This window comes from Pristis pectinata, chromosome 34 (assembly GCF_009764475.1).
Source record: "Pristis pectinata isolate sPriPec2 chromosome 34, sPriPec2.1.pri, whole genome shotgun sequence".
Lineage (NCBI taxonomy): Eukaryota > Metazoa > Chordata > Chondrichthyes > Rhinopristiformes > Pristidae > Pristis > Pristis pectinata.
Window position 1 is genome coordinate 9,882,410 of NC_067438.1, and position 71,709 is coordinate 9,954,118.

At 46.9% G+C, this 71,709-nt stretch overlaps 2 protein-coding genes across 5 annotated transcripts; one reads left to right on the forward strand and one right to left on the reverse strand.

Moving 5' to 3' along the window:
* The first annotated feature begins 9,967 nt into the window (after positions 1 to 9,967).
* On the forward strand, positions 9,968 to 36,003 carry LOC127585895 (carcinoembryonic antigen-related cell adhesion molecule 1-like). 4 transcript variants are annotated; one of them, XM_052043618.1, is made up of 7 exons: positions 9,968 to 10,609; positions 14,525 to 14,700; positions 21,773 to 21,924; positions 23,345 to 23,644; positions 26,637 to 26,900; positions 31,764 to 31,859; positions 32,289 to 36,003. In XM_052043618.1, exons 2-7 carry the CDS (start codon positions 14,657 to 14,659, stop codon positions 32,291 to 32,293), a joined length of 861 nt encoding a protein of 286 aa, XP_051899578.1. In that variant the 5' UTR covers positions 9,968 to 10,609; positions 14,525 to 14,656; the 3' UTR covers positions 32,294 to 36,003. The 4 variants fall into 4 exon arrangements, with proteins under 4 accessions (XP_051899578.1, XP_051899581.1, XP_051899580.1 ...); XM_052043621.1 differs by having other exon boundaries at positions 9,969 to 10,609; positions 14,525 to 14,659; XM_052043620.1 differs by lacking the exon at positions 9,968 to 10,609 and adding an exon at positions 10,958 to 12,572.
* Positions 36,004 to 54,690: 18,687 nt separating this feature from the next.
* LOC127586104 (uncharacterized) lies at positions 54,691 to 66,209 on the reverse strand. Its single transcript, XM_052043935.1, has 5 exons — positions 65,997 to 66,209; positions 65,001 to 65,402; positions 64,439 to 64,585; positions 62,064 to 62,134; positions 54,691 to 55,556 (listed from the first exon to the last, which is right to left on the reverse strand). The coding sequence occupies exons 1-5, from the start codon at positions 66,175 to 66,177 to the stop codon at positions 55,428 to 55,430; spliced, it is 930 nt and encodes a 309-aa protein (XP_051899895.1). The 5' UTR covers positions 66,178 to 66,209; the 3' UTR covers positions 54,691 to 55,427.
* Positions 66,210 to 71,709: the final 5,500 nt, after the last annotated feature.

Sequence of the window (71,709 nt, forward strand, 5' to 3'; positions counted from 1 at the left end):
TAACGCTTTCTCTCCTTTCCAGTTCTGGCAAATGGTCTTCTCACTCAGCCTCACTCTTTGTGATTGCATCCTCCAAACCCGCAGCCACCAACATCAAGGGCGGCCGTAGGTGCAGGGGAATACCACAGCCTGCAGGTTTGTATCCAAAGCCTTTGTCCTTCATTGTCATGGGGTCTACATCTTGGAACTGCTTGTTCAATGGCAATGGTGCAGTGATTGGTGCTGCTACCTCACAGCTCCAGTGATCTGGGTTCAGTTCTGATCTCGGATGCTGCCTGTGTGGAGTTTGGATGTTTCCTTTGGCTGCCCTGGTTTCCTCCCACAAGCCAAAGACATGCTGGAAGATCGTTAACTGACGACTATTCATTGTTCTTATTAGATGGGTGAGATTTGGCGTGGGGGGGGGGTGAGGGCGTAAGTGGGTGGATGCCAGTGGTGCAGTGGGTGGGTGGCAGTGGTGCAGTGGGTGGGTGGCAGTGCTGCAGTGGGTGGGGATACAAGAGTAAAAATAGAGTGAGTGTAGATTTGTGTTTGATAGCTGGAGTAAGCGTGGTGGGCTGAAGGACCTCTTTATGTGCCACAGGAGCATTGTGGAGGAGGTTGGCTCACACCACTTCCTCGAGGGCAAATAGAAACAGGCAATGTCCAAGACTTGAAGCGATGCCCACATGTTCAAAAATTAATGAATATAAAGTACCTGTAATCCTAATGCAGCATCTGAAAGTAGAAAATATGTCACATGCCATTCCTGTGTTCCCAATGTACCTTTTCTGGTCAGTGCCATCTGAATTGCCCATCACAGAGGCATCTGATGTTGCAAGGCCAGCTGATTTCACTGGAGCATTAAGCTTTATGGAGAGCTCAGCATTAAATTACAGCTGCTGCAGGATCAATACATACTGAATCACACTGAAATTGTGGAGATGTATCTGCTGTGTATCTGCTGGCCAAACTTCAGAAGATCTAATGTGAAACCTTCTGGAATGGGACTTCAATCCACTGCCCTCTGAATTAGAGTGAGGTTACTTGTATCTGGCACAAGGATGAAAAGAACGCTGACGCTCTTCTTTTCCATCTGGAATCAAATTAAATGTCCAAATGCAACAGAATTCACACAAAGCTGATTCTGGATCACAATATTCCACTGATAATCATTTATTTTAATTTTCAGTTACCTTCCACTGCAGTTCTTGAAAAATAGGTGTGATCTACAAGTGACATGGAGTAATTTAAAAGTTAAATTAAATCAAAGCACTTGCAATAGGAAAAGTGGGCGGTTGCAACACTAATTGTTTATCTTTAGCTGAAAACTGCAGAGTATTTCTCTTACTCAACTTTCTGATGTTTGAACTTGTGGCTTACATCAGTGAACGTTTCTCACTACTATTTTTTCTGATAGTGTATTGGTGAAGTGGGACCAGGTGCCTGGATTCTAATTGTCATATCCTGGAAATTTCAGACCCCTGTACCAGTCTTTCTTTGGTTATCAGTCTTTGTGAAGCAAAACTGTATATTGAGTGGCACAAGCTAACGTGTGAGTGGGTACGTGGAGGCTGTTCAAATACTATAAATCAAACTAGATTTGTAACAAGGTGAGTGCATGTACTGCATATTGCGGTGGCTTATTTAGATTGAGCCAATTCCATGGAGAACTCTTACACAGTAAATTAGACTAGTTCAGTGACACCTAGATCGTGTGTGCTGCCAATCAGTCTTGTCATTTCCATGGACAGAGTCTGCAGTGACAATTAGTGGGTACATATCAATGGAAAACTGATTATCAAATTCCCCCATTTCAACCGGAATGTGGGAGTGGTGCACATGAAACAATGGGCTGAATCTCACTGATGTTAGTCCATAGAGAAGCAATGCTAGACTGTGTCAAGGACCAGCGCATCTTGAATGGGATCACCAACCTTCATCTTTCCACTTTTCCATTTCAAGTCATGTTGCAGCTAAGTAAAACATTAGTCTGATCACACTTGGGGTATTGTGTGCAGTTCTGGTTGCCCCATTATAGGAAGGATGTGGAGATTGTAAAAAAAGATGCAGAAGAGGTTTACCAGGGCTTTGCCTCGATTAGAGGGTAGGAGCTGTAAGGACAGGTTGGACAAACTTGGGTTGTTCTCCTTACTGCGTCAGAGGCTGAGGGGAGACATGATAGAGGTTTTTTAAATTATGAGAGGCATTGATAGGGTAGACAGTCAGAATCTTTTCCCCGGGGTAGAAATGTCAAACACCAGAGGACATGTTTTTAAAGTTAGAGGAGGGCAGTTTAAAGGTGATGTGAGGGGCAGTTTTTTTTACACAGAGAGTGGTAGGTACCTGGGATGGTTTACCAGGGGTAGTGGAATCAGGCAGTTTGATGGAGTTTAAGAGGCTTTTAGATAGACACATGAATGTGAAAGGAATGGAGGGATGTGGATGATACACAGGAGGAGGACATTTAGTATAAATCGGCATCAAGATCAGCTCAACATTGTGGGCTGAATGGCCTGTCCAGTGCTGGGCTGTTCTATGTTACAGGATAACCTTATCTGTTTCCATTAAATGCAGAAAGTCACTTGATAGCTAATGACGCTTCCTACATTAGCTGTGCTGACTAAGAGTTCTTTGTTGACAGTGTTGAATCACTTATTATGACACTGCAGTGATAGAGGTAAGCTTCATACCACAGGTCTTGTAATGATCAGCTAAAGAATCTGGAGCCATTTTGTGGATGTGCAACTGAGGTGAAGATCTTTGAAATTCCACAAGTGGTGGTCCAAGTTCAGTTTGCAACACCTCCATTTATAATTGATCCGACAGTCACTTCATACTGAGTAGATCTCACCCATTACAATGCAGACGGACAACATCCAGGTGAAATGGTGCTGAAGATCCACTAGGTGGAAGTCAATAGCCAAGGCATTGAAGCATAATTCATTTATTCGTTACACAGCACACATGACTGTCGTTTGACACATTTTCTGGAGGCAATCTCCTGGGTCAATATTTAATGTTTACTGATGAATGAACATAGTCCTGTCCCTAATCACAAGTAGAAAGCTGAAAGCCTGAAGAATAGAGGAACATCTAATCAGTATTTTTCATTGGGCCAAATAATCGGTTGGTGGCAACGTGTCCAAAAACTCCACAATATTAAATCTCCTTTCCCACTCTGGAGTAAGAGATAAAGAAACAAGTAAGTTTTCAGCATTCCTTATCGCAACTGTGTAAAACTGATATTAATCACCCATCATCTGCGCAGTTCAATGTAGAGAGATGGAGTTTTCTGCCAGAGATTTACTGTTTCTGCAGGGGGCGTGCTATTGCTGCTTGAACAGCAGCAGTCATCACTGATGTCACAAGAACTTCATGTTTTGTGTGCTATTCCCATTATAAAAATCTTTTAAAAATGTACCTTGACGAATGAGGTGCAACTGAGTATTTGATGTCATACTAAGCCACATGCATGAACAACTTTTTTTCTAAAGTTTATGGTACTTTATCTTAATCTTATCCATGTTGTTCAGAAAATGGAGATTTTTAACTGCTTAGTTTCCTCCAGTTTCATTGTTCAGTGTGACAGTGCACTCAGCAAACCTGATGACATTACAGATCCAACCGACAGCACCACTCAACGGTTTACTTTGGGAAAAGAGGAAAACCCATAACACAGACGTATTGAAGATTTGTAGGCATGTCTGAAATAAGGTTGCCAAAGGTCCTCTGAGGCACCAGATTTCTGCAACTAAAAGGAAAAATGTTGCCCTGCATGACTTTGACATGGAATGTCAATTCCCTGTGCTGGCAAGTGTGAGGCTGTGGAGGAATGGCCAGGACGACACAGTAGCACTGCATGTAATGCAGCTGTCTCACCGTTCCAGCAACCCAGGTTTGATTCTGGCCTCCAGTACTGACTGTGGAGGTGGCATTTTTTCCCAGTGGCAGTCTATAGTTCCACGTGTACCTCCTTCCTCCCACATTTCAAAGATGTGCTTGGTGCTCATGAGATGAATTGGTTAATCGAAATTGCCCACCATATCGGTGGCTGGTGTTATGCCAAGTTTGCACTAATAGGTTGAGCAAGCTAGGGCTTTTCTCTTTGGAGAGGAGGAGGAGGATGAGAGGTGACTTGATATAGAGGTGTACAAGATGATGAGGCATAGATTGAGTGGATAGTCAGAGACTTTTTCCCAGGGCGACATTGACAGGGGACGAGGTGCTGGCAGGCTTTCCTGACTAAAATGTCCACGTGGTTGGACCAGGACAAACTACTGGTGATGTTTACACCGAGGAACTTGAAGCTCTCAACCATCTCCACCTCAGCACCATTGATACAGACAGTGGCATGTGCTCTGCCCTGCTTCCTGAAGTCAGTGACCAGCTCTTTTGTTTTGCTGATGTTGAGAGAAGGGTTGTTGCTGTGATACCATGTCACTGGGGAACTGATTGGGCTTCTGCTCCAGGAAGATGAATGGGCCTTCAGAGTAATAGGAACAGCAGAGTTTCCCGTGATCTAACAGTCATTTTGGCATGAGCAGGCAGTACTCTAATCCTTCTTCTTTCGTACTGTCAGCTGACTGATGCTATTTTTATAATTACTATGTGAGCACAACTTAAGTGAAGGAATGAAAGGTTTTAAACTTCCCATCTTCTGCTTCCTTCTTTGGAAGAACGTCAAATCGAATTTACATGCAAACAAACAACACCTGTAGTTGAATACCTCTGTAAGCTCTAAATTCAAACATAACATGTTTATTTTAACATAATTTGTAACAGTTGGACAGCTAAATCCCCAGACAGGTTCACTCCATGCTGCCGCAAAGCTCTTCTGTTTCTCACAATCCACAATCTGTATTCAGAACCTTCCAGAAGTTTGGTTCTCTTAAAGCATGATGGAAAACTGCATTTTTAAAATCAACTTCAGAGATACTCTTTCACTGCACAGTGCCTTGCACGGCTTTCCAAAGGTACAGTCAGACACTTTTTCTGTAGGTATTGCTACAAGACTGCATCCACAACTGACAAACATCTTGACATTTTTCCAACCCACAGCCAGCCCTCTGTCACCCGGTTTCTTTCTCCTTCTCTCCCCCCTCTGTTCCCACCTGCATATCACCCCTCCCTTATAGCCCACTCTGTCCCTTTCTTTCCTATCAGATTGCAGCTCTATAGAGCTCTGGTCAGACCACACTTGGTACTGTGTTCAGTTCTGGTCACCTCATTATAGGAAGGATGATGAAGCTGTAGAGAGGGTGCAGAGGAGATTTACCAGGATGTTGCCTGGATTGGAGAGCATGTCATATGAGGATAGTTTGAGTGAGCTAGGGCTTTTCTTTTTGGAGAGAAGGAGGACGAAAGGTGGCTGGATTGAGATGTACAAGGTGTTAAGAGGCATAGATCGAGTGGACAGTCAGAGACTTTTTCCCAGGGCGATAATGGCTAACACGAGGGGACATAATTTTAAGGTGATTGGAGGAAGGTATAAGAGAGATGTCAGGGGTAAAATTTTTGCATAGAGAGTGGTGGGTACATGGAATGCACTGCTGGCAGAGGTTGTGGGGGCAGATATATCAGGGACATTTAAGAGACTCTTAGACACATGAATGATAGAGAAATAGCGGGCTATGTGGAAGGGAAGAGTTAGATAGATCTTAGAGCAGGATAAAATGTCGGCACAACATTGTGGGCCGAAGGGCCTGTACTGTGCTGTAATGTTCTATGTTCTAATATGAGAGATACATTACTGACAGCTAGTAAATGGTAAACTGAAAGAAACTCATTAAAAAAAACTGCAGATGCCGTAAATTTGAAACAAAAAACAGAAAATGCTGGAAAAACTCAGCAGGTCAGACCACATCTGTGGAAACAGAGTTAATGTTTCAGATTAAAGATCTTCTGTCAGAACTGTTTCCCTTTTCACAGATGTGGCCTGACCTGCTGAGTTTTTCCAACATTTCCTGTTTTTATATTATAAAAGAGAGACAGTTAACATTTCATGTCAAAAACCCTTCATCAGAACTGAGAAAGAGAGAAAGCTGCACTTAACCAAATGGTGCACTAAGCTGTATTCAAACTCCTAATTACAATGACGAAGTGCAAGTACTCACATCTTGTACAGTATACCACCTGTCAATACACAAGGTGAACAGTCTCAGTCAGACTTGTTGCTTCCTGTCCTGGTCCAACCATGTACGTGCCATGGCCAAGAAAGCTCAGCAGTGCCTCTACTTCCTCAGGAGGCTAAAGAAAATTTGGCATGTCCACTTCGACACTCACCAATTTTTATCGATGCCCCATAGAAAGCATCCAATCTGGATACACCACAGCTTGGTACGGCAACTGCTCTGCCCATGACCGCAAGAAACTGCAGAGAGTCGTGGGCACAGCTCAGCACATCATGGAAACCAGTCTCCCCTCCATGGACTCTGTCTATACGTCTCACTGCCTCTGTAAAGCAGCCCACATAAAGGTCCCACCCACCTCAGACGTCGTCTCTTCTCCCCTCTCCCATCGGGCAGAAGATACTAAAGCCTGAAAGCACGTACACCAGGCTCAAGGACAGCTTCTATTCTGCTGTTATAAGACTATTGAATGATGTCTTCGTAACCTAGTACGATAAGATGGACTCTTGACCTCACTATCGACCGTGTTATGACCTTACACCTTATTGTCTAACTGCGCTGCACTTTCTGTGTAGCTGTTATACTTTATTCTGCATTCTGTATTATTTTACCCTGTAATACCTCAATGCACTGTGTAATGAATTGATCTGTATGAACGGTAGTCAAGACAAGTTTTGACTGTACCTCGGTACAAGTGACAATAATAAACCAATTCCAATTCACCAAATCCTTTTCTCAGTCTTCCTTTGGAAGCATTGGTCCTGCAGTCTTTCTGTGATCCCAGGTTCTTGTGCTGTTCCGGTGTTCAGTAAGGAGCTAAATTCTGTTCCCAGGACCCTTTGTTCTGACCAATGAGATAGCACCAGAGTGATGTTCCACCCTAGGTCCCACCCACTTTGTCCGCCTTCCTCCTGCTGCAGTTGGACGTTGGTTGCTACACTGCCATCTTCATTTTTCACTTCAGCAATTTTGTAGCAGTCTAGTTATGGGCACTGAGCCAATCAGGTACAGAATGGTGTGGAATTAATTTCTTATCATAGCTGTGTCTCATGAGCAAGTCTCAACACACAGGTAACTTACTGTGTTGACCCAGTTCTCTAGTTATTTCTTATTACCATGACAACAATGAGCTCTTCTGCTCACCTTTGAAGCCTTAGATGTCTTAGGAGATGTTTCAGAATGGACTCTTTGTTTCTTATCTCACTGCAACCTAATGCCTTCTCTCTACGTGTTTTCAATTTATTTGTATCCAAGTCCCAACAAAGCCAGACAACTCCCTTATGAGAATAATGACAACGAGAGAATGTTAGTTTGCAGCATTGTTCCATTATTGGGGGAATTGCAATTGGTTTATTATTGTCACTTGTACCGAGGTGCAGTGAAAAACTTGTCTTGCATACTGATCGTACAGATCAATTCATCACACAGTGCATTGAGGTCGTACAAAGTAAAACAATACAGAATGCAGAGAGTGTTACAGCTACCGAGAAAGTACAATGCTGGTAGAAAATAAAGTGCAAGGTCATAACGAGCTTGGACCCACATGAAAACCTAGAGCTGCACTTTTGATCTGGAGAAATTGGAATTGGTTCATTATTGTCACATGTATTGAGATGCAGTGAAAAAGTTAGTTTTGCATGCCATCCATACAGCTCATTTCAAAACATGAGGACCTCGAGGCAGTACAAGGGGAAAGCAATAATGGAATGCAGAATATAGGGTTACAGTTACAACTCCAAAGAAAATGCACTGCAGGTAGACAATAATGTGCAAAGGCCCTGAGGAGGTAGATCATTAGCTTGAGAGTTCATCTTCAATATACAAGAGGTCCATTCAAGAGTCTTATAACAGCGGGATAGAAGCTGTCCTTGAGTATGTGTGTTTTCAAACTTTTGTATCTTCTGCCTGATGGAAGGAGGAGGAATTGTGAATGTCCATGGTGGGAGGGGTATTTCAATATGCTAGCTGCTTTTCCAAGGCAGCAAGAAATGTAGACAGAGTCTGTGGAGGGGAGGCTGGTTTTCTTGATGGACTGAGCTGTGTCCACAACTCTGCAGTCTCTTGCGGTCTTGGGCAAAGCAGTTGCCATACCAAGATGTGATGTCTGGATAGGAGGCTTTTGACGCTGCATCTATAAAAATTGGTGAGGGTCAGTGGGAACATACTGACTTTCTTTAGACTTCTGAGGAAGTAGAGGTGAAGGTTAGCTTTCCTGGCCAAAGTGTCCACGTGGTTGGACCAGGACAAACTACTGGTGATGTTTCCACCAAGGAACATCTCCACCTCAGCACCATTGATACAGACAGTGGCGTGTTCTCTGCCCTGCTTCCTGAAGTCAGTGACCAGCTCTTTTGTGTTGCTGATATTGAGAGAAGGGTTGTTGCCGTGATACCATGTCACTGGGGAACTGATTGGGCCTCTGCTCCAGGAAGATGGGTGGGCCTTCAGAGCAATAGGAACAGCAGAATTTCTTGTGGTCTAACAGTCATTTTGGCATGAGCAAGCAGTACAATAATCCTTCCTCTTTCGTACTTGATGCTATTTTAATAACTACTATGTGAGCACAATTTAAGTGAAGGAATGAAAGGTTTTAAACTTCCCATCTTCTGCTTCCTTCTTTGGAAGAACATCAAATCGATGTTACATGCAAATGATCAACACCTGTAGTAAAATACGTCTGTAAGCTCTAAATTCAAACATAACATGTTTATTTTAACATAATTTGTGACAGCTGGACTGCTAAATACCCAGACTGGTTCACTCCATGCTGCCATGAAGCTCTTCTGTTTCTCACAATCCACAATCTGTATTCAGAACCTTCCAGAAGTTTGGTTCTCTTAAAGCACGATGGAAAGCTGCATTTTTAAAATGAACTTCAGAGATACTCTTTCACTGCACAGTGCCTTGCATGGCTTTTCAGAGGTACAGTCAGAATTTTTCTCTGGGTATTGCTACAAGACTGCACCCACAACTGACAAACATTTTGACTTTTATCGACCCCACAGCCAGCCCTCCATTACCCAGTTTCTTTCCCCTTCTCCCCCACCACCCAGTTCCCACCTGCATATCACCCCTCCCTTACCTGCCCACTCTTTCCCTTCCTTCCTTATCAGATTGCAGCTCCATAGGACTGTAGTTAGACTACACTTGGGGTATTGTGTTCAGTTCTGGTTGCCTCATTATAGGAAGGATGTGGAAGCTTTAGAGAGGGTGCAGAGGAGATTTACCAGGATGCTGCCTGGATTGGAGAGCATGTCTTATGAGGATAGGTTGAGTGAGCTCGGGCTTTTCTCTTTGGAGAGAAGGAGGATGAGAGGTGACAATAGAGGTGAACAAGATGATGAGAGGCATTGATTGAGTGGACAGTCAGAGACTTTTTCCCAGGGCAACAATGGCTAACAAACTAGAGGGCATAATTTTAAGGTGATTGGAGGAAGATATAAGGGGGATGTCAGGGGTAAGTGTTTTACTTAGAGAGTGGTGGGTGCGTGGAACGCACTGCTGGCAGAGGTTGCGGGGCCAGATACATTAGGCACACTTAAGAGACTTTTAGACAGACACATGAATTATAGAGAAATGGAGGGCTGTGTGGGAGGGAAGGGTTAGATAGATTTTAGGATAAAATGGCACAACATTGTGGGCCGAAGGGCCTGTACTGTGCTGTAATGTTCTATGTTCTATTCCATAATCTGCAGCCCTTTGTTGTCTCCACTCATCATGTCCTTGCCCGGTCTCTATCTTCACCCTTCCACACCTGACTCCTTCTGCCAAGCAGCCCTTCCTCACCTGGATCTACCTATCGCTCGCAGCTCTAGCCCCACCCCTTCCCCTCACCTGTTTGTACCGTCTACCTCCCCTCCTTCAGTTCAGAGGAAGGATCTCGACCTGAAGTGTCGACCGTCCATTTCCCTCCACAGACGCTGCCTGACCCGCTGAGTTCCTCCAGCAGCTCGATTTTTGCTATTAAACCAAAATGATGACAGGTATAACTGGCCTGTTCTGATCCTGACAAAACGACTGTTACCAAACATTGAAGAATTGAAGAGTTTCCCGCGTTTTGTTTCACATTTCCACAATCTGCAGGTTCTTTTATTTATATTCCTGACCAAACCGGTTACCCGTAGCTCCCCCACCAATGATTGCTGAGATGCACCAACGGGCAGAGCGCAAGTCAGCACTGACCTCGGCAAAGTACTAAGTTGTGCCTTTAAACTGAGCCGCTCGAATGGATGTAATCTTCCAAATATGAAGTTTAAAGCCACGTCAGTAACTCCACCCCAGTAAGCCCACAATGTGCATAAATTGTGCAGCTGCACCGAGCTGCGGTCAGGTCCTGATCCCCTGGGAGCTGCTTTGAGTAATGTTCCTGCGATTTCCAATCAGGAATCGACGTCCTGCCGGAACTTATTTCATCCCATGACGTTCTCCAGCGCAGATCACCATCCATCTCCCCTCTCTCTCTTTCTCCCTTTTGCAGCTTCTCGTCGATTAGATTTCAGGTAAAATTGTTTTTCTTAATTCCCTTCAGTTGGAGCCGGCAGTGTCCCGGGTCCGTGGGCTGTTTCAGTTGGAAGAGTAGTGAAAAACTCCGAGTCCTGGGTGCATTGAAGCAGTCGTTTCTCGCCCCGGGCTTCACCATCAGCCAGGGCGCGGCTCCTTTGTGGATGGAATTAACTTGCTGGGGAAAAGACTTCGAAATGGAATCGAAGCCTGATGTGGATTGAAGTGACAACCGGGCAGGGCGGAGCCGACGGACAGCCCATGACGGGTGAATTTGCCGAGCCAGCTGTCTCCGAGGGCTCTGGTTCTTCCAGCCGACGCCCGGGGGCCGACAGGGCTGGCGATCACCGGCCGACTGAGCGCCGGCCCACCCCACCCCACCCCACCCCACCGCCCCGAGCCCAGTGGAGACCCGTGCAGTCGGCACCGTTATACAGCTGCCCCTGAGCCGCGTTTCAGCTGGTCAGCTAATCCCTGAGTCCCGGCGGCAGAGAATGTGGCCATCAAACTTTCCTCGAGAGGAGGAGATACATATATATCTATATATCCTTTGTTGTTTGGGAGGTCGAAACCATAACGGAATTTTGGAAACGTATTTCATGGTTTACATAACGCAGATTTAACAAAAGCGAACGGAAACGAATTTCATCCTGTAAATGCAGCGATGAGCAAGTTTAACGCTCTGCTGAACAGTTGCTCCACAAATCATGTTGTCAGGCCAATGATCTGACTGGCTTCCTGTGTTTCTGTTTCTCATTTTTGGAGCAGATGTTGGACTAACTTGCATCAGGCAATCCGGAGCAACACCTTTGTGTTTTGCTCCAGATTTCCAGCATCGGTCCTCTCTTGTGTCTCCATTTGACCTCAGTTTCAGTCCTGATGCAGGATCTCGACCCCGAACGTCGTCCATTCCCTTCCCTCCACAGATGCCGTTGGACCTGCTGAGTTCCTCCAGCAGTGTGTTTTCGCTCTGGATCCAGCATGTGTTCTCCATTGTGTCCGGACCAGTTCCTGTTCTTCCACCACCTCTGTTCCCAGTGACCATGGTTGACTGTCCTTGTCCTGAAAAATCTCAACTTCAAAATTCTCCTGTTCCTGGCACATGGCCTCACCCTCTGTACCTTTGGCACATCTGCCTTTGCACAGATTGAGAATGGTTTTATACTCCTGAGTTTACATTCTTGCTTTATAACGGCTCCCGTCAACCTACCTCTGCAGATTATCCCCATGACAATCTGGCCTCGCCCTATCACACACATTCACTTAGTCCCATCCATCCCTGTCACACCTTTGTTGACTCTGTTTCTCTTCCCACCTGCTGTGTATTTTCAGCATTTTCTATTTTTATTTCGCATCTCTAATTCGTTTCCTCTCTCTCCCAGTCCTCCCGAAGGGTCTTCAACCTGAAATGCGAACTCTGTTTCTCTCTCCACAGACGCTGCTTGACCTGCTGACCAGCATTTTCTGTTTTTCTTCCAGATTTTCAGCATCTACAGTTTTTAAATTTTAATTTACTTTCTCCCACTGTTTCCTTCTCCGATGCCCTGGCACAAAGTGATAATTCACTCCCCAGATCACTACAGTTCTAAACATTAGGATTTAGTTGCCACAGATTGGGTTTCTGAATCTGAATTAAGCATTAAAATATTTGCTTTAATTTATTTTAATTGTGGCAGTTCAGATTGTATTAATATAGTGATGTTGTCATACCAAAATATCCAGATGTTTGCACTGAGGGGAATTGGGACCCATCTGTAAATGAAGAACTTGCATTCATCAATTCTCACCCAAGATGAACAATGGAAAATATGACGTGCTTCCAATGCCAGCCTGCACTCGATGATAGGTTGCATGTAGGCTGCTCAGTTCTATTGGACACAAAGGAGCTCTGGTCTTGCTGCAATCATCTAGAGCAGAGCTTCAATCCTGCATCTTTTAACCATTAACCCGCTTCGCACCATGGTAATCTGAGCTGAATAATCTTCCATTCTGGATGTGAACAGAAGTATTTCTTTGAAGATGGTGTGATAATAACATATTTCAATTCTCTGGAATGTTTAACATAATAAAAGCTCCCCAGTGGTAGTAAACAATATTTGACAGTAATCCTCAAAAGAAAGTATTGAGGCAGACCTTTGATTTTGAGGAGAAAAGAGAGATGGGGGTGGGGTGGGATGAAAAGCCAATTTTTAAACACTGTTTTTTAAGGATGTTGGCAAAACTGGTAAGGCCAGCATTTCACAGAAAGTGCTGGAGGAACTCAGCAGGTCAGGCAGCATCCGTGGAGGGAAATAAACGATCGACGGTTCAGGCTGAGACCCTTCATCAGGACTGGAAAGGAAGAGGGCAGAAGCCAGAGTAAGAAGATGGGGGGAGGGGGAGGAGCACACGCAGGCAGGGGAGAGGTGGGATCAAGTGAGAGGGGGAAGGTAGGTGGGTGGGGGAGGGGGGAAGATGTAATAAGCTGAGAGGTGATCGGTAGAAGAGGCTGAGGGCTGAAGGAGAAGGAATCCGGTGGGAGAGGGCAGTGAACCATGGAATAGGGGAGGAGATGGGCAGGTCATCAAGGCGGGGGAGGGAAGCCACAGGAATAAGGGAAGACAAAGGAGTTGGGGGGGGTGTAGAAAAAGAAAGGGTGGGGTTACCAGAAGTTAGAGAAATCGATGTTGAGGCCGTCAGGTTGGAGACTCCCAAGGCAGAATATGGGGTGTTGTTCCTCCAACCTGCGCCTGGCCTCAACGTGGCAGTCGAGGAGGCCGTAGACAGACATGTCAATATGGGATCGGGATGTGGAATTGAAGTGGGCGGCCACCGGGAGGTCCTGGCTGTTGTGGCGGACGGAGCGAAGGTCCTCGACGAAGTGGCCACCCAATCTGCGTCGGGTCTCACCGATGTACACAGTCTTTCTCCCAGGGTTGGGGAGTTAAGAATTAGAGGGCATAGGTTTAAGGAGAGAGAGGGGAGAGATCTTCTCCACCCACTCCCCCATCCACCTACCTTCCCCCTCTCACCTGGACTCACCTATCACCTGGACTCACCTATCACCTGAACTCACCTATTCCCTGCCTGCATGTGCTCCTCCCCCTCCCCCCCCCACCTTCTTATTCCGGCTTCTGCCCTGTTCCTTTCCAGTCCTGATAAAGGGTCTCGGCCCGAAACATCGACTGTTTATTTCCCTCCACGGATGCTGCCTGACCTGCTGAGTTCGTCCAGCACTTCTTGTGTATTGCTCCAGATTCCAGAATCTGCAGAATTTCTGGCGCCTAAGGTCAGCAGTTAATGTCCTAATTGTCCTGAAGAAAGTGGCGTTGAATCACTTCAGAATGTACACGTTGAAGCTTTTCCCATTATACTGATAAATGGCAAGTTTCAGGAATGTGATGGTTCTATAATGTTCCTCTAGATCAAACCTGATGGCTGATACCATGTTGGTCTGGAGTAAAACATATCACCTTCATGAAGAAAGAAATTTGAAGTTAGTATTCAGGAGAAAATTCTTTACGCAGACAATAGAGTGTTGAACACATTAATTGTCAGGATAGTTGAAGGCAATGGAGTATGCCTTTAAGGGAAAAAAAAACAAAAAAAATGTTGCGCTGATACAGTGCCTGCTACATGTCTTACAGAAAATTGCAAAGCCCCTTTTAAATGTCAGCACTGGCATAATAGAGCATGGACAGCAACCATTTTATGCACTGCAGACGTCCACAAGAGCCAATCTGATAATGACTGTTCTTTGTTTGTTGCTGAGTCAATGATACACATTTAATTGCGTAGTGCCCTAAGCACTGCACTGAAGCATCAGTTCAGACGTAGGCAGCCAAGTCAGTGAGTCGGACTTGAACCTGAAACCTGAGAAAAGCCAGCTGCTTGTCATTGAGTGCTGCAGCTTTTTTTTAACATTTCTTTTTCAGGATGCAGATGTCAGCAAATTGAGAAGGCGGGGCTGAGCTGCCTTCTTGAACGGCTGCACAGAACTCCCACAGAGCTGTTGGGGAAGGAATGCGAAGATGAATCCCCAGCAACGATGAAGGACCAGTGATTATATGGTGCATGACTTGGAGGGAAACCTTCACGTGATGATGTTCTTGTGTGTGAAGCCCTTGTTTTTGAGTCATACAGCACAGAAGCAGGCCCTTCGTCTCACCATGTTCGTGCCGACCTCAACTGATCCCATTTACCAGCAGTTGGCCCAGAGCCTGCTCTGCTTTGGTGACTCAAGTGCTCATCTAGATGCTTTAAAATGTTGTAAGATTGCTCAGCTCCAGCACCTTCTCAGGCAGTGCATTCCAGATTGCAACCATCCTCTGGGTTAAAAAAACCTTCCTCAGATCCCCTCCAAACCTCTTACTTCTCCCCTGAAACCTATGACCTCTGGACTTAGTCAACTCTACCCTGGAGAAAAGTTTTGTACAATCTACCCCATCTGTGGCTCGCATGATTTTGTATACCTCTGTCAGGCTCCATCTCAGCATCTTCGACTGCAAGGAAAGCAATCCCAGCCTATCCAGTCTCCCCTGGTAACTGAAACATTCCACCCTTGGTGAATCCCCTTGTCACCCTCTCCGGTGCAATCATGTCCTTCTTTGAGTGCGGTGACCAGGACTGCACACAATATTCCAGCTATGGCCTAGCCAGTGTTTTATGAAGTTGTACCAAGGCCTCCCTGCTCAATGTCATTGCCATTGCTATGAGGGCCAGCATCCTGTATGCCTTCTTCACCACCTTCGGAGATCTTTGGAGTTGATCCCCAAGACTCCCAAAGCCCTATCATTCATGATATATGTCCTACCCTCATTAGATCCACCCCAAAATGCATCACCTCACACTTGTCAACAGCACCACCAATTTTTCGTGTCATCTTAAAACTTACTAATTGTACATCCTACATTGATATGTAGGTGATTAGAGTATGTATTAAATAGCAAGAGTCCCAGCACTGATCCCTGTGGTACACTGCTGATCACAGGCTTCCAATGACAAAATCAACCCCCCCCCCCCCCATCATCTCCCTCTGACCCCTGTTACCAAGCCAGGTTTTGATCCTCAGACGGGATCTCCCACCATTAAAGCCGGGCTGACCACTCTTGATCTGTCCCAGGGTTTCCAAGTGTCTATTAGTCCAGTCCCTCAGAATTTTTCAGAATTTTTTCTAATAATCTCCCTATCACTGATGTTAGATTAATTGACCAATAAACTGTAGAGGCTTCAGATATAGGAGGTGCAATTGGTGTAACCTGGGTGAGTGACTGCAATGCGTTTTGTAGATAGCACACAGTGTGGCTATGGTGGGAATGAATATGTAGTGTGGTTGCTGGGTACCAATCAACTGGGCTGCTGGTCCCGGATAGGGGTCAAACTTCTTATACAGACAAGTGGAGACTCTTACACTCCTGGCTTGTGCCTTGTAGTTGGTAGAAGGGCTTTGTGGTGTCAGGAGGTGAGTCACTTGGCACAGGATACCTTGCCTCAGCAACCTGCTGTTATAACAACAGGATATGTGGGAATTGCCTGACAGAACTTCAGGTTAATATTGACCTGGAGGTGTTGATGGGACTTGGTGATGGTAGTACCATTGCACATTGAGGACAGGTACTTTCTTTTTGGAGATGTTCATTGCCTGCAAACATGGATGAATGTATAGCCTTCAGTGCAGTGTTAACAGAAGCCATCAACACAACCAGATGCTGGTAAATTTGCAAACTGGAGTGTCCATTCTGACTGATCCAGCTCTGTACAAGTCGGGTATGCCAGACAAAGGTTTCAGATGTTTATTCAGTCAAGGATGGTGCTGGATTTGGATTTCAGTGGAAAGGAAAATCAGATGATATGATAACTGAAGGCAATTTCAGAAGCTTTCTAGACACATTTTCACTGACTCCCACATAAGTGCATGCATCCCCTCCCTGGATTATGAAAGAAGGATTTAGGTGCAATAAAGGGGTCTCCTTTAGGCTGAGCAAGTTGAATGATATCTGGAAGATCTGTGGAGATACAGTTATGAAACTAACTACTTCAAAATTCCCTGAAATACATGCACTTCAATCAGAGAATGGTCCCAGCATAGAAGGAGGGCATTTGGTCCATTGAATCTGTACTTGCTGTACGTAAGAATAATCCAGCCAATCTCAGATCCTCTGCCCAAAGTCCTGCAAATCCTTTCCTTATAAATACACATCCAGCACTCTTTTGAACACTATAATTTTGAACCTGCCTCCATTACTACCCCAACAGTGCAGCCTAGATCCTGGTCACCCCCCGTGTTAAATAAAGTGCTTCCTCACAGGACTTTTAGTTCTTTCACCAGTCACTTTCATTTGATGTCACTGTGTTCTTGATTTTGGCCAATGGTATCAGTTCCTCTCTGTCTAAACAGTGTGTAGCCTTCATGATTTTAAACATCTCCATCAGATCTTGCAACTGACTCTTTTCCAAGGAGAACAACCACAGCTTCTCCAGTCTGCCCACATGATTATTTTTTGCTCACATGACTAGCTCTCCATTGCCAAGGCAAACTTGTTAATCCATTTTTTTTGTCCCTTTGTTCCCTTTCCGAAAGTATGTACCCAGAACTGGACACAGTAAGACAGACCTGACCAAACCAGCTTTAGAAATGCAGAAACAGGAGTGTGAGGTGCCCATTTGCCCGTCAAACTTGCCCTGCCATTCAATATGATCGCTGTCAATCCTCTATCTCCCTACCGTACTCCTGCTCTCTCCCCATACCCTTGATGCATCTAAAATTTTATTTATTTCCTTCCCAATTATATTCAGTGACAGCTTTTACAGTTGCAAATTCCACAGGTTTGCCACCATCCGAAGGAAGAAATTTCTTCTCATCTCGGGGGTAGTAGTGGAAGCAGGCAGTTTGGTGGACTTTGAGAGGCTTTTACATAGACACATGAATGTGAAGGGAATGGAAGGCTATGTATGATAGGACATTTAATGTCAATTGGCATCAAGATCGGCTCAACAGCGTGGGCCGAATGACCTGTCCAGTGCTGTACTGTTCTATGTTCTCAGTCCTAAATCGTGTATCCTGTAACCTGAGCCTGTTACCCAGGGTTCTTGACGCTCCAGTAACCAGCCAGGGAAACATCCTTCCAACATCCAATTAGTCACAGAGTAATACAGCACAGAACCAGGCCCTCTGCTCCAACTGGTCCATGCCAACCAAGATACCCATCTTAGCTGCGCCCATTTGCCCACATTTGGCCCATATCCCTCTGAACCTTCCCATCCATGTACCTGTCCAAGTGTCTTTTAAAGGTTGTAATTGTAACTGCCTCAACCACTTCCTCTGGCAGCTTGTTCCATATACGCAGCACCCTCTGCGTGAAGAAGTTGCCCCAGGCCCCTTTTAAATCTTTCCCCTCTCACCTCGAGCCAATGCCCTCTGGTGTTTGGTTCCCTTTCCCTGGGAAAAAGACTGTGAGCATTCACTCTATCTGTGCCCCTCATGATTTCATACACCTCTATAAGGTCACCACTCAGGTTGCTATGCTCCAATTAATAAAGTATAGCTTGCCCAACCTCTCCTTATAACTCAGGCCCTCGAGTCTGCAAAGATTTACAAGAATCTTTTCAGCTTAATATCTAACTCTGGAAGAATTTTGTAAGCTTCTTCTAAACTCCAGTGAATACAAATGTGTTCCACCTGATCTCTCCTCATAACGCAATCCTGCCGTTCCAGGAATTAGACCTGATCCTTTGCTATACTCCCTCAACATAAAGTATATTTATTCTTGGGCAAGGAGACACAATAGGGCAACTCAGTGATACAGCAAGTACAGTTGCTGCTTCACAGGTTCAACAACCTGGATTCAATCCTGACCGACTGTATTCAAATCTTGCCGCATAGATCACCTTCACTCTGTCTGCTGCAACAGGCGGGATCTCCTGGTGGCAAACCATTTTAAATCCACTTCCCATTCCCACTCGAACATATCTGTCCACTGCGTCCTGCGATTGAGACCAGACACAGGTTGGAGAAGCAACACCTCATATTCCGTCTTGGTGGTCTCCAACCCGATGGCATCAACATTGATTTCTCTGATTTCCAGTAACCCCTCCCCTCTGTTTTCCAACCCCCCCCCCCCCCATTTGTTCTCCCTTTTCCTGTGGCCCTTCGTCTCTTCTCTTTCCCCTCCCCCACCCTCACAACCTGCCCACCTCATTCCCTTTACTCTATGGTCCACTGTCCTCTCCTGTCAGATTCCTTCTTCTTCAGCCCTTTGCCTCTTACACCTCCCAGCTTCTCACATTATTCCCTTTTACCCTCCTTCCCCCACCTACCTCCCTTCCCCCTCTCACCTGGACTCATGCATCACCTGCCAGCTCGTGCTCCCCTCCCCATACCCTTTTATTCCGGCTTCTGCCCTCTTCCTTTCCAGTCCTGATGAAGGGTCTCAGCCCAAAACGTCGACTGTTCATTTCCCTACATAGATGCTGCCTGACCTGCTGAGTTCCTCCAGCATTTTGTGTGTGTGTTGCTCCAGATTGCCAGCACCTGCGGCCTCTCTCTTGTGTCAACATACCATTTTCCTGTGTAACTGTTTGCTGCAGCTGTCTCTTTTCGGTGACAGGTGTATAATGACACCCACGTCTCCCCGTAAATTAACACTTCCCAAATCTTAGCACCACTTTGATAACACATCCCTTTCTATTTTCCAAGTCCGTTGATAATTGCACATTTATCCGTGTTGTACTGCATCTGCCATGTTTCTGTTCATTCACTGTCTGTACTCCAATACTCGTCTTTTTTCTGTCGTAATCAATTTCTTGTTCCTTCTTCGCTGAAATCTAAACTACTCCCAACCCTCAGATTTGCTACTCTGTCTGGCAATCTGATATGACGATTCCTGCCGCTAGCACCATCCTTAGCTGCTTTGTTTGCCATGTTCATGTCTATTTTTCCTTCTGTATCTTTACATCAGGCAGGATTGTATGACTGTTGAGGTTCTTGCTTTCGTTCCTCAGACGATAGCCGTTGCCCATCCACAATTGTATTTTTCAATGAAGCTCCCCAGTAGGTCACAGCCAACTGACTCCTCGTTCCTCTGTAATTTCCTTTCCTTCACTTTAGGTCCCTAGTTTTGAACCGACCCTGCTTCATTTTCCATCTTAATGAAGAATTCGCTCCGGTTTGGCCACATTTCTCGAAAGGACCCTGCATGACAAGATTATTAAGCTATCCTTTCTTGTTGGACAATACAAAGTCCAGGATAACCTGTTTCCATGTTGGCAGCTGATGGAAACAGACTGCACTGTTTGCTGGCTATAATGGTCCAAAGGTCACCCCATCCATACTCCAGGTCTTCTTCCTGCAGTTTTACTGCTGATTTGATTGGACCTGAGCATATGCAAAACCGATGGTTACTGTGCATGCAATATACACCCTTAATTTCCTCTTTGATGCAGTCCCTTATATTACCATGACTCTTTGGAGTCTCAGTGCAACTCCTATCAATGCCTTCTGCACCCTGATGCTTCTTAACTGAGTCTGCGTCTTCATCTTTTGAACTAATAGCCTTTTCTCCCTGTTGCACTGACTCTATCCTTTACAAACAATGTCATCCACCTCCATTTCCTTCCTCCAATATTGAAAATGCTTGGAAACACAGCTCCCAGCCTTGGGTCACCCTACAGCCATGCCTCCACAATGGTCTACACCCATTGAAGCAGTTAGTTCACCCACCTTGTTTTGAACGCTTCATGCATCTCTACTCAGCAATTTTAGGTTTATCTTTGTTTTTTTTTACACAGCTCGACATTTTTTGTTCTTTTCTTCGCTAAGAATTGATTTGTCTTGCTGCACATTTGTTAATGCCCTGTTTGAATGCTCTATCCCTTCCTGACGTGATCTGGTTGCCCTTATTCTTGTCACTTTCCTACTCGGCCTTTTGCTTCTCATGAGCATTGTAGATTTGTCTCCACTGTAATCCTACCCATTCCATTCGATGTTTAAAGCCCTACTTACCTCTCTGGTGATTCCATTCACGAGAACTCTGGTCCCAGCACAGGTCAAGTGCAGTCCATCCTGACGGAACTGATCTCTCTTTCCCCAGCATCTATGCCACTGACCCATTTCTTTCACACCAATCTTTGAGCCACAGATTCACCTTCCCGATCCTATTAACCCTGTGACAATTTATAAGCAAAATTGTTACTTTTACGGTTTTACTTTTCGATTTAGCCCCAAGTTGCTCAAATACTCTCAGCATAACCTCTTTCTGTGGTCCTGCCTGTGTAGATCCTCCCCCTCTCACTTGAAGTTCCTCTCCAACCTAGAGGGGATATTCCTGCCCCGGCACCTTGCTCAGGTCTCTTTCTCCTGGCTGCTGAAGACGAAGCCTGCTGCCCTGAGTACACTGTCCCCAACTACAAGCACATCCCATCTAACCCCTCCCAACAGATCAACCTCCTGGACCACGGTGCCCTGCAATCAGTTTGCTTGTCCCCTTCGTGGTCCCCACACTCAGTCACAGGGTTTGCAAGACTGGATAAGTGCAGGGACCCAGTCTGCTGAAGTACACGCTCTTGGATTCCTGTAGCTGCCTGACTCTTCACACTCTCTTATTCCATTCCAAAGTATTTAATCCAAGGAGTTTTTATAAAGGTTCACCAACACTTCCGTGTCCCTGTACTCCATGCCTCTATTTATAAAGCCCAGGATGCTCTCTTAACCACTGCCTCAACCTTCCCTGCCACTTGCAACATGCAGAACCGTGGCGACGCTTGCGGGCTGCCCCCAGATCACTTTAGGGCAGGCACGGTAGTGTAGCGGCTAGCGTAACGCTTTACAGCACCAGCGTCCCGGGTTCAATTCCGGCCGCTGTCTGTAAGGAGTTTGTACGTTCTCCCCATGTGTCTGTGTGGGTTTCCACCAGATGCTCCAGTTTCCTCCCACATTCCAAAAACGTACGGGTTAGGAAGTTGTGGGCATGCTATGTTGGCGCCGGAAGTGTGGCGACACTTGCGGGCTGCCCCCAGAACACTATGCAAAAGATGCATTTTACTGTGTGTTTCAATGTACATGTGACTAATAAAGAAATCTTATCTTATATACCCCCAGATCCCTCTGTACCACTTTTGGAATTGTGACCTCTGGTTTATTCTTATGTGTTTATGTCCCTTTCTCCCTCTCTCCCTCCACGGTGCAGAGCTCTCATGTGGAGCCTCGCTTCCCACTGCTACCTCCTCCTCCCCGCTCTATTATTTGAAAGAGCTTCCAGTGCCAACGCCTCTGCGCAGATGAAGACATTTGGCTGCTCTCTGCTCTGCCTCTGGCAGCTTCTCAGCCAGTGGGTTCCAGGTAAACCTATTTCTGATGTCTCTGTAAGCCGATGGTGACTGCAATCTGGCCCAAGAGCTGATTCAGTGGGAAGAAAAATGAGAATGTATTGGTCGAAATGTAATTATCTGTTGAATATTCTTACAAATTGTGTACATCTGAAAATTGTAAACGTGGAGGGTGAGGAGGCAGGAGTGTGGGACGGGGTGACACAGAGTGGGGGAGCACAGCCGCAGTTGGTCAAGTTTTGAAATGTGTCACTCCATGAGACCTGGCTGGGAGCTGTCAAACCCTCACATTGCACCATTATGTTCAGATAGTCTGTCAGTGCTGTCCAACCTTCTCCGTCAGGAGCTGATCTGCACACAGCCAATATCCAGGGCCCTCAACAGCCACTCTGAGTGAGGCAGAGATTCACATCGATCTCCGCCAACCTTGCCTATTGCATTTGTTGCTCCTGATATAATCTCTAGGCCGGTGAGACCAGGCACAGGCCAGGCGACTGCTTCGCTGAGCACCTGCGCTCCGTCCGCCATGGCCTTCTTGAGCTGCCGGTTGCCAGCCAGTTTAATTCCCCTCCCCATTCCCACACCGACCTGTCTGTCCTCGGCCCCCTCCACTGCCAGGGTGAGGGAAAACACAAACAGCACCTCATATCCCGCCTGGGTCGTCTACGACCTGATGGCATAAGCACTGAATTCTACAATTTCAGGTAAACGGCTCATCTGTGCATCTCTCCCCTCCTGATCGACCCATTTCCTCCTCCGCCCACAAGCTCCTCCCACTGTCCCCTCCCCCCCACCGTTCACATCTGCCCTCCCCACCTCCCTCATTTCGGTTCCAGGCTCCAATCGGATTCCATCATCTGCAGCCTCCACCCATCACCTCCCAGCCTCTGCCCCTATTTCCATTCTCCCTCCTCCGCCTGCCCGTCACCCCCTCCTCACCCCGAATCCACCCATCACCTGCCAGCTCTTCCCCCACCCCTCCCCTCCACCCCTTTATACCAGCCGTCACCCCTCTACTCTTCCAGTCCAGATGAAGGGTTTCGACCCAAAATCTCAACTGTCCATTTCCCTCCACAGATGCTGCCTGACCCGCTGAGTTCCTCCAGCAGATTTTTTTTGCTCCATAGATTACATTCCTTTCACATACTCTTCATTTGTTTTGTCTTCCTCAACTGTTGGATGGTGGGTTCCTGTTCGATATCTAACACGAGTCAGTTGTGTGTCTGGTGGTGCCTGATGTTTTACAAATGTAATGTTGACTCACTTGAGTCCATATCGACTGACAATAAAGAGGTTTATTGAAGACACTCAGGCACCCCTTAAATAGTGAAGCCCGTAGTTGCCAAGGTGAAAAGGTAAACTCTGCATGTCTGCTTCTGTTTGTTAATGATTATGTCTGAGCCTTGACTCAGTTTGAATTCCTTTCTTTTTAGCTCAGGGGGCGAGTCACAACAAGGTGGCTGCTACAGGTTCCTCGGTTCAATTCCCCGGAACAGATAAGGAATTCGAAAATTTGAACTGGGAGTTCTCAACTCCGAGCAGGACTCTTCCCATCACTGATGTGGTTGGAGGAAGGTATGTCATATTTGAGAAGTACAAGAATCGAATTGAAGTTAACATACCTGATGGATCCTTTCTATTACAAGCTGTGGACAAAGCAGACAGTGGACAATACAAAATGACAGTGGACTTAGACCCACGGAGGACCAGAATTCTAAGTCTTGAAGTCTTTGGTAAGTACCCAGAGGGTTTGTAATGACTTAAGTAGAACAATATCGTGGTGACAATGTGCTGTGGCACTGCTTTCTGGGCATGGTTTTGTTGTGTATTCACTGCCTTGGAAGCTCAGTGGTTATGTTCAAGTTCAGGGTCAAGTTTATTGTGATCGGCACACATACCCAGGGGATAGATTCATGAAAATTAGCTTCTTGCAGCAGCAGTACAGTACATTGCAAACATGCAAACATAAATTAACATACATTTAAGTTAACATCAATAAAGGTAAACATAATTACACTGCTGCATGTTGAGACAGAGATAAAAGGTATTTAGTCCGAGGTCGTGTTAGGGTTTTTCAGGTTGTTTCAAGAACCTGACGGCAGTGGGGAAGAAGCTGTTGTTGAACCCTGAGGTGTGGGGTCTTCAGGCTCCTGTACCTCCTGTCTGATGGCAGCATCGAGAAGAGGGCACAGCCCGGATGGTGGGGGTCCCTGATGATGGACCAATGAAGCAATGTTGTAGGTGATAGGAAGTCCCAACTATGTGTGGGTGAGCCTTGCCTTCTCCCCACCACTCACTCCCATTGGGTCAGGACAAGCTCTCCGCTCTCAGTTGTGCTGCCTTTTCTCGCACCAGATTGCGATATTTGTTTGCCCTTCTCTGCTTCTGGGTAGAAAACTGGCGTGAGGTTTTCATTTTGAACAGGTCATTATATTACTCTTTACTCTCAGGGTTTTATCTTTAGGTATGGTCCCCACTATTTATCCATTCCATGTTCACTGTGGGCAGCCATAATTAGATGATAAAAAGCTTGGGCTTCATTAAGCCGAATAAGGTTTCATTAAGCCAATTACCAACTCTGCTCAGTAAGGCTTCATTAAGCCAATTACAAATTCTGCTCATTATACTATTTCAGACCTCAGAGTGAACAGAGTTGTTGTATATCCAGGTGGAACATAAAACACACCTGGACTAGCAGGCTCTGAGCAGTCAGACCATAAACACTTATAAGATAAGATAATATATTTATTTATTAGTCACATGTACATCCAAGCACACAGTGAAATACATCTTTTTGTGTTGTTAAGAATGTGCTGGGGGCAGCCCGCAAGTGTTGCCACTCCTCCTTCACCAACATGATATGCCCACAGCTCCTAACCTGTACATCTTTGGAATCTGGGAGGAAACCAGAGCACCTGGAGGAAACCCAGTTCATTGTAAAACATGGATTAAAACCAAGTTTTGTGGAAGAATATAGAAATATAGGAACAGCGCTGAACAATTCAGATTTTTCTGCCACTCAGTCTGCTCATGGTAATTTCCATTTTAAATCAATGTACCTGGTTTGGTTGTGGAAACCTTAACACTCTTGCCTGACAACGATGTATCAGTCCCTGTAATGAGATTTTAAAGTTTCTGTAAACGTTTGCTTGTGTTCTTGAAAGTGCTGTCACAGAGAGTGGGTGCACAGTGGTGGAGGAGGTACCGCTGGTGTCTTGTGGCTCCTGCAACCTGGCTTCAATCTGACCTCTGGGTGCTGCCTGTGTGAAGTTCGCACGTTCTCCCTGTGACGGCAGAGGTTTCCCCAGGGTGCTCCAGTTTCCTCCCACATCGCAAAGATGTGCTGGTTGGTAGGCTAACTGGCCACTGTAAATTATCCCAGGAGTAGGTGTGTGGTAGGAGAAACCTGAGAGAATAGGTTACAGGGACATGGGTGGGGACGTGGCATTGATTCGACTGCCCTGAAGGCGGATGTAGACCTGATCTGTCTCTGCCTGACATAAACTTTCTTTCATAGCCTGCATATTTCAACAGCATACTTTAGGTTCATGGCCATTCTCCAGTTATCACAGTGGTGCTGAGTTAAACATCTGCTAATTCTGACATTCAAACTGCGTGAACAGTAACATTGCTCATGGTGGGAGATTGTGTTATCTTATTTGAACCATCTGTCACGTTAGGTTCACAGCACTGAATGCTGACCCACTTTTCAAACATGAAACCTCTCAGCTGGTAACATCCCTATTTGCCTGTTGACTTTGCTGTATTAGTATCACAGATTTGGGGTGGGGGGGGGTTCTCTGATAGAAGTCTTGGTGAGCTGTTGCATTGACTCCAGATAGTTCACGTTGTAGCCATGGTGCATGGGTGATGGAACCTGACGGAAAAGGAGAGGAGAGAGAATGACCCAGGGGGGTGGGGTCTTTGATAATACTGGCTGCTTCACCAAGGCAGCGAGAGGAGCCAGCAGGGAACTGTAGGGATGAATAGCCTCCTTTAGTCTCATAACAAACAATAACCCTCTCTGTTACTTCTGCAATAAAAATCTCTCAAATTAGTTGGCCACTATTTGTATTTAACAACCTTTGCTAACTAATCACACTTCTGCAAGTGACTGCTAACTTTATTGCTGATTATTTTTTTCAGAAACGGCCTACAGCTCGGGTACCTTGACTGATCTGTAATTACTGGTTTTATCTCCATAGCCTCTTTTGATGCAGCATTTGCAATTTTCCAGTCCTCAGGGACCAACCCACGTCTCTTGAAATTTGTACCATCATGGCCTGAGCCTCTGCGATTTCCTCCCTTGTCCTACCAAGCGGTTGATCCACTTGAAGTACAACGAGGTTTTCCAGAAACTCCTCCATCAATTCCCAGCCCATCCAATATCACAACTACGTATTCCTTTGCTGAGATTCCAGCAGCAACTTGTTTAGTCTAAATGTTGAACTGAATTCCCAATTGCTCCAGAGTTGATGCAAGAAATCCCAGGACACAATACTGAACAAGGGCTGTGGAGCTCTCTCCTGCAAAATGTTCCACCCTCAACAGACAGCAAAACCAGATTTTCTGGTTATTGTCTCATTGCTGTTTGTGGCTGCATTTCTTATTGTATTTAATAAACTTGGAAGCTCTTTGGAATCTCCAGAGGTCACAAAAGGCACTCCACTGATGCAAGTTGACGTATTCGTTCATTCACTGAAAATCCCTCTTGTCTTCCTCCAGATCCTCTCTCCACACCATCCATTAACGACACCTCTGAGGGCAACAGGACTGTGCTGAGCTGCACGGTGCAGAGAGGGATACCCACTTCCATTCTGTGGACCAGAGAAGAGGTTGTGCTCCCAGTGGACCAACGGCAGTCCCTGTCTGATGGGAACAAAACTTTAACCATTTGGAACACACAGGAATCAGACTCTGGATGTTACACCTGCACAATGGAAAACCAAGTCAGTTGGAATATCAGCAGCTACCAGCTGGTCATCAAGAGTAAGTCTGTCAGGGTTGCATGAAGTTGCATCGTGTCTATTGAATAAGAGCCATGTTGACATTAATGCTACACCAGAGCCTCCTTCCACTCTTGTGATCTAACGTAATCAGCAGAAGGTTCTACTCCTTTCTCCCTCCTGTGTTTAACTTCCCCTAAAAAAATGCTACACTGTTTGCCCAAACCACGCCACACTCCAACCACTCTCCAGGTCGATACGTTTCCCCTTAAGTCCCCATTGAATCATGGATGACTATTTTATATTTATGCTCTCTCATTCTGGTTTTTCTGCGAGGGGAAGTATCTCCTGTACGTTGAGCCTTTTTATAATCCACTTTCACTCAAAACCCACACTTGGTCTTCCCTTTGCTGGAGAAAGGACCTGGGTCTATTCAGTTGTTGCTGACAGTTGGGATCTCTCTGTCCATTCCTGAAAATCCTTTTTGGCCATCATCTGCAGTGGCTGGTTGTCGATATGAAGTAATATGGAGACCGGAACTGTTGCTTACACTCTGATTGTGTTCAGCCCAAGGTTCTGCATTCGATCTATGGTCTGTGAAACAGATTGTGATCCCTGGGATATAATGTTCTGTTTGACCTCTCAATGTGTTTCAAAGCCTTGGCAGAGAGTGGAGTCAGTGTAACTGCTTCACTATTTCTTCAGTGGGTTTTGATTTGGAGATCCTTGGTTTCCTCGTCTCCTGCTCAATTGATAGAGCCTCTGACAGAAAGCATACAACATAGAACAGTACAACACAAGAACAAACCCTTCGTCCTGCTACGTCTGTGCTGACTATGATGCCAAATTAGTCTGAACCTATCTGCCTGCACATGGTCCATATCCCACATCCCTGCATATTCATGTGCCTGTCTAAATGTTGCTTAAACACCTCTATCGTGTCTGCCTCCCCCACCACCCCAGCAGCCAGTTCCAGACACCCACCACTCTCTATGTAAACAAATTACTCCACACATCTCTTTTAAACTTTCCCCCCTCACCTTAAAGTTACATTCTCTAGTATTTATTATTTCTCCCAGGGGAGAAGACTGACCGTCTACCCTATCTGTGCCTCTCATAATTTTACAAATCACTATTCAGTCACCCCTCAGTCTCCGCCACTCCAGAGAAAATAATTCAAGTTTGTCCAACCTCTCAACTCCCAAGTGAGTGCTTTTCATATCCTTAGGATATCCTCAACATCTCAACTTGCAAGTTCTTGGATCATTGGAACCTTTTCTGGGGAAGGGGTGACCTGTACAAGAGGGATGGGTTGCACCTGAACTGGAGTGGAACCAATATCCTGGCAGGGAGGTTTGCTAATGCTACTGGGGAAGGTTTAAACTCGCTTTCCAGGGGGATGGGAACCAGAGCAACAGGTCAGTAAGTGAGGGAACGGGCAGGAGGGCCGATGTCAGGGAATGTAGTATTAGGCATATTCCTGATAACAGATGTGATGAGACGAATGGTTTGAAGTGTTTGTACTTCAGTGCTGGGAGTATTACAGGCAAGAGTGATGAACTTAGAGCACGGATCAGTACATGGAACTGTGATGTTGTGGCCATTACAGAGACTTGGTTGAGGGAGGGACAGGAATGGGTGATCGATGTACCAGGGTTTTGAAGTTTTAAGAAGAATAGAGAGGGGGGTAAAAGAGGGGGAGGAGTTGCAATGCTAATTAGAGATAATATATCAGCTGCACTCCGGGGAGACATAATGGAGGGCTTGGACACAGAGTCTATATGGGTAGAACACAGGAATAGGAAGGGTACAATCACTTTCTTGGGGGTGTACTATAGACCTCCCAATAGCCACCGGAACATTGAGGAACGGATATGCAAACAGATTAGGGAAATTTGTAAAAATTACAGGGTTGTGGTCATGGGAGACTTCAACTTCCCGAATATAGATTGGAACCCTTTTAGTGCAAGGGGGTTAGATGGGGCAGAATTTGTTAGCTGAATCCAGGAGGGATTCTTAAATCAATATGTTGACAGTCCAACAAGGGGAGAGGCTATTCTGGACCTGGTGTTGGGTAATGAACCTGGCCAGGTGACACCTGTCTGGTTGAGCAATTGGGGAACATTGACCACAGCTCATTAACTTTCAGGATGGCTTTAGATAAGGATAGATATGGGAATAGCAGAAGAGTTTTTAATTGGAGCAGGGCTAATTATGAAGGCTTAAGGCAGGAACTAGGTAGAGTAAACTGGGGACACCTTTTTGCTGGCAAGTCCATGTGAAACATGTGGAAAGTATTTATGGATCAAATACATAGGGTACAGGATAGATACATCCCGATTAGAAGGAAGGACATGAATGGCAAAATAAGGGAACCTTGGATGTCCAGAGAAGTGATGAACTTAGTCAAGAAGAAAAAGGACGAGTATGTAGCGCTTCGGAAGTTAGGATCAGACAGAGCATGTGAGGACGATAACGAAGCCAGAAATGTACTCAAGAAAGGAATTAGGAAAGCCAGGAGGGGCCATGAAAAGTCCACAACAAGTAGGATTAAGGAGAATCCAAAGGCATTCTATACCTACGTAAGGAATAAGAGGATAACGAGGGAAAGGGTAGGACCACTTAAGGATAAAGAAGGGAATCTATGTTTGGATGCAGAGGATGTGGGTGATGTTCTGAATGAGTATTTCTCTTCAGTATTTACCCAGGAAAGGGACATGCAGGACACATAAATTGGAACTGAGGGCATAAACATGTTAGGGCATTTAGAAGTCAAGGAGGAGGTTGCGTTAGGTCTCCTAAACAGTATTAGGGTGGATAAGTCCCCGGGGCCCAATGGGATATACCCCAGGTTACTGAAGGAGGCGAGAGAGGAAATTACTGGGGCCTTGACCAGTTTCTTTGTGTCCTCTTTGACCACGAGTGAGGTCCCGCAGGACTGGTGAGTGACTAATGTTGTTCCTCTATTTAAGAAAGGAACAAGGAACAAGGGAAAATCTGGGGAACTATAGACTGCTGAGTCTCACATCAGTTGGAGGGAAATTACTGGAGAAAATTCTTAGAGATAGGATAAACGAGCATCTGGAATCCAATGGCTTGATTAGGAAAGGACAGAATGGCTTTGTGCGGGACATGTCATGTCTTACTAACCTGGCTGAGTTTTTTGACAAGGTGATGAGAGAGATTGACGAAGGTAGAGCTGTGGATGTCATCTATATGGACTTCAGTAAGGCATTTGACAAGGTCCCACATCATCGGTTAATCAAGAAAGTTCAGATGCATGGGGTCAGTGGAGAATTGGCTGTGTGGACCCAGAACTGGCTTGCCCACAGAAGACAGAGGGTGGTGGTTGAAGGGACTTATTCGGGCTGTAGGCCTGTGAGTAGTGGTGTCCCACAGGGGTCTGTGCTGGGACCTCTGCTGTTTGTGATGTACATAAGTAACCTGGATGAATATGAATGGGTGGGTTGGTAAGTTTGCAGATGATACCAAGTTTGGTGGAGTTGTGAATAGTGTAGAAGACTGGCGATGGATACAGTGTGATATGGTTGCAGATGTGGGCAGATAAATGGCAGCTGGAGTTTAACCCGGATAAATGTGAGGTGTTCCACCTTTGTGGGACTAATGTCAAGAGGCAGTACACTCTAAAAGGCAAGACCCTTAACAGTGTTGAAGAGCAGAGAGACCTTGGGGTGCAAATCCATGGCTCACTGAAAATGGCTACACAGGTAGATAGGGTGCTAAAGAAGGCTTATGGAATGCTTGTATTTATTAATTTGGGTCTTGAGTACAGAAGTTATGATGCATCGCTATAGAACTCTGGTTAGGCTTCATTTAGAGTATTGCATACAATTCCGGTCACCTCACTACAGGAAGGATGTCGAGGCTTTAGAGAGGGTGTAGAGGAGGTTTACTAGGATGCTGCCTGGATTGGAGGGCATGTGCTATCAGGAGAGGCTGGACAAACTTGGGCTCTTTGGAGCAATGGAGGCTGAGGGGTGATCTGTTTGAAGTGTATAAAATTATGAGGGCCATAGATAAGGTGGACAAGCAATATCTTTCTCCCATTATTGAGTGACCTAATAGCAGAGGACATGCATTTAAGGTGAGAGGGGGTAGGTTCAGAACAGACGTGAGGGGTACATTTTTTATTCAGAGAGTGGTGGATGCCTGGAATGTGTTGCCTGATAGGGTGGTGGAGGGGCTCGGATGGGCACATGAATGGGAGCAAAGCAGATTGTCTATTTTGAAGGCCAATTTAGACCAAATATTGTTCCATCGAAACTAAAAAACCTTTCAAAAGAGTTACAAGGACAATCCAGGTAAACCGGAGATTAAATTGGGGGCTCGTCCGGGATAGTTCCCAAGGTTAACGAGATTCGTCCGGGATCCAACCCAAAGGTTAACGAGTGTCGTCTGGGATCGTTCCCCAGATTGACGAGATTTGTTCGGGATTCAATCCAAAGATTTTTGAGGGAGGTCTGATAAATTCTTTTTAATTGGCTTATGTGTGTGTCTATGGGCATTCTGTAGGTAGAAGGGATTAGCTATGTCGGCACAACATTGTGGGCCGAAGGGCCTGTACTGTTCTATGTTCCCGCAGTCACCGCTACATTATTTCTGAATGTGAGCACAGCAGCCAGTTTGGGTGCAGCCTGGTGCACACACAGTAGGAAGATAATAATCGGGGAATGTGTCTTTTTCACTTCCTGAAGTGAACTGGGACTGTGCAGCTTCACACCCAGAACGTGAGTGTGTCCCACTGTGTAGTCAGAGCTCCTGTGACGGGATACGGGACGATGCCCAGCTCTCCTTCAACCTGGTGCGATGGGAAGGCTTCTCTGCATCACGGTCATTGAATGTAAAACTCACAGGAGTTAACCAAAGACCAATCCTTCTGTTGTAGATGCTGAACCCCGTACCAGAGCTCGACTCGGATTGTATCCAGCTGCTTGCTTAGTGTGCACATCGGTGCTTGTGCTTAATGTGCGATTAGTGCACGGTGAGTATCTGTACCCTGGTAAATCTCTGTCCTTATGTGTGGTGAGTGTGTGGTCAATTTCTGCACAGTGTGATCCCACAAATGGCCGCGGGACAATCTGGTTTGGACATTATTGAGGGATAAATATTAGACAGGAGGAACTTCTGTGTTGTTCTCCTGCGTCGTGGAATCCTTCACATCCACTCAACAGGGGCAGATGGGGGCCTTGGTTTAATGGCTCATTCACTGGGGAATGTCTGTCGGTCAGAGAGAAGCACTGCCACCTCTCTAATGTCTGTTTCCATCCGGCTTGCTCCTCTCCACTGCTCAAGGCATCTTGTTCAATGTATGAATGCAGGCCACCAGTGCAGAGCACGTTGCCTTTCCCTCAGGAAGGCCTCACGTTTTTAACCTGAGCACTTGTAAATGTTGGTGTTGTCATGCCCACAGGTTGAACAGGACGCTTCAATAAATATCCCACCCCTGCTCAGTGGAACAAGGGCAGCAGGTACATTGGAAGACCACCAAGACCATCTCAATTCCACTGCAGTTTACGCTGTGCCAGTTTTGCTCCTGGTCACCATCCCTTCTGCACTGGTGGGAGGAACTCCTGGAATTCCCCAGCAAGCTACGCTGTACAAAGAGCTTCACCACAAGAGCAGGCACAGTAGTGCAGTGGTTAACGTGATGCCATTACAGTGCCAGAGACCCAGGTTCAATTCCCACCGCTGTCTGTAAGGAGTTCGTACGTTCTCCCAGTGTCTGCGTGGGTTTCCTCTGGGTTCTCCGGTTTCCTCCCACATTCCAAAGACGTACGGGTTAGGAAGTTGTGGGCATGCTATGTTGGCGCCGGACGTGTAGCGACACTTACGGGCTGCTCCCAGAACACTCTACGCAAAAGATGCATTTCACTGTGTGTTTCGATGTACATGTGACTAATACGGAAATCTTATCTTATCAAGATATGGCAGAATTTATTTAGTCAGTTATTTCATTGCACTCAGGAGATACTTATCCCCAGTTAAAAGATGGATCCGTATTGCACCAGACTGAAGGACAGCTTCTATCTCACTGTAATAAGACTATTGATTTATATCCCTTATATGATGAGATGGACTTTTGACTTCACTATCTACCTTGTTGGGATCTTGCAACTTATTGTCTAGCTGCACTGCATTTCCTTTGTAGCTGTGACACTTCACTCTGTACTGTTATTGTTTTTACCTGCACTACATCAATGCACTCTGTACTAACCCAATATAACTGCACTGTGTAATGAATTGACCTGTACGATTGGTATGCAAGACAAGTTTTTCACTGTACCTCGGTACAAGTGACAATAGTAAACCAATACTAATACCAGGGAAAGATGAACCGATTTCAGAAGGCATGTGGCAAGGGGCCACATAAGGGCCTGGTGCACAAGATAAGAGCTCATGGTATCAGGGAGGGTGTGACCGTGGATTGAAGACAGAAGACGGAGTCAGAATAAACTGGAAGGGGAGTGTCCCAGGATGGACGGTAGTTCTTGGCCCTCAATTATTTGGTAATTGGTTACTGGTTTATTATTGTCACATGTACCAAGATACACTTTTGTCTGCCATCCGTGCAGATCATTTCAAAACTTAATGACCTGGAGGAGGGGGATGAGTGTGAGGTATCCAGGTTTGGCAATGGTGCAAAACGTAATTCACTCATATTTATATATACACACTGGGCAATGCATTTACAGTTAACTCACCTGGGCAGGTCATAAAGAGATAACATAAACATCAAATGACTTTTCACAGGAACTTAAAGCCTTAAAGTGATTGATGTTCCTTAGAAATGTGAACTGTGGAAAATTAAGGACAAAATTAGGGGTAAGGTGGACACCAGAACAGTGTTGAATTCAATGGCCTGCATTGGCCAGTACCACACCACCCCCACCCCCCAGCCCACCTTGCTCGTCCCAAGCTTCCAATTACCTTTTGCAGCTCCCAGCCTCCCTGAGGTGAGCTTGCAAAGCAAAGCAAAGCAGAGCCATTTATGAGAAGTGACTAGGCTTTGACAGGAAGTCTGAGGTTATCATAGCCATAGAACCATACAGCACAAAACAGGCCCTTCGGCCCACCATGTTGTGCCATCCATCAAACCACCCTCACACTATCTAAACCTTTCCTCCCGCATATCTCTCTATCTCACAGTCCCAGTACTAGTTACAATTAACATCTCAAGGACAAAATCCCCACCATTTCCTACCTAGACTAGCTCCCTCGGCTTACGCTGAAGTGAGAAATTCACCTTAGTGTTACAAAGAGGCAGAATACAAGGTTAATGGCAGGACTCTCAGCAGTGTGGAGGAACAGAGGGATCTTGGGGTCCACGTCCATAGATCCCTCAAGGTTGCCACACAGGTCAATAGGGTTGTTAAGAAGGCATGTGGGGTGTTGGCCTTCATTAGTTGGTGTTTAAGTTCAAGAGCCGCAAGGTGATGTTGCAGCTCTATAGAACTCTGGTGAGACCACACTTGGAGTATTGTGTTCAGTTCTGGTCACCTCATTAAAGGAAGGATGTGGAAGCTTTAGAGAGGGTGCAGAGGAGATTTACCAGGATGCTGCCTGGATTGGAGAGCATGTCTTATGAGGATAGGTTGAGCAAGCTAGGGCTTTTCTCTTTGGAGAGAAGGAGGATGAGAGGGGAATTGATAGAGGTGTACAAGATGATCAGGGGCATAGATCGAGTGGACAGTCAGAGACTTTTTCCCAGGGTGACAATGGCTAACACGAGGGGACATAATTTTAAGGTGATTGGAGGAAGGTATTGGGGGGATGTCAGGGGTAAGTTTTTTACACAGAGAGTGGTGGGTGTGTGGAATGCACTGCTGGCAGAGGTTGTGGGGGTAGATACATTAGGGACATTTAAGAGGCTCTTGGATAGACACATGAATGATAGAGGGCTATGTGGGAGGGAGGGGTTAGATAGATGTTAGAGCAGGATAACATGTCGGCACAACATTGTGGGCCAAAGGGCCTGTACTGTGTTCACTTCTATGTTCTATGAGTTCAGTTCAAGCCCTACCACAAGACTTAACCACATAATTTGTCTCTGAAATTACTGAGGCTTAATATATGGGCAGCGACAGTCTTATCCCACATATATACGCCACTCCCACATGACCCTCAGGAATTGCACTTTAAACACAGGGGACTGGGACATGGGCAGGGCTTGCTGTCAGTAGTGAAGCTTGTCGATGTCAATGGAGGTTGCTCTGCCTCGCCCGGAAGCAGTTTGCCAGCTCCCGACAGTACCCACTGGGAGGACCACTCAAAGTAATTTGGAGGCAAGCGGGAACGTGAGCTCAGCTGGCTCATCGCTGACCACATCATCTTCGGAGTTTGATCCATCTAATCAGGGTGGTGCAGCAAGTAGATCCGCTGCCTCACAGCTCCAGTGGCCCTGGTTCGATCCCGACCTCCGGCGCTGTCCGTGTGTGGAGTTTGAACGTTCTCCCTGTGACCGTGTGGGTTTCCCCCGGGTGCTCCGGTTTCCTCCCAAGTCCCAGACACGAGCAGCTTGGTCGGATAAATGACCCATTATTCTGTCCATGTTGTGTAGGTGAGTGCCGGAATCTGGGAGGAGTTGATGGGAATGTGGGGAGAATAAGTGGGATAAGTATAAGAGTGGTCTTAATGGCTTAATGCTGGTACAGAAAGGCCTCCATCTGTGTTGTGTTACTCTGTTGAATGGCAAAACGGACTCAAGGGACTGAGAGGCCCCCTACTTTGTCTGCCCCACTGTACCTGGGGACAGCAGGAATTTTATCCACTGACGAGCAGAAGGTTGCCCGAAGACTTGACCAAATGGGTTAACTGTTTGGAAACCTCCGTTGACTCTTATCAGACTTACCACTGTCCGACAGTTAGTGTATTATGATTTTCTCCTTTCGGACTGGATCAGGGAAAATAATGGTGGTTTCAGGCTATTTTCCACGTAGGGGTGACAGGGTAGGTTAACCCTGGTGTTGCTGGGTGACCATACATGAAGCATAAAAGACCAGTGATATGATCAGTGAGGAAAACATTTTACGCTATGGGGAAAAAATTTGCCACATCCACAAGAATTTTTTTAAATGTTCGAACTTGCCAGGAATTATTTCAAAATTATTAATTCATTATTAAAATCATTAATTCAAAATGATCCCGCCTGGGCCAGTTAATGGACACAGATTTTAACAGAGAACAATAAAATCAAGTGTTATTTTCTGGGTGGAATTATGTGCTGCAAGGGAATTCACACCGAGTTAGCTCTGCTTGGGGGAGAGTGGAGACTACGTATCAACTTCAGTGTGTTCCTGGAAGGTGGCAGTGAGTGGGCGAGGGAGGAGGGTGGGCGGTGAGTGAGGGGGGGAGGAGGGTGGGCAGTGAGTGAGGGAGGGAGTGGAGGGTGGGCAGTGAATGGGGGAGTGAGGATGGGTAGTGAGTGGGGGAGTGAGGGGAGGGTGGGCAGTGAGTGGGGGAGGGAGTGGAGGGTGGGAGTGGAGGGTGGGCGGCGAGTGAGGGAGGGAGTGGAGGGTGGGCAGTGAATGAGGGAGGGAGTGGAGGGTGGGCGGTGAGTGGGGGAGGGAGTGGAGGGTGGGCGGTGAGTGGGGGAGGGAGTGGAGGGTGGGCGGTGAGTGGGGGAGTGAGGAGGGTGGGCAGTGAGTGGGGGAGGGAGTGGAGGGTGGGCGGTGAGTGGGGGAGTGAGGAGGGTGGGCAGTGAGTGGGGGAGTGAGGAGGGTGGGCAGTGAGTGGGGGAGGGAGTGGAGGGTGGGCGGTGAGTGGGGGAGTGAGGAGGGTGGGCAGTGAGTGGGGGAGGGAGTGGAGGGTGAGTGGGGGAGTGAGGAGGGTGGGCGGTGAGTGGGGGAGTGAGGAGGGTGGGCGGTGAGTGGGGGAGGGAGTGGAGGGTGGGCGGTGAGTGGGGGAGTGAGGAGGGTGGGCGGTGAGTGGGGGAGTGAGGAGGGTGGGCGGTGAGTGGGGGAGGGAGTGGAGGGTGGGCGGTGAGTGGGGGAGTGAGGAGGGTGGGCGGTGAGTGGGGGAGTGAGGAGGGTGGGCGGTGAGTGGGGGAGGGAGGAGGGTGGGCGGTGAGTGGGGGAGTGAGGAGGGTGGGCGGTGAGTGGGGGAGGGAGTGGAGGGTGGGCGGTGAGTGGGGGAGTGAGGAGGGTGGGCGGTGAGTGGGGGAGGGAGTGGAGGGTGGGCGGTGAGTGGGGGAGTGAGGAGGGTGGGCGGTGAGTGGGGGAGTGAGGAGGGTGGGCAGTGAGTGGGGGAGGAAGTGGAGGGTGGGCGGTGAGTGGGGGAGTGAGTGAGGGAGGGAGTGGAGGGTGGGCGGTGAGTGGGGGAGGGAGTGGAGGGCGGGCGGTGAGTGGGGGAGTGAGGAGGGTGGGCAGTGAGTGGGGGAGGGAGTGGAGGGTGGGCGGTGAGTGGGGGAGTGAGGAGGGTGGGCAGTGAGTGGGGGAGGGAGTGGAGGGTGGGTAGTGAGTGGGGGAGGGAGTGGAGGGTGGGCGGTGAGTGGGGGAGGGAGTGGAGGGTGGGCGGTGAGTGGGGGAGGGAGTGGAGGGTGGGCAGTGAGTGGGGGAGTGAGGAGGGTGGGCAGTGAGTGGGGGAGGGAGTGGAGGGTGGGTAGTGAGTGGGGGAGGGAGTGGAGGGTGGGCAGTGAGTGGGGGAGGGAGTGGAGGGTGGGCGGTGAGTGGGGGAGTGAGGAGGGTGGGCAGTGAGTGGGGGAGGGAGTGGAGGGTGGGCAGTGAGTGGGGGAGGGAGTGGAGGGTGGGCGGTGAGTGGGGGAGGGAGTGGAGGGTGGGCGGTGAGTGGGGGAGGGAGTGGAGGGTGGGCAGTGAGTGGGGGAGTGAGGAGGGTGGGCAGTGAGTGGGGGAGGGAGTGGAGGGTGGGTAGTGAGTGGGGGAGGGAGTGGAGGGTGGGCAGTGAGTGGGGGAGGGAGTGGAGGGTGGGCAGTGAGTGGGGGAGTGAGGAGGGTGGGCGGTGAGTGGGGGAGGGAGTGGAGGGTGGGCGGTGAGTGGGGGAGGGAGTGGAGGGTGGGCGGTGAGTGGGGGAGGGAGTGGAGGGTGGGCGGTGAGTGGGGGAGGGAGTGGAGGGTGGGTAGTGAGTGGGGGAGGGAGTGGAGGGTGGGCGGTGAGTGGGGGAGTGAGGAGGGTGGGCAGTGAGTGGGGGAGGGAGTGGACGGTCGCCATTGTTGGGAGTTAGTGGAAGGTCAGCACTGGTGTTATTTTCTGAAGACTCAAAACATCCTTATTTTTGAATTGATTTGATTTTTAACTTCATTTTGTTCAACCTCTTTCTGGGAGCCCCATCTCAAATAAATGCCAGCGAAATGATTGGATCAGTCTCTGTCCTCATGCCTCTGTTTATCTAAGCATCAATGATTCCTGAAACAATTCATCCAAAACATAAAGAAGTTGGCAAAATCTTTACCACTGTCAGCCTTGCTGACATAGAGGGTGTTTGAACCCAGGATCTGAAAACACTGGTTCTTGTTTTCCAATCCTTCCTTGGCCTTGCTTTCTCCAGAGTCTCACTCAGGCCCATCGCACACCATTGGTTCTCACAGTCCCACCACCGGTGCCCGTGCCAACATCTGCTGAAACCCCATCTCTGAAAATTTGTTTCAAATCATTGTGTTGAATACTAAAATAATCAGACAAATATATCATGCACTATTGTTATGTAGAATTATATACTGATCTCACATGCATCTTTGGTGTTCCACACCTCCTTCCATATTGCAGCTATATAGGACCCTGGTCAGACCCCACTTGGAGTACTGTGCTCAGTTCTGGTCGCCTCACCACAGGAAGGATGTGGAAGCCATAGAAAGGGTGAAGAAAAGATTTACGAGGATGTTACCTGGATTGGGGTGCATGCCTTATGAAAACAGGTTGAGGGAACTCGGCCTTTTCTCCTTGGAGTGACGGAGGATGAGGGGGGACTTGATAGAGGTGTATAAGATGATAAAAGGCAGTGATCATGTGGATAGTTAGAGGCTTTTTCCCAGAGCTGAAATGGTTGCCACAAGAGGACACAGGTGTAAGGTGCTGGGGAGTAGGTACAAGGGAGATGTCAGGGGTAAGTTTTTGACTCAGAGTGGTGAGTGCGTGGAACGGGCTGCCGGCAACGGTGGTGGAGGCAGATATGATACGGTCTTTTAAGAGACTTTTGGATAGGTAAATGGAGCTGAGAAAAATAGAGGGTTATGTGTAAGCCTAGTAATTTCTAAGGTAAGGACATGTTCGGCACAGCTTTGTGTATGTGCTATAGGTTTTCTATGTTTCTAAAACAGTAGCCATTCAGTTGTGAAGCCCTTCAGTACAGAGACATTAGCTCTTGACCGATGGTCTCTCAGTGCTAATCCCAGTTCAACTTTGGGTCTGTATCTGCTTGGTCTACTGCCCTTAAGGTTCTTCGACACACAGCAGAGGTGCACGGACCTGTAATAGGGTTGGCAGGAAGGTGGCAAAAGGGAGTTGCCATTCTGTGGTTGGCTTGGGACTCCATAAGGAAGCCTTGCTCTGGATCCTACCTGGCAGCACCCAGGAATTCTGTCTGGGGGAGGAGAGCACTGGTTATTGTCTTAATAACTGGGCATCACTGGACCTTGATACATGCTTGGTCATGGCATTAGTCAAAGGGAAATAAATGGGAAACAGACCATATGACATACAAGCAGAATTAGGCCATTCAGCCCATCGAGTCTGCTCCACCATTCGATCATGGCTGATTTATTTTTACCTCTCAACCCCCTTCTCCTGCCTTCTTCCCGTAACCTTTGAGACCCTCACTAATCAAGAACCTATCAACCTCTGCCTTAAGTACACCCAATGACTTGGTCTCCACAGCCGTCTGTGGCAATTAATTCCACAGATTCACCACCCTCTGGCTAAAGAAATTCCTCCTCATCTCAGTTCTAAAGGGACACCCTTCTATTCTGAGGCTGTGCCCTTTGGTCCTAGACTCTCCCACTACTTGGCTAAAGAAATTCCTCCTCATCTCAGTTCTAAAGGGACACCCTTCTATTCTGAGGCTGTGCCCTTTGGTCCTAGACTCTCCCACTACTTGGCTAAAGAAATTCCTCCTCATCTCAGTTCTAAAGGGACACCCTTCTATTCTGAGGCTGTGCCCTTTGGTCCTAGATTCTCCCACTACTGGAAACATCCTCTCCATGTCCACTCTATCCAGGACTTTCAATATTCGGTAGATTTGTTTCAATGAGATCCCTCCCTCATCCTTCTGAACTCCAGTGAGTACAGGCCCAGAGCCATCAAACGCTCCTCATACATTAACTCTCTCATTCCCAGGATCATTCTTGTAAACCTCCTCTGGACCCTCTCCAATGCCAGCACATCCCTCCTTAGATATGGGGCCCACAACTGCTCACAATACTCCAAATGTGGTCTGAACAACACCTTATAAAGCCTCAGCATTACCTCCTGGCTTTTATACTCGAGTCCCCTTGAAATGAATGCTAACATTGCATGTGCCTTCCTTACTACTGACTCAACCTGCAAGTTAACCTTTAGAGAATCCTGCACTGGGACTCCCAAATCCCTTTGCTCCTCTGATTTCTGAATTCACTCCCTGTTTAGAAAATAGTCTAACCCTTGATTCCTTCTACCAAAGTCCATGACCATACACTTCCCTACGCTGTATTCCATCCGCCACTTCTTTGCCCACAATCCCAACCTGTCCAAGTCCTTTTGCAGACTCCCTTCTTCCTCAACACTACCTGCCCCTCCACCTATCTTTGTATCATCTACAAACTTGGCTACAAAGCCATCAATTCTTTCATTTGGCTCATTAACATATAATGTGAAAAGTAGCGGACCCAACACTGACCCCTGCGGAACATCAACCAGAAAAGGCCCCCTTTATTCCTGCTCTTTGCCTTCTGCCAGTCAGCCAATCTTCTATCCATGCTAGTAGCTTTCCTGTAATACCACAGGCTCCTATCTTGTTTAGCAGCCTCATGTGTGGCACCTTGTCGAAGGCCTTCTGAAAATCCAAGTAAACAACATCCACTGTCTCTCCTTTGTCTATCCTGCTTGTTACTTCCTCAAAGAATTCCAACAGATTTGTCAGGCAAGATCTCCACTTAAAGGAAACCATGATGACTGTCCTATTTTATCATGAACTTCCAAGTACCCCAAAACCTCATCCTTAATAATGGACTCTAAAATCTTACCAACCACTGAAGTCAGGCTAACTGGCCTATAATTTCCTGTCTTTTGCTTCCCTGTCTTCTTAAAGGGTGGAGTGACATTTGCAATTTTCCAGCGCTCTGGAACCATTCTTGACTCTATTGATTCTTGAAATATCACAACCAATGCCTCCACAATCTCTTCCGCTACCTCTTTCAGAACCCTGGGGTGTAGTCCATCTGGTCCAGGTGACTTATCTACCTTTTGACCTTGCAGTTTCCCAATCACCTTCTCCTTAGTAATAGCGACTACTCTTACTTCTGCCCCCTGAATCTCTCGAATTTCTGACATGTTGCTGGTGTCTTCCGCAGTGAAGACTGACGGTAAATACTTACTCAGTTCGTATGCCCTTTCTTTGTTCCCCATTACTATCTCTCTAGCGTCACCTTTCAGTGGTCTGATGTCCACTCTTGCCTCTCTTTTACTCTTTATATATCTGAAAATCCTTTTGGTATCTTCTTTTATATTATTGGCTAGCTTACCTTCATATTTCATCTTTTCTCCCCTTATTGCTTTTTTAGTTGCCGTCTGTTGGTTTTTGTATATAACTCCCATCAGGGTCTTTTCACCCTTGCAATTTCTTCACTCTACCCACAAGGATTCTACATCTACTGATCCTATGTCACTTCTTGCTGAGGATTTGATTTCATTTTTTTTACCAGAAGAGCCACCCCACCCCCTTCGCCCACCTGCCTGTCTTTTCAATAGGATGTGTATCCTTGGGTGTTTAGCTTCCAGCTGTGATCTTCCTTCAACCACGACTCTGATGCCCACAACGTCATACCTGCCAATTTCTAAGTGCACGACGAGCTCGTCTACCTTGTTTCGTATACTGCGTGCATTCAAATATAACACCTTCAGTCCTGGATTCACCAACCTTCTTCTCAAATTTGTCTCCATGTTGCCTGAAGTTAAATTCTTATCCCTTTCTAAACTTTCTGTCTTATTCTTTATTCTGGAGACTTCAGTAACCTCTCCTACACTCTCCTTCCCTTTTACTTTATCCACACTTTTCCAATCTGTTGAACCCACCCCCCTACCATTTAGTTTAAAGCCCTATCTACAGCCCTAGTTATGCTATTCACCAGGACCCTGGTCCCAGTGTGGTTCAGGTGGAGCCTGTCCCATTGGAACCGCTCTCTCCTTCCCCAGTACTGGTGCCAATGTCCCACAAATTCAAACCCACTTCTCCCACACCAACCTTTGAGCCACGCATTTAACTCTCTGATCTTATTGACCTTGTGCTAATTTGCATGTGGCTCAGGTAGTAATCCAGAGATTATTACCTTTTTGGTTCTGCTTTTTTAAATTAGTCCCTAGCTGCTTAAATTCCCTCAGCAGAACCTCTTTCCTTGTTCTACCTACATCACTGGTACCCACATGGACCACGACAACTGGATCTTTCCCCTCCTATTCCAAATTTCTCTGCAGGTCAGATGAGATGTCCTGAACCCAGGCACCAGGCAGGCAACACAGCCTTCGAGTCTCTCGATGCTTGCGACAGAGAATTGTGTCTATTCCCCTGACTATACTATCCCCAATTACAACTACATTTCTCTTCTCTCCCCCCTCATGAATTGCTCCCTGAACCACGGTGTCACAATTCAGTTGCTCATCCTTCCTACAGCCCCCACTCTGATCTGCACAGGGAGCAAGAATCTCAGACCTGTTGGACCTGCTCAAGGACTGAGGCTCCTCCAGCAGTACCTCTTGGATCCCTCTACCTGCCTCACTTGCAGTCACACCCTCTTGTCCCTGACAACAGACCTAATTTGAAGTGGTTAATGTAATGGGTGTGACTGTGGCCTGAAACACAGCGTTCAGGTAACTCTCCCCCTCCCTGATGCATCGCAGTGTTTGAAGCTCAGATTCCAGGTCATCAGCTTTGAGCCTGAGCTCCTTGAGCAACCAACACCTGCTGCAGATGTGGTCACCAGGAACCACACTGGGGTCCACCAGCTCCCACATCGACACATCACCTGATTCTGCATCCCTACTTCATTTAATTAATTGTAATTTGATGTCTTTTTACTTAACTACCAGAAAAAACCTTACCTGTTCTTACCTGCTGCTCACCTGGGCCTCCTCCCCAAAGCCTCTTGAGCCAAAGCCTCAGATTCCCACTCCTACACTGGTCCACTCACACAATGGCTGCTCCAAAATGCAAAACCAGAACAGGTCTGTAAACTATTCCACTAAGATCAGGCAAATTTTGTCTGAACAAGAAAAATCTCCATGGAACAATGAACTGCAAGGTATATGGCTCACATAATATTTGTGTGTGTGTGTGTGTGTGTGTGTGTGTGTGTGTGTGTGTGTGTGTGTGTGTGTGTGTGTGTGTGTGTGTGTGTGTGTGTGTGTGTGTGTGTGTGTGTGTCTATATGCCCCTTTAAGAATTGTATCGGATGACCTGTGGCTCTTTCCATATTCTACATTATCAACAGCACATAGAAAAATGGAAACAGCCCCTCTTTAAGTTCTTCTGTTTAATAAATTGCTTTATTAATTTAGTTTACTGGCTGTCCTCTAGCATCCCAGAAAGATAATGATGTGTGATGTCAAAAGTGCTTCTTAATAAAACTGTAAAATTTCAACTCTGCGCCTGGAAACTAAGATCCCACATTGAGAGAAAGCGAGCAGTGTGATTCAAGTGAGATGGTATTTGGGTGGTGAATACTCAAAGAAGGTACAAACTTCACCCCCACTTTATACTGGTTTGTGACCCCTTCCCCCACTCCAAACACAGCTCCAATGAGTACCGATCTCATCATTTTCACTTTTCACTCTTTGCTTTGAGAGTAGAACCTTCTCCTCCCTCTTTCTGTGTGAGGGTCAGAGGTGGAGTCCTGCTGAGACCGGGTGGCTTGCATGGGGATTAGAGTTGGTGGGTTAATAATTTGAGCACACTTGTGTTGTAGAGTCATAGTTACTCAGCATGGAAACAGGCCCTTCAGCCCAACTTGTCCTTGCTGATCAGCGGGTATCTATCAGTATTAACCTTCCATCTCTTGGCCCATAGCCTCTAGGCATAGGTGATTCAAGTGCTCGCGTGAATTGCCCAGGTGTCAGTGACTCTGATCCCACCAGTCTCTCAGGCAGCATATTGTTTAATCTAACTGGAGACAGATTGGGAGGAGTTTATGATGACGCATATATTCCAGGGCAGATTTCATAGCCAAAACTGAGCTCTGCCAGCATTTCATTGACCCGAGTATAAACAAAAACTTATCCAAGGCAGGCTCCCTGTGGGAACTCGGGAGGAATCTCAGGTCAGACCCTGGTCATGAGGGCTTCCCACATCACAGGAGGACATAGAGCTGGGTGAAATGTGATGGGGGTGAAGCCCAACTGACAACCTGTAAAAGAAATTGATAATAGTCTAAGATCCTCCTCCACAGCCAGCTGAAACGTTGAACAACCCTGTGAATATTTGCATGATCAGAAACATTCAAAGATATTCAAAAACTCGTTGAAACATTAAAAGCAAAACAATAGAACAAAGTAAGGCTTAAATCCTCTAAAAATGCTTTAAACACTGAAAAGATTGAATTAGGATAAGTGTTTATAGCAGAAAATATATCTGAAATTAATCAGTTTCTTTCATTTCCATTGGAATCGAAAGAGAGCAGCCCCTTCACTTCCTGGTCTGGTGCTGAGATCCCCAGGGAGGGGTGAAAGGCTGATATAGGGTGAGCTCCCTTTCCCACATTGAACCCCAAGAGAGGTCCATCGACAGGAAATAACTTGCAGCCCTGTAGGAAATCACCAACAATGGCTTCACACACACACACACTCACAACTCCGGAAGTCACTGGGAGTTACCCTGGGTCATGGAGCAAAGACCTGGCAGTTTTACAGTTATCCCAGAGAAAGACAAGCCATCATTCTTATTTGTTTCTAACAATACTGCCAAACCGTTTGGTCTCAAACGGATGCCTTAAGTGTAAATCAGAGGGCTTTCTAAACTTAGGAACTGCTTCAAATTAAGAGGAAGTTGAGAGAAGGCTAACTGACAACTTTCAACTTAGCTTCCCTGTGTGTGTGTGTGTGTGTGTGTGTGTGTGTGTGTGTGTGTGTGTGTGTGTGTGTGTGTGTGTGTGTGTGTGTATGTGTGTGTGTGTGTATACTGTATGTATGTTTGTGTGAGTGGGTGTGTATGTGTGAGTGTCCATGTGCGTGTGTATATGTATTTTTCTGTGTATATGTGTAGGTATATGTTTGTGTGAGTATGGGCATGAATGTGTGTTCGTGTGGGTGTGAGCATGTGATGTGTGTATGCATGCGTGTGTGTGTGTGTGTGTGTGTGTGTATATATGTGTGTGGTGTGTGCATGTATTTGTGCATGTTTGACTGTGTATGTGAGTGTGTGGTATGTGTGCATATGAGTGTATGTGTGAGAGTGTGTAAGTGTGAGTGTATGACTGAGTGCGTGTCTGTGCATATATGTGCATGCACGAACCTCCTCCCATGCATTTCTTGTTCCTTTCTGCTTAAATACTTTGATCCTAATTCACCTCAACCATTCCATGCGGTAACAAGTTCCAGGTTCATACCACGTCTCTGAGTGAAGTAGCTTCATTAAGTTCCTTCTTCCATCCCCGGAGAGCTCTGGTAACTTAGTTTTCACCACGTATGAAGAACTGGACGGTGGGACTTAGCTGAAAGCGGGCCTTTGGCTAACTGTTCACTTATCTCGGAGAAAGAGTCAAATTCTTTGTTCACTTGAAGCAGACGTCAGATCATCTTTGTAAATCTTCCTTTTACGTTCCTGACTATATTTTTAGTAATGGCTTTGAGGTCAGTTTCTGCTGAGGTAGCGGGCCAGAAGTGGAGAGTTGGCCTCTGCTGATGTTTCCTCTGGGAAGTCTGACCCAGAATGTAACCAGCATTACCACGGTCGGTGTCGGCTGATGCAAGGGTCCGGGATGGGACAGCCAATCCTCTGGTGTTACCCTGCTGGTGATACAAAAGCTGGCTGGCACTGACTTGCTTTTGCACTGCATTGACCACAATAAACTGGGTGTTCAGTCTCTTACAGGGGCAGGTTCCCCTGGTCAGGGACTCCCTACACAGGCCTGCCATTTACCTACTTAAAGGGGCGTTGTTACCCCCCCACAGTGAGGCAGAGGCTCCAGTCCTTGTACTGACTTTGCAAAGTTCAATCACTAAACGGCCAAGCTGTTAAAATCAGGAGGGATGGGCTTCCGTCAGCATTGGGGAACCCACAGCAGTGCTGTGACCAAAATGGCTGCAGTGTTTTTGACATAAAAAAGATAGAGATATTTCAAAGTAATTTGTTGCCTCCGTAGGCACTCGGAGACAGATTTAAAGAGTTCTCCTTGGCCATTTGCTCCACAACCAAAATTCTTTATACCTTTCGCTGATGACTTGCACTGTGGTGAAGGATGAACAATGCCCGTGTGATTTAACCCGGGATGTCCATTGTATACCAGAGGCCACACGGACTTCCAGAGCAAGGCCTTGAACCAGTGACAGTGGACTCCATGATCACTGAAACTGAGGATATGTTGCACACATATACGTTCATGGATATACACACACACATCCACAGAAACACACACACATACACATACACAGATGTGCCTACTCACACTTTAATCAGACACAAATGTAATCTATTCCCACAAACGTACACCAATACACACAAGAAGATGGACACGGAGACACCCACACACACACAACTGCCTACTCACATTTCTACCACACATAAATGTTTTCTATTCACACAGACACACACACACACATACACACATAGATACATACACACATATACACACACACATACACCCACACACATACTCCCCCCACATACACAAAACATACAAAAACACAAAACACACACCACACACCCACACAATCACACGCTCCCACACACACACACACACACACACACGCACACGCACACGCTGACAAACACACACATAAAATGTACAAAAACACAAAACACACACCACACACCCACACAATCACATGCTGCCACAGACACACACACACACACACACACACACACACGCACAAGTGGACAAACACACACATATACAAGCTCTGAGTGCACTCGCTGCCACAAGCAGCTCCCTCCCGTCCCTGCCCCACCAGCCCCTACACCCCTTTCCTACCCCAGTCTCTCCTTCTGCCTCCCTCTGTTCTCCCAGTCCATAGCCTGCACCCTCCCGAACCCCACTCTCCTGCTATCAATGTTTTCTCTGGGATGTTCCTGCCCCCTGACCCCTGGTCATCCTCATCCTCTGCAAGTGTGAAACTAAACCCCCCCACCACCACCTCCCCTCGTGACGGGGGGACAACCCCAGCCCAATGTCAGGGATACCCAGCTGGCTGCGAGTTGGTGATCGTTTGCCCGGCTTGGGTTACTGCAGACAGACGAGAGTCCTGTACCACACCTGTCTCCAGGTGTGTGAAAACCTGTTGAACAACCAGCACTGTGGCTGGCAAAACAAAGCAGCACCTGTTAAATTTTATCTACAGAAGTCAATAACCCATTATTTTACTGCAACTGTTACGTGGACTTGAGATTTGCATTTCCAAAGATATCAAGATTGTTCGTTCAAAGGCACCAGTAAAATAGAAACAGCATTTTCTGGAGATGGTGCACAGGTAAATAAGAGGATACAGAAGTCGTGGTGAAGGCTGCAGTTGAATAGACAACAGTTTTAAAGTGAAAGTCGAGTTTATTGTCACATGCACAAGTACATGTATGCACAGGCGCAATGAAACAACACAAGGGCTCGGTGGGGACGGACGACAGTTTAGGCTTCTTCTGCCACAGGAGAGGGAGGGGCGGGGTCAGGCGAGGAAGCCCCTTAAGTATTGTAAATATGGGATTGAGGTAGCACCCCAGGGAACCACACGAGTGGCATTGGCGCTGTGGTTCTTTACAAAAAGGTAACACTAATGATTGATCTGTACTCAAATGTAAAGGTTTGTACTGTTTTATTGTTGTATGTAGTTTTTTTATGATGAATCAAGTCTGTTTGGAATTTATAAAATGAAAAACTTACTTGCAGCAGCTTCACAGGCAAGAACTTTGGAGTCATCTAGAATCGGCAACAGTGTCCTCTTTATGCACAGTTTAATGGATGTTTGAAGTCTTTTGTGTCTCAGGATTAGTAGCCTGTTGTACTCCTTTCCATGCTGAATGAAGGGAACTTGGGCAGAGACTGATATCCAATACCATCTGTTTGTTGTAATGGTTGAGTTAAATGTTTACAATTCTACACCCTTTCCTGCTGCAAGGTCTTTTGTTGGGTACAACAATGTCTTGCATTCACACGGTGCCTACGTCAGAAAACACCCCAAATTGCTTCACAGTAACACTTTCAACACGTTTTTGTGCTAATTTTGTTAATGTCAATACTTATAAGAGAAAACAGAGTGGAACACAGTGACTGTGGCCTGTGGCCAACAGAAAGTGCAATGGGGCAAGTTTCGAACTCATTCCCTTGTATAGAAAATAATACGTTAGCCATTCAGTGACTGTGAGCAACATTCTGGCCAGTGTACCATTCAATGAGTGTCCGGTCCCGGTAGGGAAAGAGGTGGTCCGGGTCATAGAACACAGAACAGTACAGCACAGGAACAGGCCCATCGGCTTAAGATGCCTGTGTCGACCATGATGCTAAATTAAAGTAAACCCATTTGCCTGCACATGATTCATATCCCTCCGTTCCCTGCCCATTCATGTGCCTGTCTAACTGTCCCTAAAATGTTACTATTGTCACTGGTTCCACCACTCCCCCCAGCAGCCCATTCCGGGCACCCACCACTCTCTGTGTAAAAAAACTTGCCCCGCACATCTCCTTTAAACTTTCCCCCTCTCACCCGAAAGTTATGCCTTCTAGGATTTGACACTCTTACCCTGAGAAAGTGACTGACTGTCTACCCTATTGATGTCTCTCATGATTTTATAAACTTCTATCAGGATGACCCTCAGCCTCCGACGCTCCGGAGAAAAGAACCCTACTTTGTCCAACCTCTCCTTATAGCTCATACCCTCTAATCCAGGCAGCATCCTGGTGAACCTCTTTTACACCCTCTTCAGACTCTGCATGTTTTACCAAAGGAACCAATGTTGCTGGTGTCACGTCTACTGTTTCTTATCTGCCTTGTTTCACAGTCCTGCTATGAGATAACAAGTGTTGAATGTGAAGTTGCTGCAGCTTATCTGGCAGGACCAGTTAGCGCTGCATCTAAAACCTCTCTCCTCTGACTGTAGATACACACTGAAGCGAATTGCTGAGTCTTGCTTGAATATGCAATATACCAAGCTATTCATTGAATTTTTTATAAAAGTTAACATAAAAGCATGCATTGAGGAATACAGGAAGGGTGTTTTTGTCATTGAGAGTTGACTTTACCTGGAATGAAACTTGATAGCAACCATTTCTATATCCTGAAATTTGACCCAGCTCTTTCTGCACAAGTCATTATCGGGTGTCTGATACAGTTTCCACAGCAGTCACACATGGGACAATGTTCTAACGAACAGAAACTCAGGCTAACGTCCCTGGTGCAGCCATCACTGGGCACATGTCAGTTGGGTACTAATACCACAGTGCTGGAGTGGGACCCCTGTGAAGGTCCCTACTTCTGAAATTTTGGGTCCCCACCCTCTAAGCACTGCCCCTTCCACTGAACTTGCCCTCTCCTGATCCTCTGAGGTGCCAGACACCAACCTCCTGATGGCCCCTGGGCCCAACCCATCCACTAATTTTCTGAGGATCTCTCAATCTACCAACTCCCCTGACCAACCCTCCAATCCACTCGAATGCCAACCCTTCTCCACCGACCATTCTCTCCCCTCTGACCACCTGTGCCCTCTCTGTCCCTGAACCAATGAATGAATCCAGTGGGAATCCCAAACTCCATGGACCTCCTTCTCCAGACTCTTAGCTAATTCCCAGTCCTAACCAGATGGATGGCAGATGGGCAAGAACATGGTGGGTGGAATATAACAAAGGAAAATATGAGATCATACAGTTTGTAGAAAAGACAGACAGACAGAGCACTTTTGAACTGGTGAGAGACTGAAAAATGTTGGTGTTCAGGAGGACCTGGGTGTCCTTGTTCACGAAGCACTGAAAGTCGAAATGCAGATGAACTTGGGGTCCAGGTACATGGCTCCCTAGAAGTTGCCACGCAGGTTGATGGGGTGGTGAAGAAGGCCTATGGCACGCTTGTCTTCAGTAGTTGAGGCAGTGAGTTCAAAAGCCAGGAAGTTACGTTACAGCTTTATAAAACTCTGGTCAGACCACATTTAGAGTATTGTGTTCATTTCTGGTCACCTCATTATAGGAAGGATATGGAGGCTTTGGAGAGGGTGCAGCAGAGGTTTACCAGGGTGCTGCCTGGCTCAGAGAACATGTGCTACGAGGAGAGGTTGGACAAGCTATGTCTGTTTTCTCTGGAATAGTGGAGGCTGAGGGGAGATTTGAGAGAAGTTTATGAAATTATGCGAGGCAGTAGACAGCCAGTATCCTTTTCCCCAGGATTGGAGGGCATGTATTTAAGGTATGAGGGGGAAAGTTCAAATGAGATGTACGGGGCAAGTTTGTTACACAGAGAGTGGTGGGTGCCTGGAATGGGCTGCCGGCGGTGGGGGGGGGGGGGGGGGGGGGGGGGGGAGGTGGCGTGGTGTTGGGGGGTGGAGGCAGATGGCAGAGGAGTGTTTAAGAGACTCTCAGACAGGCACATGAATATGTAGAGAAAGGAGGGTTACGGTCAATGTGCGGGGAAAAGGGATTCTGTAAGGGATTAATCGCCCCTGTCTGTAAGGAGTTAGTACGTTCTCCCAGTGACTGTGTGGGTTTCCTCCAGGTGCTCCGGTTTCCTCCCATGTTCCAAAGACGTATGGGTTAGGAAGTTGTGGGCGTGCTATGTTGGCACCGGAAGCGTGGCGACACTTGCAGGCTGCCCCCAGAACACCCTACGCAAAAGATGAATTTCACTTGGAGTACTGTGTCCACTTCTGGTCGCCTCATTATAGGAAGGACATGGAAGCGTTGGAAAGGGTGCAGAGGAGATTTACCATGATTCTGCCTGGATCGGAGAGTATGGATTATGAGGAGAGACTAAGGGAGCTAGGGCTATACTCATGGAGGATGAGGGGAGACATGATAGAGGTATACAAAATATTAAGAGGAATAGATAGAGTGGACAGTCAGTGCCTCTTTCCCAGGGCACCAATGCTCAATACAAGAGGGCATGGCTTTAAAGTAACGGGTGGGAAGTTCAAGGGAGATATCAAAGGAAGATTTTTCACCCAGAGAGTGGTTGGTGCATGGAATGCGCTGCCTGGGGTGGTGGTGGAGGCTGATACGTTGGTCAAGTTTAAAAGATTGTTAGATAAGCATATGGAGGAATTTAAAACGGGGATACGTGGGAGGAAGGGGTTAGATAGTCTTAGGCATGGTTTAAAGGTCGGAACAACATGGTGGGCCGAAGAGCCTGTATTGTGCTGTATTGTTCTATGGTTCTATGGTTCACTGTGTGTTTCGATGTTCATGTGACTAATAAAGAAATCTTATCTTATAAGCATCATTGATTTAATTAGTTTGGCACAACATCATGGGCCAAAGTGCCTGTCCTGTGCTGTACTGTTCTATGTTGTATGTTCTATGCAGATTTCAGCAAGCAATTAAGAAGGAACATGTTGGACCTTGATTCCAAGAAGATTTGACCACATTAATTAGGATTATGAGAGATGTCTCACTCCAGTGATACAGCACCATGTGAGGCTGCATCTAAGAAGCTGCATCTTGATCCGGTCTCCCTTCCCACGGGAGGATGTACCTGTGATAGATGGAGTGCAGTGAAGATTCACCAGACAGATTGCTGGGGTGGAGGGTTTGTTTTATGAAGAACAATTCAGCGGGCTGGTCCTATGCTGTCTCAAGTTTGGAAGATGAGATGCAATCTCATTGAAACGTTAAAAAAAAATTGGCAGGGTGGATGCGGAGTGGATCACAAGATCACAAGACAAAGGAGCAGAAGTAGACCATTCGGCCCATCGAGTCTGCTCTGCCACTTCACCAGGAGCAAAACTATTCTCCTATCTATCCCCATTTCCCGGCCTTTTCCCCATATCCCTTGATACCCTGTCTAATTATAGATACCTATCAATCTCCGCCTTAAACACCCCCAATGATCGGGCCTCCACTGCTGTACGTGGCAACAAATTCCATAAATCCATGACCCTCTGACTAAAGAAATTTCTCCACATCTCTGTTCTAAATGGTTACCCTCTAATTCTAAGACTGCACCTTCTTGTCCTGGACTCACCCACCACAGGAAACAATTTAGCCACATCTACTCTGTCCAGACCTTTCAACATTCAAAATGTTTCTGTGAGGTCCCCTCTCATTTTTTTTTGATTTTTTTTGACCATCATGATTGAACATCATGGATGTTTCCCCTGGCTGGGGTGTCTAGACCTAGGGCCACAGTCTCAAAATCAGCCCCAAGGTGTCCTGCTGGCCATTCAGGTGGGAAGAATTGAATCTGGAGTTCTCTACCCAGGGGAACTGAGAAGGCTGTTGCTCAATAACACAAGGTGGAGGTCCATGGATTTTGAATCGAGGTGTTTGGAGAAAGTGGGGTATAAACTGGAGATCATCTCTTACCCTATTGAATGGTCAGGAGGCACATGGTGCCGAACGGCCTTCACAATCATTTATTTCTCATCTTCTTGACTGTTTTGTTTCATGTAAAAGAATAATTTATTCATAATATTTACAGTGAACATAATCAGGACACGTCTTCCTCTACATTCATTGTACCATCAGTTGAATACCTCCTCCGACAGTGCATCAGCAACACTCCTGTTTCCTGCTAACACGATGCACCCATGAAGCTTTTGTCACACAGGGCTCAGCCCCTCAGTGTCCAGTGGTGAAAAGACCCTCAACTGTGGTCCTTCCCTGCGGAGCCTTTGGGGTGGCTACACCTGTCGAGCCCCCCAACCCCAGGCACTGATCCTTTCAGAAGACTCCTTGTCTCTCAGCCACTTACCTTCCTCAGTTACCTGACCTCATGGCTGGATTGACCTCCGGCTGTGGCCTCGCTCCCGCCATCACCAGCGGAGCCTCTGACTGACCTCAGTGCAGGCTGGAACATTTAAGATGTGTCATGCTTGTTCATCCATCTATTTGCTGAATTACTGACAGAGCAGGTAACGAGTGCAACATATGGTAGCAGCTGCACTAATAACAATTGTGCTACAGTTAATAAGGAGCATTCAGATTATTTCCATGCCGCAGCTCATCTTCTGAAGAGCATTTGGAAATGGGGTATAAATGCTGGTCTTGTCAACAAAGTCAGATCCCAAAAAATTAATAAACATATAAATAAATCACAGCCTCTAGCAACTGAAATGCTCCAGTGCTGTGATCCCAACTTCCACACTCAATCCAACTGGTTCTGAACCAGCTGGTTCACATTGCTCGATCTCAGTTACACAAAGGGTACAAAACAGATTAAACACATTCTGACAAAGTGTCTTTGACCTGAAACATTAACTCTGATGCCTGACTTGCAGAGCGTTTCCAGCATTTTCTGTTTTTTTTATTTGTGGCGATCATTTCACACCTTTCCCTGGCTGCTATCAGGACGTCATTTGGCTTACACCATTGCTCAGGACCGAGATCTGACCAAAGGATTTCGAAGGGCATCACTGTAGGATTTACCAGTTCATAGCTTTACTTAGTTACACAGCTTACTACTTAACTTAAACTAATTTGAGACTTGTTCAACAAATCACCATGGGGACAGGTATCTTGATTTTAACATGGTGGACATTAATTAAGTTACATCCTGTGCAAAGAAACAATATTAACAAGGTCAACAGATTGTTTGGTGAATGCTTGGGGTTGGTGTCACCCTCTGAGTGAAGCTGGTGAGGGACTCTTCTCTTCCTGCTGTATCCAGATTCCCAGAAAGCAGGTTAGGTACATTCTCTCTCTCTCTCTCTCTCTCTCTCTCTCTCTCTCTCTTTCTCTCTCTCTCGCTCTCTCTCTCTCTCTCTCTCTCTCTCTCTCTCTCTCTCTCTCTCTCTCTCCTCTCTTCTCTCTAACTGCATATTTTAAACATTTTCTTTTTGTTCTTATTGTCTAACTACCAATTTTATCCCTGGTCTTTGTGAAATACATGTGCTGTTTTATTCATTACTAGCTGTGTTTCTTTCTTTTTGCAGTTTCTTATTATCGTCATTTCTTTTCTTGCAGACTGAGCTACTTCTTAAATAGCACCCTGAACTCATTGCCCAGAATTCTATCATGAATGTCACTTCTTTCAATAATGTGGTTCTTTGGATATGTCAACTTCTCCTTTGCTCTTTATCTCTCTCAAGCCATGTTCCGGCCTTGTTTCCACCCCCTGCTTTATCAGCAGTTTGCTGGAAATGTTATCATTTTCATTCTGTCGCAGCTTGTCTGTCTGCTTGCAACACCACAAGCTATACTAATATAGTTTAAGTTCATTTAAGTTTATGTAATTTATGCTTCTCATGTCTGTACTGTACTGTGCTGCTACTGCTTCATGGCAGTTATACCCTGGGTATGTGTGCCCATGACAATAAACTTGACCTTACATTTTAAACATAATTCTGTTCTAGCGCAGTCTTTGCATAAACATCACCTTCACTGACCATCATACTTTGCTTTTTTGACCTTACACTATTTTAATAGAGTTAACACACATTATATTTTGGTTGGTTTATTTTTTAAGCACCCATGTGCAATGAAATTTAACAACTTTTATAATGCAGCAATGATATTAGAACTAATGCACATCATAAACAAAATAAGCTTATACTCTGTAAAACATTTCACTGTTTAAGCCGTGTCCTGCATCAGGAACCTGCAGACAAAGGGCTCCGACATTTCTGAAAGTTGAGGGGCCTCCTCAGCTTTCCTGATCGCTCAAGGCTATGTCACCTGTCATTGTGGTCCACGGTGACCAGTGGTCCTTCCTTAGAACCGGAGAGGAGTTCTGATCGTTCTATGTGCTACAACACTCCCCATGAAGGGTGGTGTTCCTGTCACAGGATCCATTCCACCAAGGTCCTCATGTTTTCACAGCTTATAAAATCAAAGTTGCCGCAAGTACATGACATTTCTCCAGACCTGAAACTTCTGTTTCTTCCCCCACACATGCCGCCTGACCAGCTGAGTGTTTTCACCCCTTTCTGGTTTTATTCACCACCACCTTCAAGAAGGCTTGGTTGTCACATTTGTCACCTTCCAACATTTCTCCCCGATTGTCCGCCTTTCCCCGCCCGTACAGGGAGCCGATACAACCTCCAGTCAGCTGCCGCTAGCTCAGGCACTCCACTCTCACTGCACTTTCCGTGGAGCGGTGTAAATGACGTGTGCGTCAGGTCCGCATGTTGTTGTTGGGCTGTTATCCAGAGGAAACTGTAGAGTGGAGTATACGGTCTCATACTGCGAATTCTGTTCCTTGTTCTGTGCAGAACAGAGAAAGGACAATTTATGGTACGTAAGAGTAAAAAAGGTGGGAGAAAATATGTAGCAGGTCATTCAGTAGTTAAAAGAGGAGGGAATGGTGTCAGCTACTTTGTGGGGAAAGTCCTCTGACAAGCAAGAGAGAATTCATCTCAAGAGCAGGAGTAAACCTTTCAGCCTGTTCTGTCACTCAGTTGAATCTGCCCCACAATGGTGTTTGTTTTCTTTGTTCAGTCAGGCACAGAGAGTGGGCATCGCTGGAAGAGCCATTATTTTGCCTGTTCCTAACTTCCCCCGAGATAATGGCGGCAAACCTTCCTCTTGAGCAATGACGTCAGTGAGGTGAAGATGGATCTACAGTGCTTTCCAAAACTCAGACTGGGTCACGCTAAGTAGGGTAAACTCACATGTGAACTTGGAAATGATCTTGAGGTAGAAGTGAGGATTACTGGAGGCAAGTGCTTGGGAGATCCATCAAAGGTTCTTAGTAGTTGGGTGCTGCCTCTTAAAATAGTGAGTAAGGGTTATTTGGTACAAGAGGTATGGGACCTTGCTTACAGTTGGCCGAAACATCCACCCAAGTGATAAAACACATGAGAACATGAGAAAATAGGAGCAGGAGTAGGTCACTCAGTCCCTCAAACCTGCCCCACCCTTCAATATGGTTATGGCTGATCTCACAAGATCACAAGACAAGGGAGCAGAAGCAGGCCATTCGGCCCATCGAGTCTGCTCCAAGGAAAGGGAAATAGAAATGAGAAATGGGGAATGGGGGAAGAAAAAAAAACTATTCTAATCCCAATTTCTGGCCTTATCCCCATATCCCTTGATACCTTGACTATTTAGATATCTATCTATCTCCTCCTTGAACGCCCCCACTGATCTGGCCTCCACTGCTGTACGTGGCATGGAGTTCCACAAATTCACCACCCTCTGGCTAAAGAAATTTTTCCCCATCTCTGTTTTGAAACTGTACCCTCTAATCCTAAGATTGTGCCCTCTGGTCCTGGACTCACCCACCAAGGGAAACAGCCTAGCCACATTTACTCTGTCCTTTCCTATCAATATTTTAAATGTCGCTATGAGGTCCCCTCTCATTCTTCTGTACTCCAGTGAGTACAGTCCAAGAGCCGACAAACGCTCCTCATACGTAAGCCCTTTCATTCCTGGAATCATCCTTGTAAATCTCCTCTGAACCCTCTCCAACGTCAACACATCCTTCTTAAGATGTGGGGCCCAAAACTGCGCACAATATTCCAAATGAGGCCTCACTAGTGCCCCGTAGAGCCTCATCAACACTTCTTTACTTTTATACACTGTACCTCTCGAAATGAATGCCAACATAGCATTCGCTTTCTTTACCACCAATCCAACCTGGTGGTTAACCTTTAAGGTATCCTGCACGAGTACCCCCAAGTCCCTTTGTACTTCCATGCTTTGGATTTTCTCTCCTCCTAGATAATAATCTGCCCGCTTATTTCTGCTTCCAAGGTGTACAACTGCACATTTCTCTACATTGAATCTCATCTGCCATTTCCTTGCCCATTCTCCTAAACTGTCTAGGTCCCTCTGCAACCTTCCTATCTCTTCAATACTCCCTACTCCTCCCCCTATCTTGGTGTCATCCGCAAACTTAGCCACGAAACCATTTACTCCATCATCCAAATCGTTAATGTACAAGGTAAAAAGGAGCGGTCCCAACGCCGACCCCTGCGGCACACCACTAGTAACTGGTAACCAACCAGAATGAGATCCTTTTATTTCCACTCTTTGCTTCCTGTCAACCAGCCAATGCTCCACCCATTCTGTTATCCTACCCGTAATTCCATGACCTCTCATCTTATTAATCAGTCTCTTGTGAGGCACCTTATCAAAGGCCTTTTGAAAGTCTAAATACACAACATCTACCGCCTCTCCCTTATCCACCCTACCTGTGATTTCTTCAGAAAACTCCAATAGGTTGGTCAGGCAGGATCTTCCCTTCACAAAACCATGTTGGCTAGGACCTATCTTGCCTTGCGCCTCTAGGTATTCCGTAACCCCATCCTTGAGGATAGATTCCAATAACGTTCCCACCACTGACGTCAGACTAATAGGTCTGTAATTTCCTTTATGCTGCCTCCCATCTTTCTTATACAGCGGAACTACATTTTCGACCCTCCAGTCCTCCGGAACCACGCCGGAATCTATCGATTTCTGGAAAATTATCACCAGTGCCTCCACTATCTCTAAAGCCACCTCCTTCAGAACCCGGGGATGCACCTCATCCGGTCCGGGAGACTTATCAGTCTTTAGCCCATTTAGTTTTCCTAGCACCTTCTCCCTAGTAATCTTAACTGAACTCAATTCCATTTCGTGAGACTCCTGACTAACCGGCACATTGCTGATGTCCTCTACGGTGAAGACTGACGCAAAATATTCATTCAATTCCTCTGCCATCTCTCTGTTGTCCAATATAATAGCTCCTGCACAGTTATCAATTGGTCCTATATCAACCCGTGTCTCTCTTTTACACCTTATGTATTTAAAAAAACTCTTAGTATCCTTTTGAATGTTATTCGCCAACTTCCTTTCATAATTCATCTTTTCTTTCCTAATGACCTTCTTAGTTTCTCTCTGCAGGTTTTTAAAAGCTTCCCACTCTTCTGTTTTCCCACTAATTTTTGCTTCTTTGTACGCCGCCCCTTTTGCTTTTATTTTAGCCTTCAACTCTCTCGTTATCCACATTTGTGCCTTTTTTCCATTCAAAACCTTTTTTCTTGGAATATATCTATCCTGCAATTTCTTTATTTCCTGTAGAAATTCCTTCCATTTCTCCTCTGCCGTCCCTCCAGCCAGCTTACTCTTCCAATCAATTAGGGCCAACTCCTCTCTCATACCATTGTAATTTCTTTTGTTCCACTGAAATATCGACACACCAGTTATCAGCTTCTCCTTCTCAAACTTGAAACTGAAAATCATATTGTGATCACTGGTTCCCAGTGGTTCCTTTACCTTTAGTTCCCTAATCACCTCTGGTTCATTACACAGCACCCAATCCAAAACAGCCGGTCCCCTGGTGGGCTCTTCAACAAGTTGCTCTAGAAAAACGTCCCTTAGACATTCCACAAACTCCCTCTCCTGAGTACTACCGCCATTCTGGATTTCCCAGTCCACCTTCATGTTAAAATCCCCCATAATTATCTTCACATTGTCACTCTGGCATGCTTTTTCTATCTCAAACTGCAACTTATCGTCCACTTGCCGACTGCTATTAGGGGGCCTGTATATCACTGCTACTATTGTCCTTTTACCCTTGCTATTTCTTAGCTCCACCCACAAGGATTCCACCTCCTCTGACCCAATATCCTTCCTTTCTATTGATTTTATATCACTACTAACCATCATGGCCACACCTCCCCCTCTGCCTACCCGCCTATCCTTCCTATACACTGTGTACCCCTGGACATTCTGTGCTGGCCTCAACTCCCCAACAGTGCCAGTTCCCCATAACCCTCAATTCTGCAATGTTCCAAATATTTATCTGTCTCCACCTTAAATATATCTAATGGTCTGACTGCCACCTCCCTCAGGGGCAGAGAATTCCAGAGGTTCACCACGCTCTGAGAGAAGAGATTTCTATCCACCTACATTTTAAATGACCAACCCCCTTATTTTGTAGCCAAGTCCTCTTGTTCATGACTCTCCCACTAGTGGAAACAGAGTTTCTGGAAGTTCTGGTGTTAGGAAACATTTGAACCTTTGAAATAGTCTATCCTGGAGGGCCGTGGAGACTCAGTCATTGTGTTCATTAAAAAAAAAGACCAATGGATTATGGAAATCAGGGAATATGATGATAGCGCAGGAAAATAGCACTGACGTAAATCGTCCATGACCTTGACGAATAGTAGAGCAGGCTTGAAGGGTCAGATGGCCTATTGCTGTTCCTGTTTCTCATGTGATATGTTCTCTCTACATCCTCGCTATCAATGATCCCTGACTGTGATGGCTCAAAATGGAGAAGTAATATTCAATGAGAACCTCAAGTCTTTTAGTAAGGAGTAAACAGAGACTAGTGCAAACAGAGATAGGAGTACCTACTGCCCATCCTGTCAGTCACCTCTTGCCCTACCTGTGGGTCCCACATTGACTTTGTACCTCGGAGCCTGCAGAACCGGAATGGACACAGTTCACCCTCGAGTACAAGAGTGAACAAACACGGAAGCTTCAGTGACAGCATTTTATTGGACATCTTGCTGTCCAAGCTGCAGGATGTGAGAACAACAATCCTGCAAACATGGAGCTTTCACTTCTCACTCAATCTTCCTCTTTAGTTCATTGTGTCACATGTCACAGAGGAGGCCCAGTTACCCCACTGAGATCACCCTGCCTCTTTCAAAGAGCTACCCAATTATAACCTGATCTTCCAGTTATGTTTCACAGTCCTGTTTTCTTTTCCCTCTTCAATGAGATGAAAACTTCCCATTGGAAAGTTATGGTACTATCTGGTTGCACAACACAGGCAGATGGTGCACTCCTGATCTTAATGAAAAAAATCTTTGGCCTCTCTCCAATTCTTTTGACAATTATTTTAACTGTGTTCTTTAATTTCTGGAGCAAAAAGTCCCAACATCTGCAGCCTCTTGTGTCTTGTTTAGTCTCTGCTTTGTCTCCCTCTGGGCACAGTTCCATATTTGCTCCATCAAAGACTCTTATAGAACATGAAACAGTACAGCACAGGAACAGGCCCTTCGGCCCACTATGTCTGTGCTGAACATGATGTCAGATTAAACTGAGTCTCTTCTGCCTGCATATGATCCATATCCCTCCACTCCCTGCATGTTCATGTGTCTGTCCAATAGCCTCTTAAATGCCTCTATTGTATCTGCTTCCACCACCACCCCTGGCAGCCCATTCCAGGCACCCACCGCTCTCTGTGTAAAATACCTGCCCCGCACGTCTCCTTTAAACTTTCCCTCTCTCACCTTAAATGCATGTCCTCTGGTATTTGACATTTCTACCCTGGGAAAAAGGATGCTGACTGTCGACCCTATCTATGCCTCGCATAATTTTATAAACTTCTATCAGGTCTCCCCTCAGCCTCTGAAGCTCCAGAGAAAACAACCCAAGTTTATCCAACCTCTCCTTATAGCCCTCTAGTCCAGGCAGTATCCTGGTAAACCTCTTCTGTACCCTTTCCAAAGCCTCTACATCCTTCCTGTAATGGGACGACCAGAACTGTGTCCTCACCAAAGTTTTGATTTAGGCTATATATCTCCTCTCCCCCTAGTCCAAGGACAACAATCCCAACATCTCTGTAACTTCATAAGATAAGATAAGATTTCTTTATTAGTCACATGTACATCAAAACACACAGTGAAATGCATCTTTCTGTCGAGTGTTCGGGGGGCAGCTCGCAAGTGACTCCACACTTCGGGCGCCAACATAGCATGCCCACAACTTCCTAACCCACACGTCTTTGGAATGTGGGAGGAATATTGTTACTGGGAAGAAAGACTAATGCAAACAGAGATAGGAATACCCACTGCCCGTCCTGTCAATCACCTCTTGTCCCACCTGTGGGTCCCATGTTGACTTTGTACCTCAGATTGTGCAGGACTGGAATGGACACAGTTCACCCTCGAGTACAAGAGTGGACAAACAGGGAAGCTTCAGTGACAGCATCTTGTCCCATTACAGGAAGGATGGGGAGGCTTTGGAAAGGATACAGAAGAGGTTCACCAGGATGCTGCCTGGATTAGAGGGCATGTGCTATAAGGAGAGGTTGGATAAACTTGGGCTGTTTTCTCTGGAACGTCGGAGACTGAGGGGAGACCTGGTTTAGTGTGGGACAGTGGTGCAGCTGGTACAGCCACTGTCTCACAGCGCCAGAGACCCAGGTTCAATCCTGGCCCCTGGTGCTGTCTGTGTGGAGTTTGCACATTCTCCCTGTGACCAGGTGGGTTTCCCCAGGGTGCTCCGGTTTCCTCCCACATCCCAAAGACGTGTAGGTTGGTAGGTTAATTGGCTGCTGTAAATTGCTCCTGGTGTGTAGGTGAGTTGGTGGGGGGGGGGGAGGTGGGGGGGATGTTGACGAGAATAAAAACTGGGATCAATGTGGGATCAGTGTAAATGAGTGGTTGTTGGATGGCACGAACTCGATGGGCAGAAGGGCCTATTTCTGTGCTGTATCTCTCCATGATTCTATGACCAGCTCTAAATCAGACGTGCTCTGGGGTAGTTTTCACCTGATCTGTTGGATGGGAATCCCTTGGGAGCAGACAGAATGCAGTCACTAGAACGGCCCCCACACCCACCCCCACCAGCACAGCGCTTTATTGACCTCAGTGAAGAGTAGAGTCAGATAAACCAGAACTGCATCCAATACCTTTGACTTCCCGAAGCTAAATTCATCCCTTTGGACAACTAGGGCCGAGAATGAAGAAGTCACATTGGACACAATTCACAAAGCTGATTATATTTTCTTTGTCAGTGATCTGACCTCCCCCCAACCCACGGCCCCCTTACCTCATTCAAGTCCTCCCGTGAAACTCCATTAGACTGAACAATTCTTTCTGTGGTATCCAACCTATGACAACCTGATGTAAAATAGTTAGTCAGCAGCAGAATTTCTTACATTGTATTTGATATTGGTATTGGTTTATTATTGTCACTTGTACCGAGGTATGGTGAAAAGCTTGTCTTACAAACCGATCGTACAGATCAATTCATTACACAGTGCAGTTATATTGATTTAGTACAGAGTGCACTGAGGTAGTACAGGTAAGAACAATAACAGTACAGAGTAAAGTGTCAGAGCTACAGAGAAAGTGCAGTGCAATAAGGTGCAAGGTCACAACAAGGTAGATCGTGAGGTCATAGTCTATCTCATTGTTCAATAGTCTTATCACAGTGGGGTAGAAGCTGTCCTTAAGTCTGGTGGTACGTGCCCTCAGGCTCCTGTATCTTCTACCCGATGGAAGAGGAGAGAAGAGAGAATGTTCCAGGTGGGTGGGTCTTTGATTATGCTGGCTGCTTCACCAAGACAACGAGAGGTAAAGACAGAGTCCAAGGAGGGGAGGCTGGTGTCCGTGATACGCTGGGCTGTGTCCACAACTCTTTGCAGTTTCTTGCGGTCCTGTGCAGAGCAGTTGCTGTACCAAGCCGTGATACATCCAGACAGGATGCTTTCTATGGCGCATCAGTAAAAGCTGGTGAGAGTCAAAGGGGACAAACCAAACTTCTTTAGACTCCTGAGGAAGTAGAGGCGCTAGTGAGCTTTCTTGGCTGTGGGTTTGGTTCAGTTCAAAACAAGTTGGACAGAAAGTGTTATCTCAGTGGACAGGCACATAACAGCATGAACTGACAAAACAAAGTGTGGCAGATGCTGGACACTTGCATATGCAGTCTCTCTCCACAGGGTGGCCTGCGGGCTTTGCACTTCTTCCTTGAACGGATGGCCCAACCCCCCCCCCCCCCCCCCCACTTCACCACTTGGTCTCACTTAAACAACTTCTCCTTTAGCCCAACTCACTTCCTCCATGTGAAGGGTGTTGCTATGGAAACCCATATGGTCATATATGGGATGTGTAGTGGGCCGTAACTCAAATAACGATGAGTCGGAGTACAGGAAGGAGATAGAGAGCTTAGTGACATGGTGTCATGACAACTTTCCCTCAATGTCAGCAAAACAAAAGAGCAAGCCATTGACTTCAGGAAGGGGCGGTGCACATGTTCCTCTTTACATCAACGGTGCTGAGGTCAAGAGGGTTGAGAGCTTCAAGTTCCTTGGAATGAACATCACTAATATCCTGTCCTGGCCCAACCACCTAGATGCCACGGTCAAGAGAGCTCACCAGTGCCTCTACTTCCTCAGGAAGCTAAAGAAATTTGGCGTGTCCCCTTTGACCCTCACCAACTTTTATCGATGAACCACTGAAAGCACCGTATGTGGATGCATCACGGTTTGGTACGGCAACTGCTCTGCCCAGGACCGCAAGAAACTGCAGAGAGTTGTGGACACAGCCCAGCGAGTCACAGAAACCAGCCTCCTCTCCATACTTCTCGCTGCCTCGGTAAAGCAGCCGACATAATCAAAGACCCCTCCCACCCTGGACGTTCTCTCTTCTCGCCCCCTCCCATCGCGCAGAAGATACAAAAGCCTGAAAGCACATACCACCAGCCTCAAGGACAGCTTCTATCCCACTGTTATAAAACTATTGAATGGTTCCCCGGTACAATAAGATGGACTCTTGATCTCTCAATCTACCTCATTATGACCTTAACACCTTATTGTCTGCCCGCACTGTACTTTCTCTGTAGGTGTTACACCTTACTCTGCATTCTGTATTGTTTTACCCTGTTCTGCTTCAATGTACTGTGTAATTAATTGATCAGTACGATCGGTCTGCAAGACAAGTTTTCCACTGTCCTTCGGTACAAGTGACAATAATAAACCAATTCCAAATCCTTGTTTCGATCCCAGAGGCAAAGCCCCCACCATTTCCCCAGTACGTCGATGTCGGCAGTGAACGCTTCTGCTCCGGGACAGAACCTGAACATATATCCACTCCAAACCCGGAAGAAGGAATTCGGTGCAAACTCAGTGAAACCCTTTCCTCTATGAATGGATGGTGCCTCCGACATGTGAGCGCTGGCACATTGGTGGGACCTGGGATATCCCATAATTACACTCTGCCCCGGTCAGATACTTCTGCAGCCCCCCTTCCCCTCCCCTGCCCGCTCCACTGCGTGTTAACTCAGCGGATCAACGCAAGGCAGTGGGTCAAAGCGGTGCCGGCGGGACCCGCACTTCACCCTCAGTAGTGCAGGGGTGCGGTAAAGGTGTGACCTCGCCACGACTTGCCAACAGCCACTCAACTGTGTCAGACACGGTCACTTACCCCTATGTGTCCTGGTCCACAGCAGGGACAAGCAGACGGTGACGAGGATAATGACGAGGCAAATGGGTCCGACTGTAAGCATGGTGTGAGCTGATGGTCCGGTGTGGTGCGGTGTGGTGACGGGTGGGGAAGTGGGACCCGCACTCTCTGAAATAAAATTATTCTCATAAACACGACCGGAAGGTCCGCCAACGGGTAAATCACTAACGGTAAACCTCGCCGCTTGGGTGATGTGGTCGCGGATACATTTACCAGTTACCCTCCGTTAACTATGGAAAAATTAGGTAAATTCGGTTAAATAACCTGGACGGTGTGAAAACGGACAGCGCCGCGGACGCAAAACCAGCGCTTTCTCATCCAACGCCGCTCCCGAGATTCAGTGGCCCTCACTGCAACTTCGGGCTTATCATAGAACCGGCCCAAGGTTGGAGGTGGGCGAGGGGGTGGATTCTGACTGTTTTACCCTCTGTTTAATTGCCTCGTTTTATTAGCCCGATTACAGTTTGGAATTGTTAGTTTCATTCTCCCTTATCCCGTGTTTAAACGCTCCGTGAGTTCCTACCTGTCTCATTGTAGACCGTTAACGTCACGTTGTCTTGAACGGTGTTGTCCCCACCGCTGTAAACGGATATCACGTACACTCCGCTGTCACTGCGCCGTAAATCCCACAGTAACAAGGACCCATTGTCGGGGTAGAGGTGGACCCGTCCCGTGTGGGAAGGGGAGATAGCCAAGTGATCTGAGCAGTGATAACCGGGTCGGTCAGGGCGGCACTGTGATCGGGTCAGTTTCACAAACGGAGTTGTGTTGGGGTATAAATCCCACATCAATATTAGCGGAGAGTCGGGAGCGGGTGTGGAGTCGGGATCGGGTGCGGAGTAGGAGGCGGCGAGAAGAACAGACTGGTGAACGGTCCCGTTCACTTCTCTCTCACGGACGCTGACGGTGACACGGCTTCCAGAGGCTGCAACACAACAACAACCCATAAACAATCACACACGGTACGGGGACATCCCAGCTCTGGTAAGAGTGACCGTGAGGTCAGCCAGCAGCTGTGGGGAGATGACCCATGCGGCCGACGCTTCAACTGCTGGCCCCCGGACAACGCGACAATGACACAGGCTGTGGAAAGGGTCGGGGGGAGGGTTGGGTGGGAGCACTTGCTGCTCACTCAGGGAGTAGGTTTTAACTCTGCAGAGCCGGGACCTCCCTGGTCACAGCAGCGCGTCGTCGGCGGTGAAATGTTCCCGGGGTCGCGAAGGCACTGTTCAGACGCGAGTGTTTCCCCTATCCTGAAGGCAAAGGAAACAACACCCGGGCGATGGCGAACTCTGGCCACAACACCGGGCTACTCCTCGGCTTCGCCGAACACAGGCACCAGCCCGGTTTAGGTCTCCACCAATTTCACGAAAACCAACCTCCCCTCTATCGACTCAGTCTGCTCTTCCCTCTGCCTCGGTGAAGCAGCCAACATAATCGCAGACCCCACCCACCCCGGACATTCTCTCTTCTCCCCTCTCCCATCGGGCAGAAGATACAAAAGCTTGAGAGCACGTACCACCATCCTCAAGGAGAGCTTCTATCCCGCTGTGATAAGATTCTTGACCCGACCTCTTATCCGCTAAAGAAGGTCTCTGGATCTCTCCGTCTACCTGGTCATAGCCCTTGCACCTTGTTGTCTGCCTGCACCGCACTTTCTCTGTAACTGTAACACCACATTCTGCATTCTGTTGCTGCATTTCCCTTTGCACTACTTGGATGTACTGATGTATGCAATGATCTGTCTGGACAGCATGCATAACAAACGTTTTTCACTGTATCACTGTACATGTGACAATAATAAACCAATTACCTCGACAAATCCCGCCATCTCCACTGCCTCCTGCCGTTAATGCTCTGACACAGCAACATGTGTTTATTGGCAGGGGGGAAAAGCTTCATAGAAAATTGTTCTGGAGAAAAGCAGGACACGCATTTCAAGTGCAGGCAACGTTTTACATATTTGCAGTTAATACACTGGTGAATTGAGAGGTCTGGTTGTTGCTTGAAGAACTGCGCGGTTGCTCTGTCCTTCCCCGCACTGAGGAGGTTTGATGGCGTGGCATCGCGCCTTTCCCCAGAGGCCCTTCACACGGGCGGCATCCGGCACCGAAGTCCGGCGCCACGGGCCCCAGACCCCGGAGAGAGCGGGGGCAGGGAGCGGACATTCCTTCTGCTGGAAGCTCGCTCCTTACGGCTGGAGCTCAGGGTCCCACTTCCCGAACGTACGGTCCTGCCACACTCGTACTGTCTCTGTGGCCGTCCCCGAACACCCCTCTTTGCTCCCCACCTGACAGACCATTCTGCTGACACACAGTAGACTGCGGACCCACACTCAACCATTCAGAACAGCTTCTTCCCCTCCGCCATGAGATCTCTGGATGGTCCATGAACCCATGAACACTACCTCCTTATTTTTTGTACTATTTCGTTATTTTGTAATTTATAGTAATTTATGTCTTTGCAAAACAACAACGCGATATATGTCAGTGGTAATAAACCTGATGCACCAAAAGTTCTGATAAAATGTGGTCAACCTGAAACATCAACCCTGTTTCTCTCTCCACAGACGCTGCCTGACCTGCTGAGTGTTCCCTTCTTTAACCTGATACATTATCTGTTTTTCTCTCTCCACACCTGACCCCCTGAATGTTTCAATCCTCGACCTGAAACATTAACTGTTGCTGTCTCTCTACGTGTGCTGCCTGACCCGCTGAATGTTTGCATCATCTTAACTCCTAACTTTGACATTTAAATTTAAACTCGTGTTTAAATCATTATTGGGCATCTTTTCCGCTTTCACTTTTTCTGTGCCCCGCAGGGACGCAGAGATTTGTATCTATGTTGGTTTTGATCAAGGATATTTCCTCATTTCTCAGGTTCATTGACGGTTTTACATTGTCTGAAGAAAATGCCTGCGGTTGGAGATCTGGAGCAAGGAGTGGCCTCCGGGGATAGTTAGGAATAAGCTTCGCACTGGGGAGTCTGCAAGGGTCAGGCGGTGTCACTCGGGAGTCTGCGCGGCTCGAAGGTCAAAAATCAGCGACCGGTTCGTTATCAGCGACAATCCGACAGCCTCGCCATTACTATTACTGAACTATTTCTAATATCTAATTGCACCTCATATTCTGGATGATCTTTGACACAAACACTGCAGCTCCCGGCCCATCGGACAGGACTGACCGCAGGTCACTCCGCCGAGGCGACCCGACCCGTTGATTGTCGAAGTTGCGCCCAGAGTTTGGCCGCAGCATTTTAATACCCTTTCTTTCCCTGATGCTTCAGTTCACTGCTCTGCTGTGCGAGGTTTACAATCTCCGCTCAAAACATTGTAACTGTGGCCGGGAGAGGGAGAAGGAGAAAGATCACGAGAGTTGGACACCAAACACAGCAGTAAAGAAATCCCTTCAATCTCCCTACTTCAATAGGTTCATTAAAATGACATGGATAAATTACAGAGAAGCAGTCACGAGGTAGGAAGCACAGTTGACGGTGTAACGTACAATCCTAGCATGATCGGAGTGTTCCAGTAAAAGGAGGCCACTCGGCCACTGAGTCGGTGCTAACCTCTGGGAGAGGGACCCAGTTGGTTCCATTTTTCCTGCTCCTGCCCCAAACTCTACAAATTATTTCCCCACAAGTGCCCATCCAAATCCCTCTTGAAAACCCTGCTTTTTTTTCCCTGTGAAGTTTTTATGTGCTAGTGAGGTAAGCTAAAGTGGTCTGGGCCCTCTCAGTGCAAGAAGGGCACCTCCGGTTCTTTCCTCCGTGTGATGTGGACCTTTATTGGTTTTCCCACGACTTTCTTAACCCGCTGGAGGAACTCAGCGGGTCGGGTAGCGTCTGTGGAGGAAAAGGGACGGTCGACGTTTCGAGTCGAGAACGTTGACCGTCCCTCTGCCCCCACAGACTCTGCCTGACCGGTTGAGTTCCTCCAGCAGTTTGTTTATCTCCACATCCCAGAATCTGCAGTCTCTTGTGTCTCTCTTTCTTTATCCTCTGCCGGCTTAGATTCATTGAGATCCATATTTAATTTATGAAGAGAAGTTTATCTTGAGAGGTTCACCTGACCAACAGAACCATGGTGTGTGTGTGTGTCTTTGGGGGAGGGGGGCGGTGGTGGTGGGGGGGAGGGGGTTCGTATTGGTTCAGTAATCCCTCGTGTAGAAAAAAAACTGCTTCCCGGTTTACTGTTGGCGACTGCAGACGCTGGAATCCGGAGCAAATGCAAACTGTTGGTAGGACTCCGAGGACTGAACAGCATCCGTGGAAGCGAAAGGGTGGTCCTGATGCAAGGTCTCGACCCCAAACGTTGACCCCATCCCGCTGCCTCCGCAGATGCTGCTCGACCCGCTGAGTTCTTCCTGCAGTTTGTTCTTTACCCGTTGGAGAGCCCGGCTCTCACCGCGAGCCGGTGTACTTTGCTCTGTTTGGTTCTCGCACCAACCGCCTGTCCCTCCGCCCCGTCTAACCGGACAATGACACTAAACGGCTCAGTTAGACCATCCTCACTATAGACCAAAAGGGATAAAAGGCAAATTTATGCGAGTTTTATTTAGTCTTTTTATGCCTATACTGGACATCAGCAATTCGCGTACCGGGACACAAAGGCTCCTCCCAACCCCAGATGTGTATTTAACATATTCTCTCTGCCGCCAGATTTAAGGACAGCTTCTACCCCACTGTGATAAGACTATTGAACGGTTCCCTTATACAATGAGATGGACTCTGACCTCACGAACTACCTTGTTGTGACCTTGCACCTTATTGCACTGCACTTTCTCTGTAACTGTGACACTTTGTACTGTTATTGTTTTTACTTGTACTACCTCAATACACCCTGTACTAACTCAATGTATCTGCACTATGTAATGAATTGACCTGTACAATCGGTTTGTAAGACAAGCTTTTCACTGTACCTCGGTACAAATGACAATAATAAACCAATACCAATACCAATATGACTGAAATAAATGTATTTAACATATGACTGAAATAACTTGCATTTATATACCTTCTTACCCATCCCAAATCCCTGTCACAAAATTCCTGCAATTTCAGAGAGACATGTTAACTCCTTGCATGCCCCGGGATACATCTACCATAGTCCAAACATTTCCACACTTCAAAAGTAAATATCAGTGCCATCTCATGCAAACAATAAATTGCAAGTTAAAGATAGCCTTGCATTCCTGCAGCGCATTTCTCAACCTCAAAATGAACTTTGAAGTAGAGTTGAGACAGAAGATATCGCAGAAGCTGGAATCTGGAGCAACATCCTGATGCGGGGTTTCGACCCGAAACGTCGACAATTCCTCCCTCCCTCCCCCCCACCCCCACAGATGCTGCTCGACCTGCTGAATCCTCCAGCAGATTGTTTGAAGTATATCTGCCATTTGACACAGAACGTTAACAGCACTGAATGAGACCATTCGGCCTGTCGTTTCTGTGCCAGCTCTTTACCACAGTAACTCGCTAGTTCCACCCACCCTCCTCCGCAGTCTTGGACATTTTTCTTCAGAATCAGAATCAGGTTTATTATCACTGACTTATATGACATGAAATTTGTGGCAGCAGTACCGTGTAAAGACATAAAATTACTATAAATTACAAAATAAATAAATAGTGCAAAAAAAAAGGAATAATGAGTCATGGGTTCATGGATCATTCAGAAATCTGATGGCGGAGGGGAAGAAGTTGTTCCTGAATCACTGAGTGTGGGTCTTCAGGCTCCTGTACCTCCTCCCTGATGGTACTAACGAGAAGTGGGCATGTCCCGGGTGGTGAGAGTCCTTAATGATGGATGGCAGCTTCTTGAGGCACCGCCTCTTGAAGATGTCCTTGATGGTGGGGAGGGTTGTGCCCATGATGGATTTGGCTGAGCCTACAACCCTCTGCAGCCTCTTGCGACCCTGCACATTGGAGCCTCCATACGAGGTGGTGATGCAACCAGTCAGAATGCTCCCCACCGTACATCCGTAGACATTTGTGAGGGTCTTTGGCGACGTACCAAACCTCCTCAAATTCCTAATGAAGAAGAGCCACTGGCATGCCTTCTTTGTGATTGCACCGGTGCGTTGGGCCCAGGATAGTTCTTCTGAGATGTTGATATTCATATGATATTCATACATTTATCCTGTTCCCTGTGAGGAACCACAGTAGAACCTGCCTCCTCCACATCACCAAGCAGTGCATTCCAGATTCCAACCACATGCTCTGTGAAAAAAAACTTTTCCCCTCCTTCAAGGGATCATCTTCCCACTGCCACGTATCCAGACCCCTCATTATTTTATACATGTCTCCCCTCAACCTCCTCTTGCACAAAGAAAGCTGCCACACTCTCTAATCTCTGATAACTGTCCCCTCATCTCAGAGCACCCTCTTTCATCTTCTGTGAACACTTTCCAAAGCTCTCGCATCCTTCCTATGATGGGAGATCAGAATTCAATATATCTCTCCAGTTTAAGATTGAAACAGTGTTTTACAAGAGGTTCTATATGTCTTCCCTGCTCTTATCCTCTATACTTCTGTTACTAGATTGTGTGTGCCTTTCTCAACTCGCCTCGCCTCGCCTCGCCACTTACAATGACCCGTGCACAGATTAGGAATTCAGCAGCCAATTTGGACAGACCGCGGCCTCTTTAAGCAGAATTCTGTCAATGGATCAGACCGTGTGTTCTAGTGAGCCGGAGGGAGGGCTATACATGTTCTGGGGGATAACAGGGAGGGAGGGATGCCATGGGCCAGGGAGACGGGGAGAGCAGTGCAACTGTTGACATCATCTCGGGGGTTTATTCCTCCGCTAAGGCTTGGCGGGAGAAACCGGGGCTGCGGGAGTGTGATCAAAGTGACTATCATTCTAAACTAAGCGGAGGGCAGCGTTCCTGCTGCCAAGTGGTTCAACGTTCTGGGACACAGGTTTAAAATGCCGGCCAGACGCACGACGGGGAAGTGAGAAATATTTATTTCCTCAGGACGTAGCTTTGACCAGGAATTCGCTGACTGACCAGTTGTGCAAACAGAACCAGTCAAGGCCTTCAGAGGGGAATTGGACGGACTGTCCATTGGCTAATTGGCTGCGTGGGTCAGTGGCGGGTGGTAAGGGATCAGAAAGGGTAGATGGCGAGCGTGTGAGGGATCTTGTAGGGTTACAGGAGAATGGGGCGGAGGTAAGAATGATGGAATTGCTCTGTTGGGGGCCAGCACAACTAGATAGACAGAATGGCTTCCTC

Bases quoted from the DNA above. Each gene is read 5' to 3' on its own strand.
- LOC127585895 (XM_052043618.1), top strand. From the start codon at position 14,657: ATGGTGCATGACTTGGAGGGAAACCTTCACGTGATGATGTTCTT. The intron at 14,701-21,772 runs GTGTGTGAAGCC...TCCACGGTGCAG, and splicing joins CTTCACGTGATGATGTTCTT to AGCTCTCATGTGGAGCCTCG. The intron at 21,925-23,344 runs GTAAACCTATTT...CTTTCTTTTTAG, and splicing joins TCTCAGCCAGTGGGTTCCAG to CTCAGGGGGCGAGTCACAAC.
- LOC127586104 (XM_052043935.1), bottom strand. From the start codon at position 66,177: ATGCAGCAACAGAATGCAGAATGTGGTGTTACAGTTACAGAGAAAGTG. The intron at 65,403-65,996 runs GTACGTGCTCTC...GTTGTGTTGCAG, and splicing joins AGCTCTCCTTGAGGATGGTG to CCTCTGGAAGCCGTGTCACC. The intron at 62,135-64,438 runs GTAAGTGACCGT...ATTTTACATCAG, and splicing joins GTGGACCAGGACACATAGGG to GTTGTCATAGGTTGGATACC.